The sequence below is a fragment of the Folsomia candida genome, unplaced genomic scaffold, assembly GCF_002217175.1.
Source record: "Folsomia candida strain VU population unplaced genomic scaffold, ASM221717v1 Fcan01_Sc011, whole genome shotgun sequence".
Lineage (NCBI taxonomy): Eukaryota > Metazoa > Arthropoda > Collembola > Entomobryomorpha > Isotomidae > Folsomia > Folsomia candida.
In genome coordinates, this window is record NW_019091203.1 from 338310 (window position 1) to 409297 (window position 70988).

The following is a 70988-nucleotide window of genomic DNA, read 5'->3' on the forward strand; positions in this document are numbered from 1 at the left end:
AGATAACGGAGGACGGATCGAGGTAATGGAGATTGGTTTGTGTGATCAAAAATATGTACACATAATTCTAGGAGTAAGATGGTATCAACTTGTGAAATCAAACCCCTTACGATCCTAAGGGCGTGATGTGGGGCAAAATGAGATCTTTGACTGAAAATTAGTCAATAACAAAAAAGATATACGGTGAAATTAAATGTACGGTGAGCGTGTTCGAGTTCAAGGTAGGCTACGCGTTTGCTACGCTTTATTTTTTTTGTGAATATTTTATTTTGATATTCTTCTGGACGAAAAACTGAAAATTCTAACCTCTTAGCTTTGCAAATCTAAAATTATCGATTTTTAGAAGCATTACCTTGAAAAAACAGAACGGAGATGAATCGCCATTTGAATAACTACAGACATGGCTCAAGGGAAAGTTGAGACACAACAATTTAAATTCAAAACTCGTGTATCACGGAACACTAATTTGTTGTTTTATTTTTTAGTTCTCGTTCTCATCTCATCAAGGAAAAAAATAACTTCAAAAAGGACGAGAGATCTCACCTTTTTTGTCCATTACTACTCAGCATTTCCTTTTTTCGTAGTTCCGTTCCTCGTTTATTTTGATGCTGATCCAATTGCACAGTTCCATTTAAAAATCACCTTAATGTCTGCGGCAAATCGTAACTTTTTGATTTATCTGACTATAAGAGTGGTTAGTTTTATATTACTTTCTGTAACAATATTCGAAGCGTCTAGATTTATTTCGGGTCTAATTCCTATCCTCACAATTGGTACACGATTGATAGTTGACTGCATTTTACATCTGGATAAAATTTTTATGCACTGGCGTTGTATCCGCTTTAATGAAATCCTCCGTTGGAATGAAATTTTGCACATAATTTTGCAATCTGTTTATGAAGTGAGCAGCTCGACAATAATACTTGCATGTTGATCCCATTTTTGAGTGGGGTCTGTTGTAATTTTGTAAGTCTGAAGATGTATGATAAGTTGCCAAGTTTTATTTATTTCACAATAATTACCATAGCTGCTGTTATGCTGGTAGTAACTAAGATAATGATAACTCTAATTGTACACGTCCACGAGAAAGGTAAAATTTTGAGAGATAAATGGAATGCGAGGTTAACGATATTAAGTATTTTAAGAGAAAGTTGGCCAGTGTAAGGGTCGTCACGTTATACGGAGGACTACTAGGATTTAACGTGTATAAAGTGGATAAAGAAGTAAGGGCGAGATATTATTGGGAAATTGCGAATTACACTGTCACGCTCTGTTTGTCGGTTACATTGTAGTGTTACATTTTACGAAAGGAAGGGGTAAACAAGTTAGGGAAAATATATGTATTTTCTAGAAAAATGATTATGATAATTGTGAAATCCGCGTAATATAAGAATTCCGTCAATGGGGAAATGTGCTTGGGGACACATTCCAGAACATTTATTTTTCGATGTACCATTATTTAACTGTAATGTTTATAGTCATGTAACAACTTATATACACTCTAAACAAAGTTGAGCAAAGCTGGTTGAGTAAAATGAAGTTGATCAAATTTTTGTCAACGTTGGACAAAATTTATACTTCTAAAGCGTAAAATTTACACAATAAAGTTGTGTAAAGCAAGTTTTACTCAACATTGAACAAAATTTGACTTTTTTTCTGATTAAATATAAAATTAATCAATGTTGGGCGATAAATGCACAACAAGTTGACTAACTTTTACTCAACACGTTGATTAATTTTTACTCAACGCGTTGAGTAAAATCAACTTCGCCTATTTATCAGCCACACGAACGCTGTCAGTTGGTTACAGCAAGTTTAAAAAGAAGCAGCAGTAAATTTATTCGATCATCATTAGTCAATATTTAAAATGGCCCGACGACTTGAAAAATCTCTTAAAATAACCGGTGGAGTCCAATCTGCAGATAAGTTAAAAGGTAAGGTGATTTTTATTTATTTTTTTAACTATAGTTATAAAATAAAATATTTTTTTGTGCTTATTTTTTTTTGCAGGGAACGATGACGACGACAGTTTTTTTAATTTGCTGGACGGTGCCGCTGGTTTACCATAAGAACACGGTTGCTGAAATGATTTCATCAGTTGCCCACACATTTAAATTAATTACAACCAGAGAGGTTAGTAAATAGATAAGGGCTTCGTCAGATTATCTCTAAAAATTATACTTGTATGTATGTATGTATGTATGTATGTACATAATTAGTATTTGGAAGTAATATCCCAGTATCTTTATGATAATTAATTGTTTTGTACTTATGTAGAATTTATAAAATGTAAAACGAGTACAATAATAATAAATAATGAATTTTAAGAAGGTAAAGAATGTATTTTAATCAGCATAAAAAGCAACCTTTGGTCAACCAAAGAGTAAATTTTAATCACTTATTGATGATTTTTTAACTGCAAGTTGAGTAAAAATTCAACAACTTGTTGAGTTAAAATTCCACAACTTGCTGAGTAAAAATTCCACAACTTGCTGAGTAAAAATTCCACAACTTGCTGAGCAAAAGTTACTCAACGAAGTTGAGTAAAATTTAACCAACGGTTGTGTCATCCTCTTTTTTACTCAACCTTGGACAAAATTTTACACAACCTTGTAGAAATTTTCTACAACTTTGTTTAGAGTGTATGTATGTATGTAGGTATGTATGTACGTAGATACGTATTCTGATTCCACACATACAGCTTTCCAGCAATAAATACATAAAAAATTTGAAAATTTTATAAATTAATTAATTGTTGGACAATAATTTGGGTTGAGCATTGTTTGCCTTCCCATTGTAAGTATTGTACATATGTATGTACATGTCCCAGCATATATCAACAAATACAAACATAGAAAAGTATAATACAACAGGGTGGAATATATTAGGAATCTATTCATCAATTGCATTTCCAAAATTTGTGAACAACCAGCAATTAACCTTGGGGCTATATTTATACTTCATAATTTCTGCAAGTAGTAGTACGATACACATTAATAAACCAATCCCACAGACATAAAAACCCGTTGTGACCTTAGAACTAAAATCCAGTCGTGAAACCGCCTCGAATTTCGAACCGGTCCAGTTTGCATAGTGCCCCAGTAACTTTTTCGGTTTCCACAAGTTGTGCAAGATTTTCAAGTGTGTCAAAATTCCGGAAGACACAAATGCAGTTAGGCGTTTCTCCACATAATTACTTCGTACCGGAGGTAAAACCCAACCCCTAACTGCCGTGAAGAAGGAGTGTCCATCTCCTTTGACGTATGTCACCTTTGCTTGATAATCGTTCAAAAACATTGTAATTGCCGCGATATTCTCCTTGGTGTCCATTAACGCTACCTTTTCACAAGTCTTCAAACTTTTTATCACTCCGTAACTATCCCGCTCATCGTATTCTACTGGTTGGATAGGGTAATCAAGTAACGCATTTTTGTCGTAAGGTTCACTTAAACTACCCTTTGGTGAAAACGTTGCATTCCGTACCTGCATTAAATTATCATCCATCCCAAAATGTGGTTTTAGCCTATTAAATAAACTTTTTGCTGTTTTCCAGTTGTTCACCTGCAGCTTACGAATATTATCGCAATAAATAAGGATCTGGATGTAGAACAATTTATAACAAAAATAATCCACAGGAGGTACCCTATCAAAAACATTGCCGGCTAGGAGATCAAATGGCATAAGGATTTTAATTCCCTCAACGTCCATTATGCTTGTCCAGGGGGATTTGTAACCCGCTGGAACAATCAAATCCATCGTGAACCAGGTTTTGTACCAATTCGTCAAAATTGTTCCTATGAAAATAGTCCATAACGCGACAAGAGTACAAACTCCGGAAATGGGATATCTCTTTTGCCGAAATCTAGTCTCGTAGACTGATAACGAAGCCGAGTTTTCCAAGGATATGCCTATAAGCAGAAGCATTGCATCCGAAATATGCCTTCGAAGTAGTGAGGTCAAAATTAACACCACTATGCTAAAACATATCGATATGCATGCCCAAATTGTCACATCAAATGGGGTACTTAGCGCCGCTAACATTAAGGAATTCCCCTTTATTCCGTAACATGATACAAAGCTAAACTTTTGAACATTATTCATCACAAAACTAACTCCTGCGAACCTCCAGAAAGCCATTATTTGCATCGGATCAATATTGTGCAATGGCGTCAAGTTTACCAAACCAGAAACCAGTGTATCTTGTAATATAACAAAGGAGAGAAATCCGTGAAACGACGTCAAATTCGCTAACCATTGATAGCCATAGCGAGAACCGCGCATTCCCGAAATACCAATTTCACCAAATACGTTACTCAGAATGTTTTGACCAAGCATACCGGTTGTAGTCCAAAAATATTTGTTTAACATGGACGTATTTTTACCCAGTACGGCCAACTGGTCGAAACAATCCGCTGGTGCACAATGGATATGGTACCATGCTTCCGAGTGTTCCATCCCTGTAGTGCGTGTCGGCTGATGGTACAAATTGAGGTAACCCAACCGTAACAATGAATTATCTTCTATAGTAACATCTACTAGTATAACTTCAGTGCGACGGAGATAAGCTAAGACATTGCCCCTTCTAAAGTAAATTTCCACGTCTTGCTTTGCACCTGTCATCATAATGAAGTAATTCAAAGGCCAGGACGTGTATATGAAGATGGGAAGAATTATAAAGGTGTAATATTCGTTCTTCTCAAACAACCCAGCTTTCTCTGGTAGAATGGTAAAAGTGGCCCAGCAATGCGGCGCCGGAATGCGTCTTCGCACAAGGGAAAATTTATTCTGGATAACCTCTCCTGTCACCAAGCTGATCCTGTCATCGTAATCAAGCAACATAACTGGTCCGTGTGTAGGCCTCTTGGTTCCCCAGGATAATTTGCCCAGCGTGAAGACCATTGTCGTACAGTTCTCGAACGCGAGTAAATAGTCTGTTAAATTATCGCGGATGATGTCGAGTGTAGCATTATTGTTGGTCACGTCAATTGTGGTACCACCAACACGGGTTTGTGTCAAACTGCGTGTAAGAATTTGTGCCAAAATTACAAAATGATGAGCTGAAAATTTCGCCATTACACGAACAGACCAGTTCAACAGAATTATCTATGTGGAGGCGTGAATGTTTGTTATGTGTTTAATTACAAAGTGATAATTGATCTATCTAAATATGTTCTGTAATGTTATTGCTGTTCATATTACTGTTCATGTTGGCTACCGATAATCTGTCAGCCTAACGATTGTCTTTGATAATTCGTACGATCAATGAGAACCCCCAATGCTAACCAGTCCGATTATTTTTGTGTTATTATGCAACAAGAAATTCCGACAGGATTTCGAAGTTCAGCAATAGCTTTTGGAACAGTATGCACTAAGAACTTACTGATGTGGATAGTCAATCCCAAAGTAAAATCAATATCCTGTCTGGCCTAAGTGGTTATGAGGCAAATAATTTAAATATGTACGCGTGTTTGGAAACAATTCGAGAAAAACAAGGAAATAAAATTATGCTCAATTAAGTACCACTTTCCTGCTTAAACGTCGATATCCTGCCGGACAGATAAATCATAGTATGTACAAACATCCGTTGCTATCATTAACCTAATGGTGCCAACCTTGTCAAATTGCTTTGATACGTAAGTAGTTATGTTTAGAGCCTAATTGTTTAAGGAAACCTTCGAAATATTCGAGCATATGGGTCAAATTCGGTTTTGGTTGCAGTGATACGCACAAAACTTCCTCGGAATGGGGATATTCAAATGTGTGAAAAATTCGAAATTGTTTCAAATTTGGACAACCATTTTTTAAAACTTGATAAACGGCTGGTAGAGAGCTCTCGGATCTGATCATAATTTTCAAAATTTCTACCCGGTCGGAAAACTTGTCACAAAGGTGGATCAATTTGGATTGGAGTTCGTGCTCTTGATAGATTTCAATTTTGGCGCTAATTCGTTTCGCGAGTCGGTCGTCTATGAAATCGAAAAAGGGGGAAATTTCGTACTTAAGGGAGAGCGCGAATCTAGTATTTTGAAGGGAAAGGACGATTTTATTCCAAAAATGGGACACGTGTCGGGCCGCTTTTAGCGGGGCGGATTTCTGTTGCAAAATTTGTGACAAAATCTGTAAGTTTTAAAAGAATAGAGTTTCAAATTTCGTAAAAATTTTGGGATTGGTTTGAACAAATTATTCGAGTTAAGAAGTATCTACTGTTGAACCGATATTAACAGTCTCAATTCCTTAGAAATTTTTTTGAGAGGTTATTTGGCTTTTTGAAAAAAAAATATCAATTATCTGCCAGAAAACCTCTCAGATTTTTTTCAGACTATTAATATCAGCTGAACAGTAATGTGTACATACTTACAATCGGATTATTTAGTGCGAGCTCCAGAGCGTTTATTTTCTTTGGAGGAGGCTCCATTATAAAAATCTAGACAATATGTATTATTGTTAATTTCGGCTAATTTTTTGTCTTATTTTGCATATATTTAATTTGCAATTGGTATTCTTATATATTTTTAAATATATTTTTTTATTTGGGACCTGCCAGTATTCGAAACTTGTCAATGTCCAATTTTATGAAATTGCTCCAGTTTAAGTTAAATATGTGAATTGAAATTCACCACGGAATAAATAGGATGTCTTTCTTTTTGCCGGGAATCCCGACTCGGGATCCAGATGCGGACTGGACCCTATTTTCCTTTCAAATGTTTGCGTTTAGGGCCGTACAAACAATATGTGCCTTGATTTTGGGGATTGGTCAAAGTTAAGCACGTCAAATATATGTATATTTGTAGCAGCGGCCTAATGAAGCTAAAAGTGGAAATGGGGTCCAACAAACCATAACATCTTTTATGTACGGTCCATTATCCCCTCGAACCGAAAACCCTTTCCCCTTTTCAGGCTAAAAGAACTACATATCACTCACATTAGAGCTCTTTAACCGAATGTATGTACATATGCTCACAGATTTTAATCAAACAGTGTCAATCGATTACACACATAATTCAAATGAAATTTGCAAAACATAATTCTCAGGTTGGGGGGACATTTGTATTTGCATCCAAGGATAAAAAGCGCAGTAAACTTGGTTACGTTCTTGCGTCTTTGGATGCAAATAATATCTTACCAATCATGAGCACTGACAGGTTTACACAATATTTTGGTTTGGTTTTAGTTTACTCATTATTCTTTGAGCATGCATCGCGAGTCTAGAGGTGAAATGGATATCCATTTTATCCAATCCATTTGGAATCCAATCCATGGATATGGATTGGATTGGATAATCAGAGATCTGGATTGGATTGGATGGATTTTCGGTTGTGGAAAAATTATGAATTTTCACTGTGACTTTCTGTATAGAAATCATAACCAGGACATTATGTTATTCTAAATATTCTAAAATCTGTGTATTTATCTACGTATATTTTTAACTTAAAGCAGGCGGGTGTATTGCTGGTTTGGTCGGTAACATATTGGCATTTGAAAGGAGAGCCAAATTCACTAATGTTGGCATCTAGTTTTTGCCTGTCGATTGGCGGTCATATAAACTAGTTTTGTTATATTAAAAATATAACGACATTTAATAATAGGTGTATATATCATGGCAGTGTTTTTTAAAATATAGTTTTGCTGATTTTGTAAATATTATATCCATGTTTTTACACTGGATTCTATTGGTTTAATTTAAAACTAGTGCTGGATAATATAGATTTTTTGTTTTTGGTTTGAATTGGATTGGATTTTTAATGGTTTGAAAGTTATGGATTGGATTGGATATTTTTTTTACAAAATTTCGCATGGATTGGATAAATGTGAACCAAGTTTTGTACCAACCCGTCAAAATTGTTCCTATCAAAATGATCCATAATGCAACAAGAGTATCAACTCCGCAAATGGAATATCCCTTTTGGCGAAATCTAATGCCATAGGCTGACCACGAAGCCGAGTACTCTAAGGACATCCTAATGATAAGAAACACTGCATCTGTAATATTTCTTCTGGGTATTGAGGTCAAAATTAAGACCACCATTATAAAACATATCCCCACACATGCCCAAATTGTCACATCAAATGGGCTGCTTAGTGCTGTTAACATTACGGAATTTCCTCTTATTCCGTAACACGATACAAAGCTAAACTTTTGAACTGTAGGGATTGGATATCCCCCACCCGACGATCCTACCACTCGGCACACGGAAGTCACCGTGGCCGAGCAAGACAGAAAAAGGAAGATCTCTCTCCGTCTCCAGACAGACCGACCCGAGGGTTCCGAGTGTGAACACCTCCACAACTCTTCTCTCCACATTTTCTGGCACCACGCTTTCAGCGTGGCTGCCATTTTGAAAATTATATTCTACATACAAGTTTCCCATTTCATACATTATTCCACAAGTTATCATTTGAAATTTGGTGTTAAATAAATCCGAAAAACTATTGTCAAGCTATATTTTGTTGGGTATTGAACAGTCGGTCTAATTTGGAGCACATGAACCATAATAATAATTCTTTGTGAGTCGGAAAAACTATCTGGCAGTTTAGTTGAATTATCGTGCATAAAAAGTTTCCGTAGTGAAAGAAAGAGACATAATTTTGTCGGTGTGACAGTGCTAAGCGAGAGACAATCCGATTCATCCTCCCCGTGCCCGTCGTCGCTCCATCTTGGCTACCCCCTGTGGCGTGTGAAGGTGTCCGTGACCAGAGGCGTGTCACATCCGTCCCCCGTGGACCCTGACGTCCGTTACTCGATGAGACTCGCCCATATCCCCTTACCGAGCCCACGGCGCCACGCATTACGCCCACAGAACGTCATTCAATACAAACCCAGAGCCTCCCAGTCTTGCAAAACCCATTATGTACATCGGTCGAACATTGCAGAATGGCGTGGAATTTTCAAAATCAGAAATCAACGTGTCCTGTAGGATCAGAAAGGAGAGAAATCCGTGAAACGAGGTCAAATTCGCTAAACGCTGATAGTAATGGCGAGATGGGTCCCGGGTATTAATTTGATCAAACAAGTCACGCAGAATATTTTTGCCAAACGGACCTATTGCGGTCCAAAAATACTTGTTCAGGTGTGACACATGTTTACCAAGTTGTGCCAACTGGTCGAAGCAATCCGCATGGTACCAAGCTGCAGAGTCCTCCATCCCTGTGACGGGTTTCTTAATGTGGTACAAGTTGTGGTAATCAAATCGTAATAAAAAATTACCTCCGCCGGTCATATCTACTAGGATAACTTCAGTGCAATAGAGACTAGCTAAAACATTGATCCTCCTAAGATAAATTTCCACGTCTTGCTTTGCTCCTGTCAGCATGATGAAGTCATTTGAAAGCCAAGAGCTGTATATGAAGGATGGCTGCCTTCTAAGGGTATAATGCCGGTTCCCATCAAGCAAGCTAGCTTTTTCCGGTAGGATTGTCAATGTAGCCCAACAATGTGGAGCCGAATTACGCCTTCGCAAAAGAGAAAATTTATTCTGAATAATATCTCCTGTCACCAAGCTGATCCTGGCATCGTAATCAAGCAACATAACTGGTCCATGTGTTGGCCCCTTGGTTCCCCAGGAAAATTTGCCCTGGGTGTAGACCATTTTTGTGCAATTTTCAAATGGGACAAAATAGTCCGCTACCTTAATACGGATGTCGTCAAGTGCAACATTGTCGTGTGTTTTGTCAATTATAGCAAGACTTTAAGTCTTGCTATAATTGACAAATTTTTACATCCATCAGTGTAATACACTGATGGATGTAAAAATTTGTGCCACAATTAGAAGAAGACGAACGCTATATTTCGCTATTGCCATTTTACATGAACCTTATTTAAAGCGGAAATATATACAAGGATTTGTGGATATTTGCAACGTGTTTAATTACGAGACGAGCACTGATTCAAATGTTCTTGCTGCTAGGATATGTTTATGTTGGCTACCAATAATCTACATATCATTTATCAGCTTAACACTTGCATATCTTGAGTAATTTGAAATTTTTAATGAAAACCTATCTTACGATAAACCAAGCCAATTACCTCTATTTGCTCCTTAAGAAACTCCTTCTTGCTGAATTTCATGGTTTAGTAATTACCTTTATTAACGTCAGGGATAAGAATTTATTTACTGGTGTGCATCGCCAATCGCAAAGAAAATCAATATCTCGTCAGATCGAGGTGGTTATAACGCAAACACATTACATATGCACACGTGTAAGAAAACAATACAAGCAAAAGAATGATATCAAATTATGCTCAATTAAGTATAAGTTTATGTATTTACTGTAAAAACATCGATATCCTGCTGGACATATGCATGCGTTCGGTTGTCTTCGCCAAGCTTATGATACCAATTTTTTTTTACTTTCGTAATTGTGTATAAAACCTAATTGTATATGAAAACATTCGGATTATCTGTATTCGACCATTTTGTACATACTTACATTTGTATTGATACACATGTATGTAGATTAGAAATAAAATTTTGATAAAATGATCGCCATTTTTATCACTATCGCATATGTTGTAATAACTAGTGTTCTACATTGGTCTGGTCCCCGACTGGAACCGAACCGAAAACTCTTGTTCGGTCTCGCGCCGAACCGCAACCAATAGCAAAAGTTCGGTCTGGTCTTGGTCCTAGTTTTCCAGGACCGGATTGATAAGCTTAGATCCAATAACTTTTATCGTTAAATATGTATAATATATTTAATCCGCAGCATTTTGTTTGACACATTTTTTAAGATGGATGGATTTTTTAAAGTATTTTTAACGAGTTTATCACCTTTTTTACATAAGGGTAGTAATTTAAAAAAAAACGAAAGGTTCAAAGCCAATATCATGTTTTCGGTGAGCCACTTTGAACTCTTTGAAACTCTTTCAAACTCTCTACAGGGTAAGTTTTATAAAAACAGGTTTACAAAAATTTTGTAACGATGTATACCCGTATATCCAAGGTCACTAGCCATTTAATGCCAGTAATTAATGCTGTGTACATACGCAAGACCCTGGACTTTTATACAAACCTCACCTTAAAACAAGGTTGCAAAATGCATGTAGTCATACAATAATAAAAAACAATCCTGGACTATTTTAGTAAGACTTGTTTATTGCATCACATTTTCAAATAACAAATCCTGTAACACCGACGCAACATTTCGTAATTTGAATTACTTTCTCTCATCCTTTCCACCTTTCAAGACAGGAGGAGCTCCGAAATGTTCCTGGATCTCATCCATACTTTTGCCCTTAGTTTCCGGGACGAAAATGATGATAAATGCTGTTCCCACCGCGCAAACACCGGCAAATCCCCAGTAGCAGGCGGGCTAGTAACAAAAATGATTCACGATCTTACAATACCTTTATTGGAAGGGTTAAGCTGGAGTAATGTTCTGCAATTGTGATGGTAATTTTGATTGTGGACATATGTATTTGCAATCACAATTCCCACCAAAACTCACACTACTCTTACGCTATCTCAATTTTGTAAGAAACTAAGATTACAAACTTACCGCTCCGACTGCCTTTAGCAGATTGGCGTAAAATTTGGTCACAATAAAGGACAGAAACCAGTTGAACATGGTAGCCATCGATGCCACCAGTCCTAATAATTAATGAGTAACAACCTCGTCATTTTTATAAACTTTTCCATTTTAATTAAAGCCGAATGAAAAAGTTTATACAAGTGCCTTTGTATTGCATACAAACATGTGTGGTCATTAACCTTTCGTTTTTGCAGGAAGTAGTTCACCCAACATCATCCAAGGAAGTGGACCGAATCCAATGCTAAATGCTGTAATCTGTACATATATATTTAATTACTTAAATAAACAATACACATTATGTAAATCTGCAACGGTATCCAGAAAGCTAGCTGTTCCAACAAATGAAAAAATCATGCTGACAAAAATTTAATTCATTCCATTAGTAGAAATAAATAGTGCAAGATTAAAGCTTAATGAACTTTAGGGATAATATAAATCTGGGCTGATTTCAACAATTTAAGGGGGAGAATATAACATTTCCGGAGGGTAGTTGTACTAAAAAATTCACAAAAAAAGGTATTGAACTTACAAAAATCATGAGGGAGACGAGTGGAAGCCAACCAATACCATTGTCCAAGCTATGGCTCTGGAGCATAAAGAACAAGCCCAAGGCCACCAGTGACACGCACATGACTGAGGCTGACGCTATGAGCAGAATTTTCCGGCCTAGTTTATCCACCACAAAAACGGCACCCAACGTGGCAAAGACCTGAATTCCCGTTACGATTATGGCTGACTCCAAGGCAGGCAAGTCGGACCCGGCAGCCTCAAAAATATCCGAGGTGTAGAAAATCACAGCGTTGATACCTTAAATAGGATGAAACGTCCTTTAGCTTACTTACTTCGAAGTTCATTCTATGCTTTGCTTTTTCTATCGGTACTGACCTGATAACTGTTGGAAAAACATTAAGGCAAACATAATCAAGGCAGGGCGAAGATTTTGCGGCAATTTTAAATCACTCAGCTTAGCCTTGTTCGTTAGGGCTTCGGTCACACCGGCTTGAATCTATGTGCAAAAGTGAAAGACAGATTAGCTTAATTAGGACTTTAAACCCGATTTTTAAAATTGATAACGGGTTCTGGTCAAGGGTGTATGGTGCAATCTAGCTACGTTGCGAAACGCAGCCAGGGGGGCAGTGCCGGATCAATAAATTTAAGCCCCTGCCGGCCCAAAACTAATAATCTACGCTGGAGGCACTGTGTCTGGCTTAATTAACAATACTTAATAAGGTAATGAAATTTTATGACTTTAAAAACAGTACAAACTTGATTACAAAGTTACGGAGTGGATATCTGGGAATTTTTTAAAACTACTAAAATTCATTATTTGAATAAATATTGTCAATGGGACAGCGACGATTATGATTTTTGGGCCTGCAAGGGCCCGTAAGTTTATAGTTCTGGCACTGCATCCCTTTCACAACGTACTTAGCTAGAGTGCATCATACACACTTGGTACTGGTGCCTATTCGAGTAAGGGGCGGAGTATGTAGTGCCAAATTATTAGTATCATAACATTCACAAAAATCAACTGTGCAAATTGTGCAAATTGTCAACAAAATCAATTTACATATGTGTTTCGAAATTTCGGTTTTAATTATTACCAATGTAAGTTTTAAATAAGATTTACTCACAATGCTCATCTCGTCCTCAACTTCTTGGGGTGACGTTTTCCTTCTGAACCAACAGAGCGCCTTGCTCGCTTCGGCCTCCTTGCCCTTCATAAGTAGATAGCGGGGTGAGTCCTGAACGAAAAAAATGGCGACCAGGAAGACAAGAGGGAAGACTCCGCAGATAAAAGAAATCCACTGATAATCGACCAGAAGACCGAGGCAATTGCTAAAAATTATATGCACCAAAACACATAATTGATAAGGCATTTAAAATATTTTAATGATGATGCCATTTCTCAATTTTTTAAAATACTAAAAATTGTTTTAATGCTAAATTTTTTATTAATTAAAAGTTTTTTCAAAATTAATTTTTATAATTTCATGGAAGTGATTCTGTAAAAAAAATTGCGCTTAATTTTTGAAATCGGGCCAAAATTCGAAAAGTTACAACCTTTTTAGAAATCCGAATTTTGACTGATTTTTTTTTAAATTCCGCCACGGACGTAATCATGCCTATTCTGGAAAACACAAAAATATTGGTCCACTTATTTTTGAGCGTGCACAAGTTAAAATTAGTCCGGTCGGTATCGGCGATAACCACCTCACACCATCGCATTGTTAGCATACCCTGTCTAGAGTGCTTTTTTAACAACATTTGCAACCTCCAGCGCAATGAACTTGTCAGGAGTTTTTAAATAAACGGCTATGGCGGAGAAAATGAAGTAAAATATTCAGATGTAACATACACGACAAGAATTCCAATAACCAGCAGCAATTGGAAGCAAGAACCCAAAGCTCCGCGGATACTATCTTCCGCGGTTTCTCCAATGTACACCGGGGCAACGAGAGAGAACCCGCCACCACAAAATCCTATTAAATAAGGGGTTTATGTATTTTTTGTAAAATATTACGTATGTAGGTTGAGAATAGGGCATCCAAACCAGGGGAATTTTGAGATTTTTAGTTTTTCAAAAATTGATTGAACCCGGTTTTCTACAGATCTAGCTTTAAACCCTTTTATGAAACCGATTAAAATTTTACGAAACTTGTGATGTAAAGTTTAAAGTGTAACCAAATTTAGGCATTCATTCAGGGTAAAAAAATTTCGGAAAAAATAATTATTACTGGAAGGAAAAATTAATAATATTGGCGTACTTCTACAGCAATTCACTTTATGAACACAATACTTTAAAAAAATGTGGTTGATGGAGAATTTAAAACCGGTTTTGGATGCCCTACTTAAAAATTTCAATCCATAAGATCATACTGAAAGTGACAAATGTTTGGGTTCGTCCATAAATTATGTAAGGCAAAAATATAGATTTTCTAGACCTTGCCCCCCCCCCTTTCAGCATGTGTCACATACTTATATAAGCCTGATATCATTAGAGCCTTATTCACCCTATCCCCCTTTCGCGTTACATAATTTATGGATGGCCCCTTAACCAAATTTTTACGTACGCGTATGTACGGGTAAGTTTGCATACCTGTAATAAACCGACCAGCAAGGATCATAGCAAGATTTGTAGCAAAGCCGATGAGAAGCCAGCCCAGCACGAAGGGGAGCGAGAGAAGCATCATGGTGTGTTTTCGACCAATTCTGTCCATCAAGAAACCCACAACAGGCGCAGAAAGTAGCGCGCCCAACTGTTCAATAGAATAAAGTATATGACTGAGCGCATAAATTGATAAATATTTCCAAGGGGGCCTAAGACATCGAATAAATCGTCGCTTAGAATTTCGCTTAATAAGCGAGCTCATGGGTCAAGCGAGCACAAACTCAACTAGTAACTGGGGTTAAGGTCGGTTAGCTCCGGTCGGAGCAAAATTTTGTAATTGTCATAATTTCTGCCATAAGCGAGAAACTAAGCGAAATTCACAGCGGCGATTTTTTCGTGTCTGAGATCCCCCAATTAAATAGTTAAACGTGTAACGGTGGTGATTACATTTAAGATTGAACCGATCCAAGATTTTGTTTCGTCAGACATATCCTTAAAGTCATCCGAATCCTTTTCCAGGCTTGGCAAACCCGGGCTTGTCCATGCCAACACGGTTCCCAAACCAAACGCTCCGATCGTAGCTGAAAGAAAATATGTTAATTCAAACATATAATCATTATCAGGTAACAATTAATAATAGAATTTAATTAGTGCTAGTAATCGATTCGATCGGGTTATCCGGCCAGATTATCGTGACATGACCCGTTCAGCAAATCGGATCGGATAAAAAAACCGCCTTATAAAAAATCTGAGACGATTCGACGGATCGGATATTAAGTTTTTCATTGACACTAATGATTAGTTTCTATTTGCGCGAAAATATTGTGTGAAAATAATTAATTCGCAATCTCTCTATTGTCGGGTCGGATTTACCAATACTAACTCTAATTTTGTAGATCAAGATAATTCGTGTAGTTAAAATTTAGATTTCGATTATGGAACTGGCAACTTAACCATGTTACCATCGATTAACTAAAATAGATAATTTCCATCAATTGGTACCGAATAAATTTGACAATTACATAAACGTTAGTAATTAAGAGAGTTGTAATTTTTGGGACAATAATTCCAAATAAATCTTCATTGGTCAATCGATTAAAATTTAATTTGCAAAAACGCTAAAAAACAATTTAGCCGCAAAGCTTACCAGCCATTGCGGCATAAAGTTGGGTGCTTTTGTCCATCCTGACGGTCAAAATTAATCCCAGTACAAGCAAACCTATAACTTCTTGACCAGACAATAACTTGTTTAAAGGACAAAAGTCGGCTCGTCACTGGAAAATTAATTACAAAGTATTTGCATAAGTACGTATTTTATTCGGTTAAACAATGCTTATCAGACTTAACATATCAGTTTAGCCTGATAAGCCAGCCCATTCTCGTCGCATTGGCATTTCGCGTGAAATAATTAATCAGTTGGGACGTGTAAGTTTAATCCAAGAGATAAATGCATACCAAACATTTTTTTAATAAGTAGGTATTAGTTATTCAGACATAAAATTAATTGGCCAGGAATATGGAGCGATATTAAATTTAACCTTCATGTTACGATAATATAGAAACCATCGTATTAGTTTAAATCCCCGATATAACATTGTCAATTTGCAGGGTACGGGAAACCCGGGGATTTGTCTAGAAAAAAACCCATCCCATGTAGGTTATTCCAGGGTTTTGGTAGGTTTTTTCGGTTTGTTTTTGTTTTTGTGGTTTTGTCAGTTTTTGGACAAGTTGGGACAAACTGCTTAAAATAATATATCGGAGTAAAACTATTTCAATATTCAAATTCAGAATGAATTGATAAGCTATTATTTTAAGCATTTCAGTTTTAAGCATGTCACTTGATCTTTCCAGTCAAACGGCCACGCTTACCTAGTAAATTAAATAGCAAACCAAAAATTCTATGCATGTTATTGATATATACTTGAAAATTCGAGTCAAACATTAAATACTCAAAATTTCAAGCTGAATCCGAAAATTTAATTAACACTGATATGAACTGGAGTTGAAATAATTCTGTTTTAATCCGTACCAAAAATCTTACAAGAAACTTCCAATTGGCATTAGGGTTTTCCTAGATTTGATACCTAAAACCAACAAAAACCCAAAAAAAACAGGGTAGCATACCCTGCAAATTATATGTCGCTAGTACCCTTTGATTGAGGATTCCGGTGCTAAATTACGTTTCCCTGCTCTACGTATTGATAATGGTTTTTTTAGCTAAAGCTGCGTTATTTCCATGGGGCTAAATTCTCACCGGTCGTTAATACATACATCATTCGGCGATAAAACGTATTCTAGAATACCCAACAATAATAAATTCTTGGGACATTTTGGTACATAAATTTTTATAATTGTAAATTTTAGGTAAGTTTCTTTAATATTGAAAAACAACTCAGTAGTCACGAGATAAAAAATGTGACACCGGTGGCATAAATAATATTGGCATACATATGGTACGAGAATAGTTAAAACGACTGCGTCACTCTTGCCAAACATATAAATACAAGCTGACGATTGATAAGCAAGATAACATACGAGCTCAATTGTATAAGCATACATAATTATAAAAAAGAACAATGGGATAAATTCTGTCGGTGACCAGTCCATCATCAAGATTGTGGATTGGTGTCCACAACTAAAATATTTGGGACAGGTATGACAGGTAAATATATATGTAACCGACTGCGTAATTATATAAAAAACATATTGCCACGCCCTTTGAACCAAATAACTCCATCAATCCTCTGGGGTTTCCATTTTTAATAAAATGGGTAATCCTCTCCGGAGAAAAAATTCGATCCCATCCTAGTCCGTCGGATCGGATCGGTTCAAAAATCCGATCAGATCAATCAGTGGCATAGAATATGTACAATTAATACAATCTCGCCAGGGTTCGGAAAAACCTAGGGTTTTATTCAAAAAGTAATAAAACCCATAGGTTTTAATGGGTTTGACATTTTAAGTGGGTTTTATTTGAGTTTTAATGGGTTTTATTGGGTTTATTAGGTTTTAAGTAGTAATTTAACAAAAATAATTCGCTATTATTGCAAATTCAATTCCAATCATATACAAATTCCTTTGTCCATATTGGAATTTGTATCGCTTCCGAAATTATATAATTTGTTTATATTTTCATAAAGTATTTTCACAAATTATGATAATAATGAAATAAACTGCTCAGGTGAGTTGAGATAACGGCTTGTAACGTATGGGAGAGATATTCCACTTTTAGAATGTAGCTTGAAGATAAAACTCAATTAAAACCCATTAAAACCCAACCCTAGTAGCACAAACTCGAGAATTACACGGGAAAAACACCTATTTTCGGACACCGAATCTCGTGATAAACTCGTGTTGATTTGGTGTAAAAGTTGGTGAATTTTGGGGGTAATTGTCGCCAAATTGGGGTGTAAAACTCGTTTAAAACTCGCGTTATAAACGTAACGAAACCATAAACTAACACGTGGAAAACTCGTTTAATTCACGTATAAAATTAGATACTATCTCGTGTAATTTTCGTGGTTGCAAATTCTCCATACACGTATTTTATGCTAAATAAACCCAACAATTACACCATTTAAATTATATAAATCAGCTTTATTTTAACTTAAATTGCTTTATGATTAAAATAAATAACAAAACAATCCAATAGTCCAAGAATTACTCATTTGGTTGATCATCGGGTTCAGAGTCGCCCCTTGGGAGTGTTCCATCACTATTTAAATATATTATCAATGAATTATTAAGTTTAGATTTAACATAACTATGTAATGTGTAGTTACTTCGGATTATTCTTCTTCAATCTTTTAGGTGCACCTTTCAAATATTCTTTAATTGTGGTTTCCATCTCGTCATCGGTGACAAGCTTTAATGGTAAACTCGCACGAACCGCATCTAAAAAAATATACTTCCATTAAACTAAAATTTCGTGTATATTTACAGTCAGAGAAAATTTACCAAATACAATGTGTCTCATCCACGCATCACAAAACGCGATTTTGCTACCCCTGGACCCAATCCAGTTGTAATGCTGCATCAATTCGTCCGCACAAAGTCTTGATAACACCCGGCGTGTGCAACTTCCGATATTGCTTACTTTTCTCTTAGTTAATTTTACAATCTGAAATTTAGCATTTAGATTGTGCAAATTATTTAACTGTACATTACATATTTTTAGACGCAACGAATGGATTAGGATTATTTACCAGTGATTCCCGGTTACTTGGGACTGCATAAAAATTAGCAGCATTACTAACATCGACCATATTCTTCAGTGGAATTTCGTGCCGAACTTCATCTTTCGTCATCTTTCTTCATCATCGGCTTTCTCTTTCCATCTAAGTTAAGCAATATCGCGTCAAGTGTCTCCTGGATGTTACGATTTTGCGCTTTTAAAATGGCCACATTTCTGACCACCCAACTCTGAAATTGATTTCCTGCGCAAACAAAGACAGTGTTAGCTAACTATGCAGAAATTTTTATTGCTACTTCCCTACCAGAAAGTGAAATTTCGTCTTCACATGAGGACTGGGATGTATTTGTTGCGTCTCCCTCTGGAACTGGTGGTGCAGTTACTGGCTCGTTTTCATTCATAACGCCGAGGAAGTGAACCATTTCGGTGGAAGCTGAACATCCAGGAATATCCATGTCCGGTTCCGGATTTCCAGTTTCTGATACTCCGGGCAAAGATGATCCGTTTTCCGTAACTGAAACGTAATAGCATTATTAATTAATGGAAGGTAAATAAATGCTGAGAAATAAACTTTGCCAGTGTAACCCACCTAAACACAATTTAAACGGGATCTTACTGGACTCTCTAATTTTACTGGGCTTTATTTTAGGAATTGATTGTCCTTTAGTTGTGACTTTCTTAGCTGCCGGCGTAATCAAGAGTGACTTCACATTTTTCACTGAAACATTATTTTAAAATAATTAATGGAATGTGTAAATATACAGTCACCTAATATGAAACAATTCTGTAATTATTATTAATTATTATCTCATAACGGTTCTTACTTAAGTTATCATTAGGCGCAGGAGGCGGTGGCAGTGTAGAGTGACAGTCATCCCCTTCACTTTCCGAGCTCTCATATGTATTGGGCGCCTCTTGACGAATTCGAATTTTACCATCGCCACTCCCAACCTCTGCGTCGGACTGGTCCATTACTTTGGGAAGCTTCTTCACCGCCTCATGATAAGTGACTGCGTAATAAAAAAAGTCTCAATAAAAAAGAATTAATCAATCTTAAATGAAACTTGAAAGCTTAAATAGCTCACCAAATTTGTGTCCACCACCAAGTAGCTTGACATCATGGGTTGACCAGTTTGACTCGGGGGGCATATGTAGGCCAACAGCTTTCACAATTCTGCCAGGATTTTTGTAATTGAGCCAGACGCACTGAGTATTATTTTTACATAACCACGCACTAGTGACTACTTCAATTTCCTCCGTCTCCAAAAATTTGAGTAGCACAAAATGTTCGCTCATGATGATTCAGATAAATGAATAAGGGGCGCACCAAAATATTCTTCACCGTACGGCAACAAAATCACTTTTTTGACGATTTCAGAAATTTTAATGCACTCGACTGGTCCAAGTCTTGATAATAAATAAATATTTATGGTAGATGATTCACAAGGAGTTTTGTAAAAATTAATTTTGTTTTGAAATCGTCGTCCAAGGAAAAATTCTCCTGTCTCTCCCTGTAGAAAAGTATTTATAATAATAACAGCGCCGTCGCCTATCTCACAAGCACTATCACCAGGTCCTCCAGCATTTAATTTAAACACCTGGTGTTGAAATTTCTTGTAAAAAACGGAGCAATTAATATCAAAGTGAGAGTTATGATAAGACCAGGCAGAGTAGAGAAATGGATGGAGTGGAGTGGAGTTGACGTGGTGGTGGGTTTGGTCTTCCCTCTCTAGCAGTCTTCTGTGCACCTGCTGCAAGGGGCAATTCGTAGATCGCACCAGCTTTTTAATATCTTGCAATTTATTTTCGAATTTAAAGGCACTAAATTTGTCAAGTTGACCGTGATTAATGCAATCATTCGCTAAGTGCAAAAGTCCGTGGACATTAAATGACATGTTTTCACGGCCATAAAGCATATCAAAATACTTAACAAAATAGTGTAGCAACTCATTCGCATAATTATTATGAGTGACATGAAGTGTTTTATCAGCCAGAATTGTTATTGCAACATGAAGGGAAAGAAAATGTTGATATAATGGTTTCGAAATTGTCTGTTTCAAAACTACTGGTCCCGTGTATAAGATGAATTGGCGAAATTCGGTTGCTTTCCAATGATCTAAATCTTTTAATTTGCGAGGTTTGCGAGCAAATTCGTGAGGAATGTACTTTTTTAGTTTAACTAGTTTTTCTGAAATTTCTTCAATCTGATTTGGCCGTAATCTGGCAGGACATTTTTTTCCTTTTGTCAGCAAATGAAGAATCTTACGCACAATTCCTAGACATACTAAATGCATGTATTCACCAGGCGAGCCCTTAACTAAATCTAAATCAGTTTTTTCCATAAATGAGTATTCATTATGATGCTGAGGATCACTTTTTTCACGATGTGTTATATTTGTTCTTTCTGGGTGTCTATCATACGGAAATATTACGCGGTTTTGATAATAAAAACCTTTTATAGTACAGCTTCCACATGAACTGTACCCAGTGTGACACTTTGTTCCGAGCACAAATGCACGCGCTGGTGCATCACAAATTAAGGCACTCAACTTTACTTCATATTGAACGCCATTAATTAATATAGGTCTAGGCAATTCTTGCAACTGCTGAAGAAATGGCGACAAAAACTCATTCACTGAATTTGGTTTCCCCTGTCCAGAATAAATGCCAATGACGAATACATTTTCATTTATTGCGCCTAAAATTGGCCAAAATTGATGTGATGAACTGTGATATAAAGGTATTCCGTCAATGTTTATTTGAAGTTTCACTTTTGCACTACTCTGGCCATTGTGTAATATTATTTTACGGATCGATGTGATCCAATCAAACGAGCAGTATTTTCCTGGAGGAATATCAATAATAGTTGTTGTCCTTGGAGTTTGAAGTAGCGTCCTGCAATCGAGGGGTAAATATTTGAAACAATGATGACGATGCAGAAGTTTTAACAAATCAGTCGTTGCGGTCGCGGTGGTGTTGTGAGTTATTGTCCAACTTCTTAATTCAGCCTTAAAATTAGTAACTGCTTCACCATCACTTTCGTCACTTTCACCTGTGTTATCACTTAACGGTGACGCTACGCTAAAATCACTGTCACTTTCAACTTGATCTTCATTGTCAACTACGACCAACGATGAAACTTTATCCTCAGTCGCCGGATGGTCAGCAAAGTCTGGCGATATTGGTGGGTGCAGAGTTTTAACAACTAAATTATAATCACTTATGACACCGCTTATGTTTCTTTGTACTTGTCTATTTCGAGATTTTTTCATTTTTAGAAATATTTAACTTAAATAAAAAATGAATTCCATTTTAATGACATGTTAGTAATCCTGCATTTATTAAGTTTAGCCGCGACAGATGCATTGGGTCATCGTAAGAATACACCAATTTACAACGTGTAAATCACGAGTATTTATTCAAAGTCGACGCTAAAAATACACGTATTCGATACTCGTGTTTTAATGTGGTATATACACGTGTTTCATGAATTGTTTAGATTTTGGTATTTTGTAGCTGAGAAAAACACGAGTATTACCAAAAAAGTTACACCAGTGTGACACGGACACCTAATGCACACGATTTTACACCAATTTAACACGCGGAATTCTCGGGTTGAGCTGCTAGGGAAATAAAACTCAAATAAAACCCATTTACCACGGTTAAACCCTTTGGGTTTTATTCATTTACAACCCATTAAAACCCATTAAAACCAATTAAAACACAACCCATTAAAACCCAGGTAGGAATACCCTGAATCTCGCTAATGCGTCTAAATCTGCTAATCAGGTGCTCCTTCACCTATAAGTAGTCTATGTGTGTACCCGCTTTTTTAAGCTAATTAACCCATTTTCTAACAATCCAAGAATTTGAACTTCCACAACCTTAAGTCTCACTGCAATATATTCGTTACAAATTAGTCGCAATATTGATACTATTTACTCGCTGTTTTATTACTTAAACTAACCCATTATCTAACATTCCTACCAAATTAAACGATATGCTTTATAACATAACTATTATTATTTTAATCTGCGTTATATGATATACGACTCAAGATAAAGAATTATAAATTAATAACTTCAGTTATATAAATTGCATCATGTAGAATTAGTGCTTTATTAGCCAATAGGCTGGGCTGGCGATAAAACCCGTTTATTATTATTAGATATTATTATTATTATTAAGTACTACAGGGTGTTAATAAAGTCCGATCCCATTTTTCCTGTAAAAAAGTGAAGGCTAGTATAAAAAAAAACTACCCGTGATACTTACAAAAAATGTTCGACATATTTACCTTAGTATTTGGTCTTGTTACCATTTACTTTAACCATGCCCTCAACTCTTTGTTTAAGGCTCTGTGCTAATTTTTCCAATGTGCCTCTGGAAATCGAATTCCATACATCTTGAACTTTTTTTTACTAGCTCTTCCCTCGTCCGGGGTTGTGGCTCTTTGTATACATTTTCCTTAAGTATGGACCACTGGTTCTTCAGGGGATTCAAATCTGGGCCGTTAGCGGCCCACACCCCCTTGCTCCAGACCGTTGAAACTTGCGTCTTGATGAGACTCAAACTCGCTTTTGCTGTATGGGCTATAGCACCATCCTGCATGAAAACTATTTTTCTTTCATTCGGAAATATTTCCTTGTTCCCCATGCTATCGAAATAGATAGGTAATATTTTTTCCATATAATGCTTTGCATTGACTGATTGGCCTTTTGGTATGATATGTAGAGGGGTCACGCAACGTGCACAAAATCCACCCGCTACCATAACTTTAAGCCCGAATTTTGGGATCGCTCTTGATGGTACATCCGATTTGTTTTCTGTCCTGTAACGAACATTTTGTTGGTTCAATTTTGGATATAGTTCAATAATAGATTCGTCAGTCCAAAGGATGTGACTGCGCAATTCTTCACCAAGTCTTTTTTCACTCAAATGGCCACTTTTCTGAAGGAGTTCTTCAAATTTCAGACGGTCATCGATATATTTTTGTGACATGAGAGGTTTTTTTGGTTAGTTTGTAAGCTGTGTGACCCCACTTCGTAGTTTTCACAAATTTTTGCACGGTCACACAGTTAATTTGCTTCTTCTTCTCTTTATAGCGTTTTGAGTCATTTAACTCCCTTGCTCAATTACGTAATGAACTACCGGTTTTCTTGCAAAGTCTGTTTTTAATCATTCTTTTTGTGGTAGGTGACACCTTTCTGGGTCGCCCTGGTCGCTTTTTGTCGTGGACAAAATTTTTATTCTTCCATTTCCAAACAGTTCTGCGGCTGCAGCCCAATTTTTGCACAATTTCTGTAGGTTTAAGCCCCTGCTGATGCAATGTTTGTATCTCAACTCTAAGATGCTCATGACTTACACGTTTAGTTGTTCCTCCCATGGTAAAAATTTGAAATAAATAACTTCACTGGTTCAAAAGTTCCAGCTGAATTTGTAACAACCACGCTCCAAAAAATGCATGGGATCGGACTTTATTAACACCCTTTATATTATATATTGTCTCGTCCTAATCCTTTGTAAATCTTGCGAATTAGCTGGAAACCTCAAGTAAGGGTGTAGGAAATCTCCGACCAAGTTTGGTTCGTACCACATGGAAGCATAGTCTAATCTTGCCTCACCTTAGAATAAGTTTGTAAAATATACATACAATATGGTGCGAACATTAAAAGAAGAGTACAATTTTTGAAAATTTGTCAACCATCACTTTTCTTCAGTGACCTCGCTAGAGCTCAGGTGATCGGAAAATTACGATTGATTCTTCACCGTACAGATGAGGTTAAATTAATCGTGAATTTTACGTTGCGACATCGCCCTTCGAGGTCACTGAGGAGAGCTAATGTTTGAGAAATTTTCAAAAATTGTACTCTTCTTTTAATGTTCGTAGTTTCGCAACATAGTAAGTACATAATCACGGTGGCTTCTTGTTTCCAAATATTTTAGTTGAATTTCTTTATGGGGAATGTTCATAATTTGATACCACTCCAGATGTAATAGGTGTGTAAGTGTTTTTACAGAAATATGTCTTCTACCCAAAATATAGTATTTTGTTCTGCATTCGTACCCGAATTTCCCAGAAGTGATAAATCGTCACTGATAATAAACGCTAAGATTACTTTAAAATTGCTGTTTTATAAACTTTAAAAATTTCAACAATTTTTGAAAAAAAAAATAAATTTGAAGCTTTTGGTTGCCACCATAGCTTGAGTTTCTCGAAAGACAAGATTTTTCTCTGTCATGGTCAATTCGGATTTTATGATTTTCTCATGAGAGCAAGTATTCGGGAAAAAAGTATTAACTATAGTCGCAAAAACGATTAAATTATGATCAATTAAATAGGACCCTTAGTTTATTTTGGCACGTTTTAAAATCATACAATATCTCTCTCAAGTGCAAACTACTTTCTCGCATCCTCTCCGATTGGCAGGACAGGAGGCGCCCCGAAATGTTCCTGGATCTCATCCAATGTTTTGCCTTTAGTCTCAGGGACGAAAATGATGACAAATGCTATCCCCACAGCACATACGGCGGCAAACCCCCAGTAACAGGCGGGCTAGTAGCAAGAAAAGATTATCAATCTTATTACACCCTTAAAAAGATGAAGTCACCCTTTAGAAAAATAAGTATAGCCTGAATTCTATTTTAAGTAAACTATACTAAATCCAGAACAACAATATGACTATGATCCCTTGAGATGTAAGATCCCAGAATTGGGGGATCTCATTGTAATAAATCAAATCAAATCAAAAAATCAACGTAATCGCGATAATGCCTAAAACTCGAACTTGACGTGGTGTAATTTACATAATATAAAATTCTAATAACTTATTTACTATCAAACAAGTTATTGCTAATTTAAAAATTTAACCGATGGAATCCAGCCATACCTCAAGCTACACATTGCTACGTTACTGATACAATTTTATTTTAAAAATAGTGTTAAAATTCTATTTCTGATTCTGTAAAATTGCTCCATTATGAGCCCGAAGTTGCCCGGAATATAAAACGAATAGTGAGGAATACAAAAGCTATACCATATTTAACATGCGTATATAGAGTTCAGACTACAGTTTCATACTTTTCAAGAGGGTAATATTATTTTTAAAAGTATGTCGTTCATAACAACAATTACCAACTTACCGCACCGACTTCTGCTAGCAAATCGGAGTAAAACTTGGTGACAATGAAGGAAAGAAACCAGTTGAACATGGTGGCCATCGTGGCGACCAAGCCTATTTATAAGTTTTAGGAGGTAAAATGATTAAATGTGACAGTGTAAATATTTGCATTTTAATTAAAACTTCTTTAAACCAAATTCGACAGAAGTGTTGGATCCTTCTTAAAATGTTGTCATCTACCTTTTGATTTGGCAGGAAGCAATTCACCTAACATCATCCAAGGAAGTGGGCCGAATCCCATACTAAATGCTGAAATCTGTGAGTAAAATTTTAATTATTTATTCAGTACATGTACATACATAGCCCAATTATGAAAATTCGCAACAATGTTGGGTGGTTTTATGAGGCCGCCTACATGTAAATACGAATTACTATCACACTCCGGATTTACCCTATAGAAAATTGTAAATATTTATGAAAAAAATTGAGACATTTATATTTCAGAGGTAGATTTTAACTTTGAAATACTATTTTCTTGAAAAGCGCAATTCTGATACGATTTGTAGGAGACGATGGTAATAAATTGAATATTGTGGGAATATACATAGTATAATATCCATCAAATTCTTTTGTCTCAAACGTGACAAAATCTCTCTGAACACTGTTACTACAATTAGATTAAGGTTATTTGTACAAATAGTGGCCTGAGCTGGATTAAAACATAATTATCTTGCGGCCATACATGGGAATTCACAAATTACCCTGGGAGAGCTGCAATTGGGACTAATTTAAACGATTTAAGGGGCGAAACAAATTATTTCTTAAGGTAAAATCCATCGCTTTAAGAGTATGGTTAATTTAATTTTGTTTGAAAGCCAGTTAAACTTACATAGATTATCAGGGACGCCAGTGGGAGCCAACCAATGCTGTCAGCCTTATTTTTCTCCTTCAGAAGAAAGAACAAACCCAACAAGACCAGAGAGACGCACATGGTTGCGGCTGAACCCGTGAGCAGAATTTTCCGCCCTAGTCTATCCACCAGAAAGACGGCTGCCAACGTGGCTACGATCTGCATTCCATTCACGATTATGGCCGAATCCAAGGGATCCATGTCCGACCCGGCATCGGAAAAAATAGTCGAGGTGTAGAAAATCACAGCGTTGATACCTTAAATATGATAAAACTTGTTTTAACTTTTTAGTTTCTTCAATTTTTTACCTTTGGCTACTTACTGACCTGACAACTGTTGGAAGAACATTAAGGCAAACATTATCAGGGCAGGGCGAAGATTGAACGGCAGTTTTAAATCACTCAGCTTAGCCTTGTTCGTAAGGGCTTCGGTCACACCGGCTTGAATCTATAATACGCCAAGTGACAAATTTACGTAAAATTTGGATATTACTAACAATTGTATTTTATAATTATAACGGAGACCCATTTCTTCATAAAAAAATAGGGGCTAATTTTTATGCACACATCATAAGTTCATGGGGTACTAACGATGCTCAGCTCCTCCTCGACTTTTTGGGATGAAGTTTTCCTCCTAAACCAACTAAGAGCCTTGTTCGCTTCTGCCTCCTTCTTCTTCATCAACAAGTATCGGGGTGATTCCTGCACGAACAAAATGGCAACTAGGAAGGCGAGAGGGATTACTCCGCAGATAAAGGAAATCCACTGAAAATCGGCCAATTTCCCGAGCACATTTCTAAAAATCATATTTGCATTGTTTATCAGAAATTATATGTTATGGTCCATCGGTCACATCTAAAGAACTTGGCTTGGTTAGAAATTTCACAGAGAAGATTATCATATAATCATACATGTTCAAACAATATTCATTCATTTAAAGTTCATTCATTGAAAGCCTTGAAAAAAATTATTCCTTCCTTATTCATAATTTGTAAAAAAAATATTCATCAATTATTCAACATTTATTCATTATTCACCCTTCCTTCATTATTCATTTTATTCAAAATTCAGAAGACTAGATGAACTTCTCAACGTTCCCTATATATGTATTAAGCATCTAGCAAAAAATGAATGATGAAAAAAATTCATCCATTATTCATTCACACGAATTGAATAGATATTCATTGAATATTCATTTATTAAAAATCAGAATAAAATATTCATTCAATGTTCATTCAATTTTTGAATATTGAATAAATAATTTATTGATTCATCATTAAATGAATGAATGTGAACATGTATGTATATAATATGCCATTATATGCCAGCGGAAATATGGATAAGCGAGATTCAATTAATATTTTAATTATTGCGACTCAAATATGAAGAGCTAATTATTTTGTTGGAAATTTTAATGAAAATTGTTGCCAAAAAAAATTAATGAGCATGTAATGATTGGCGAAATTATTAATTTTGATTGGAATACATCATATGTATTTTCATTGGAGGATATAAAATAAACCTGCGAGATTCTAGGGTAGTTAGTGCCTCTTATTTTATTTTTGGTCTGGTATTGTTCTAATGTTTAAGGTTCGGGCAAAATCTTGCTCAAATTGTTGGGCGGAAACCCAGATTTAAATCGCTCTCGCTTGATCAAGTGGAATTCTAAGCAAGCTAAATTTTTGGGGTGGGTCTAACGGGCCCCATTACTTAACCTAAGGTTGAATTTTTAAATTCGGGATTTTTTTTACATAGCGATAAAGCCTATGGCGGGCAATATTTTATCAAACCATACACAACGAAAATTCCAAGGACAACCATGAGCTGAAAGCCAGAACCCAAAGCGCCACGTATCTCGGGTTGCGCAGTTTCTGCAATGTACACTGGAGCCACGAGGGAGAACCCGCCACCACAAAATCCTATTCATCAAAACTCTGCTTAGTTTGGATTAAAATATTTAACAGTTTGATAATTTATACCCTTTAAATAAAAGTTTTACTAAATTTGCCCAAGATTTATGTAGTGTAAACGAGGATGACACAACATTTTTGATAAAATATGCTTAACCGTAGGATAAATTTTGTATAACGGTTTGACAAATTTTGTCCAACTGTGGAGTCATCCACTTTTTTACGCAGTCTGAGGTATGCTACCCCGAGATTTTGAGGTATTGGGGTATTGCGGGTTTGGATGGGTTTTGGGGTAGACAAAATGAGCAATACCCAGGGTAGTCGGGGTTTCGAATTAAAAAAAGATCACAATATATGATAACAGCACGTTACTGAGAATTGTATCAATTAATTAGATATTGAAATGTAATTAATAAACTGGTTTGTGAGAAAATTGTTGAAAGTAGATTGTTTTCATAACGTAATACATGAGGTATTGACTCAGTTTGCCCCAAAACCGCGACTACCCGCTTAGCCCAGGTAAAACCCCGGGGTATGGGCTAGGGTTGCCGCGGGGAACGGGTCGGGTACCCGTTACCCGCATACGCATACCCGCACGATTTTTGCGGGTACTTGTTACCTGCGGGTAGTGAGAACTACCCGCACGGGTACGGGTAGTTCAGTTTTTATTCGATTCCGGCCATAAACTGGCTCACAGACGAAGTCAGAAGTCATCGCACGCCTTACATTTACAGAAGTATGATTTTAGTATTTATGAAATTCAAAATTTGTCATTTTCCATCAACATGCGCTTATAGCGATCGTGACTTTTCGGTAGCAGCAGAATTCTACAACAGCCTCAAATACTTTTCGCGTCCAGAAATTATTGTTTCTCAAGTATAATTTGTGGATCTAAAATATCAGTACTTGGACTTGGACTTGTATTTGTGTGTATTTATTTATGTAAGACTGACGATATGTTTGTTTCAAACCTCAATCCGATTCAAGGCGAAAATTTTATTTTTAAATGAAAACTTCATTTAAAATAAAATTTAAAAAAAATCAAACCAACAATGGAACCTTTTTCCAAGCTACATACACAAAGATTATGGAGCATGTTATACCAAAAATTCAAGCCAAAAATTAGGAACCACGTTACGTTCTTTTTCCTCCACGTTCTTTTTCCTCCACTGGAAGATAACATGGTGGACTTTGAACTCTGCCCCCCCCCAATAGTTTTCTTCAAAGGGGTCACTCACCGGAAATATCAGTGTCATGTAAATTCCTAATTTTTGGCTTGACTTTTTTTGATATAATTAGCTAGTAGATCCTGGTGTAGCTTGCAAACGGTTCCCTTGTAAGCCAAACATTTTGGTTTCAGGAACAACTAATGACATCTAGCAAATTATGGCATGAATTTTTTGCATCTAAAACTACTTATCAACCCAAATGAACAAATAATTGGTTAAAACAAATTTATTCTGAAGGTTGGCTAGTTTTTAAATTAATTTTCATAACGGGTAGCGAGTAACGGGTATCCGTGCGGGTACGGGTAGTTGGGCAGCGGGTTGCGGGTCGGGTAACGGGTAGCATTTTCGCTACCCGCGGCAACCCTAGTATGGGTTTTCAATGGCAAAACCCCGGGGTTTTCCTTACCCGGGGGGTATTTAAGTATAGCACAATGTTTTTTAGAGTTTATACAAAAGATCGCGAAGAGTAAGTAATTAGTAACTTTATTTACCTGTAATGAACCGACCGACGAGCATCATAGCCAAATTTGTAGCAAAGCCCATGAGCAGCCAGCCGAGGAGGAAGGGAAGGGAAAGAATCATCATTGTTGGTTTTCGACCAATTGTGTCCATTAAGACGCCAACAACCGGTGCGGAAAAAAACGCGCCCGCCTGTTAAATAAAATTGATTGATGAATTATTAGACGGGTAGATCAGCGATGCGCCGTGTCTTACGAAGCAGGGTACGCTACCCCGGATTGGGGTATTAAATTTGCAGAAAAACCTAAGATGTATTTGCAGGTTTTTGTGGTGTTTTTTCATGGTTTTTCGAAGATTTTGGGGCAGATTGAAACAAGATTGTTAAAACTATAACTTAAACCAATAACAATTACATTTTCTGATTCAGCCTGAAATTTAGTGTATTTTTATGGGCGTAAGCGTTAGAGACATCTGTCAATCCAGTTACACACATCTTTAAAAGTAGATATGCACCAGAAGGAGGCTAAATGATGCCTGAACGAATTTTGTCCCCTGAAGGATAAAGTCGTCACGAGCCTTTTTCCGATCTAGGAAAAACACTTTTTCGTAAACAAATTTTTCAACATCCTCTGAACTTTTGGCTCAATTTTTGACAAAAATATATAATTCAATTTGGTTTGCGTTTTTGGAAAGCTTACTAACTTTGCCAATTTTTATGATGGCTTACATAACTAAAATTAATATTCCAACTGGTTGAAAAAAATGGACAAACTTGACACTTTGTTTGTGGGGACGCTTCTTCTTCTAAACTCAAAACAAAAATTTGTCAAATCAACACTGCCGGTGGCAATATATTACTTAACCGCCTTGGTTAAAATGTTGTATCCGAGTTGTGATGATTTTAATACGGGTAGTTATAATGTCATTACCACTCGGAATCACAATTGCAACCAAGGCGGTTAAGTAATATATTAACACCGGTGGTGTTAACTTAACAAATTTTTGTTTTGAGTGGTATTTAATATCGCATTCTTATGTTGATGCTCACGCATAGGATTGCGCCGATCCAAGACTCTGTCCCTGTGCTGATGTCACGAAAGTCATCTGAATCCTTCCTCATGCTGGGCAAACCTGGACTCGTCCATGCTAACACGGTTCCCAAACCAAATGCTCCGAGCGTGGCTGAAGAAGAAATATATTTCATCGTTAGGTAATACTTAGTAAAGTCGGCAGTTTCAAAAAAGTAATTAATCGATCCAAAAGTTATACATAAAAAGGGTACACTTTTGGCAATGATAATAATAATTTGGAAACAAATCGTCAGACGTGGACATACTATGCATATACATATACAATGGGGAGAAAATTAAATTGTACGGTAGAAAAAGAGTTCCATCTACTTCGCACATTGGCCATGATAACACCTTCAAAATTTGCAAGGTAATACCCGGAATTGTCATGGGGTACCGTCCCTGTTTTTGAAAAATGTGAAAAAGCTTAAAGGTCACAAGACAAAAAAGTCCACTTCTCAACTCTTCCTGTGATTTTTTCCTTAAAGGCTTTATTTTGTAATCGATAGCTCAATGGGAACATTTTATATCTTGTTCAGTTCTCTATGATTTTTTTAACAAAGTTATAAATTTTATAAAAAGCTTAAAATAAAACACTTGGTCAGTGGGGATAAAAGTTCAACAGGTGTTGGAGAATCTCTCTCTACGATGGGTCGATACGCCCTCCTTTCTGGGATGGTAAGGTTCGGAAAACTAGAGAGAGAGGAGAGAAAAAACGGAAAGAGACAGAAATAGGAGAGAGTGAAGAGAAATGGGGAAAATTTTAGTGTTTGGATTTAGTAGAGGGAGAAGAGGAGAGATGCCATTTTGAAATTGGGAATAGTGTTGGGTTGGGATAGAGAAGAAGAAGACGAAGAAGCGTTGTTTTTTTTGTGTGTGGATATTAGTGAGTGTGGAAGCGTTGTTTTAGGGGGTCACATACAGTAAAACTTACCAGCGGTTGCGGCGTAAATTTGGGTACTTTTGTCCATCTTGAGAATCAAAATTAAACCCCGTCTATGCAAGCCTGTAAATTCCTGACTTGACAAATGGGCTGGTAAACGGACAAAAGTCGGTTCGTTACTGGCAAATTAACTACAAAGTGTTAAGATAAGTACAGATTTTATTTGGTAAGACAATACATACATTTCAGTTTAGTCCGATATGTATGTAAGACAGACCACTCTCACCGCATTTGCATACCGCGTGAAACAATTAATCAGTCGGGTCGTGTAAGTTTAATCAAAGAGATAAATGCATACCGATCTTTGTTTAATAAGTAGGTATTAGTTATTCAGACACAAAATTAATTGGACAAGAATATCGAGTGATATCAAGTTTAACCTCCACGCTACCAAAACACACACTATACATAAATGTTATCTTTTAGCTGTGCAATCCTCTTTTTTACTTAACCTGGAATCAATTTTACTTATTTTTTGTTTAGACTGTAGTGTCCTTCTGGGTGGTGATTATTTAGTCCCACGGAACAAGTTATGTGTTACAGAATTTGTAATACAGATATTTCAAATATTATATTTCCATTCTATGCCCAAGCCAAATATCTACACTCTTAAAAAAATCAATAACCGTTGGTATTGATACGTGACTCTACCGCGTGGTATTGATCCGGTATTGAAATAATACTATGTGATAAAAAATTTAATACCAATTAGTATTAAAATTACTACTATGAGGTATAATTTCAATACCGGTTATTTACCGATATAACCGTTTAATACCAAAGCGGTAGAGTCACGTATCAATACCGTGAGGTTTTTTTTCAATACGAAGTTTCTAAGAGTGTAATCATGGGTCGTTGATAAATATATAAAATTCTACTAATTAGCTGCGCATGTGTGAATAATTGGCATACATATGGTACGAGAAAGGTTAAAGTGGGCACGACACTCTTGTCCAAAACATACAAGTTGCAAATTGATAAGTAAGATAACACGTATGTACGAGCCCAATTGTATAAGCGTAAATAATTGGGAAAAAGAAGAATGGAATAAATTCTGCTGATGACCAGCCCATCACAAAGATTGTGGATTGGTGTCAACCACTGAAATATTTGGGACATGTAGGTAAATATGAAGCCGACTGCTTATTTATAGAATGACACTACCACACCCTGTGTTCATATAAATATCCAGAAAAACCCAATTTATCAAAAATAAAAGCGAACTGTAGTGTTAACTTATACAAAACACAGAAATTTAAAAAACATTCTAAATTTTAGTGTAATCAGTTAATTAATAACTCATGGGATATTTTCTGCACAATTATAAGAGAAATCTGGCTTAATTTAAGTGTATGACATTGTGTTCTGGAAAATTTAAGGATGTATTGTAAATATTTTCATTATAACTTCAGCAATTTATTTTTGTATATGCATGCACCACACATCTCACTTATTTACATATACTGGGATAAGATAAGCCTTTATAGATTTCGGATAAGGTGAAATATTATAGAGCTAGTTAGCGTGGTGATTGATCACCATTTATTTATTTACTTATTTATCACCCCCATTGTAATGGAAAGTCTAATTTTGGTTTAACTAGATTAGTTAGTCAAGTGCAATTAATTAATGCGGTGACACAAATTTTGATACGTTATGCTTGACAAATTTATTATTGTCGAAATAATTAAGCCTTTACATATTAGAGTTATTCAGTTTAATTTAAAGTCTGTGACATGTGACAGTGTTTATTCAATGTCATAGCGACAATACATAGATACATACATATTTTAGAAAATAGAGGAACAAATTCATTAATAAATTTTGAAATAAGAATAGATAAGGGTTACCTACCATCCGGATGGTAGGTAACCCTTATCTATTCTTAACCGGATGCATCCGGTTAAGTTCACTCCACGTATGCAGTAGGGACTTGACGAAAATCAAAGTTTTCCAAATAAATTGCAACTTTGCCATAATCGAAATATAAAACTGTGCATAAATATAAGTCATACAGTATAACACCATTTTCCCATATCTGAAGGTTCTTCCAGATTGACAGAAAACCCCGACACTTAGCATTTATTATTTGGTCTGAAACGGTACTACCAAATCTCCTAACTTCAGTATCATCCTGTATTTTAGGTTTGGCCATAATTTGACCATTAATTCCTTCCCCCTCCCCAAAAAATGAACCAACATTCCCACAATTCTTCCGTAGTCTTCTCCCAAATAAATAATTATTGCAACACATAAAACCACAGCATGCACGATGAATATTAACCCAATCGACTCTGATAATTTAAGCCCCTGTACCCGTTGAGATTCCTCTACATAATCTACCTGAAACCTCTCCTTGTTCAACCGTCTCACGAAATCGGTCCACTTCATGTTAATCCACCTATTCCAAATCCAACTTTCCCCATGCGAGACTAAAATTCTATTGACCAATTTAGCCCCCGCTAACGGGCCGTACACCAATAACCGAGTCGATAAGTTCTCGAAGACCTCCTCCGTCACAAAACAGGAAACCTTATCAGTACGAACTTTTACCTCTGCTTTTCCCAACTTGGTGAAAATCTCGTCCTGAATGTGAATATATCCCTGGTACGTTGCAATTCTATCGAACCATGCGTATTTCAAGGTACTGAAATAAATATTAATTTCATGATCGACAAGTATATCGTCTGTGGTGATCTCTTTCCCCATGATTTTTTTGTATTGCTTCCCCACCAAAAAAGCCCCCAGTGGGAAAGACCCTAAATTCGGGATAACCATTTTATACCCAGCGAGCTCCAAGTCTTTCGTAGTTTTGTATATTAGAATGTGGAGTGGAGCGGTAATATCTGTGGTTATGAAGGACTCGTAGTGATAAGAAAGGAATGAGATGAAGATAAGACTGGGCAGTGTGTACATTCCGCATCGGTCAATTTGTCTGATAGGTTCGTAGAAAAAGTAGAATAGAATTTCGAAGGCTGCCCGCACAGATTGACGGATAAGGCCAAATAAAACTAGGGACGTTGCGAGAAGGACCCAAATCTCCCAGTCGAACGGGGTCACGAACCAGATCCACTTTGGTGCGGTGAAGGTCGCTTTCTGTACGCAGTAGAATGGGTGTAACCTCCGCTGGTTGAAACCAGCTATGAGGACAGGGTTGTAGTCCGAAAGTTCGTCCACGGCACCCATTTCCAATGTTCCCCAGCAAAGTAAGAGAGCTGTCCAGGTAGAGTCCTCGTATGGAGAGCACGATTTAACGTCTAGAATATATAAGAAATAGCGCTTTGGTATTATTGGTGCACTATTCAATGCGTAATGATTATATAAATACTGCATAAAAAATAGATAGCCGTGCAGCATTTGTAATATATAATTTTGGGTTTTGTGCTGATAGTGGATGATCATATGCTTAACGCATCGTATTTGAGTGCCCAAAATCTATTGAAACAACGGTTTTCGTACGCAGACTTAGTATGTATGTTTGTCTCCCTGTCTGAAATTGTTTGACATTGTAAACTCGCCTTGTCTTCAGAAAACAGGGCAACCTTATTGCACATATGATGGGATTGACTAAAATTTCCTTATCGTCTGACGTAGTAAAGTTATGCCATCATCTGACAGTACAATTACCTCATCGTCTGACGTTGTAAAGTCATGCCATCATCTGACAGTACAATTACCTCATCGTCTGACGTAGTAAAGTTATGCCATCATCTGACAGTACAATTATCTCATTGCCTGACGTAGTAAAGTTATGGCATCATCTGACAAAGTACAATTATCTCATTGCCTGACGTAGTAAAGTTATGGCATCATCTGACAAAGTACAATTATCTCATTGCCTGACGTAGTAAAGTTATGCCATCATCTGACAAAGTACAATTATCTCATTGTCTGACGTAGCAAAGCTATGCCATCATCTCACAAAGTACAATTATCTCATTGCCTGACGTAGTAACGTTATGGCATCCTCTGACAAAGTACAATTATCTCATTGCCTGACGTAGTAAAGTTATGGCATCATCTGACAAAGTACAATTATCTCATTGCCTGACGTAGTAAAGTTATGGCATCATCTGTTATTGCAAATTTGCCTTGTCATTTGACGTCGTTAAGTTACTTCATCGTCCGAATTCCTCAAACTTGCATGCTAACTCCAAAGTCAAAGTTTTACACCAGAGCTTTTTACTACTATACATAAGCATGGAAATATCAATTGGCGAATAAATTAAAGTGTCTGCAAATCGCTTACATAAGCGTGTGAAAATTACAGAACTAACACAAATGTTAGGTCCCTTATACACAATGAACAAGTGAAATTACTAAATATCTTAAAAAAATCTGTGATTTACACTAGCTGGGAAATTATCAAAAACTCTTACCTTCCGCCCTGGTAATATTTAATTTCTCCATCGCAATCTGTAAAATAACGTAAAATCCGTGGGAACATTTTGGCTCTGAGCTAAAATATATTTCACACTTTGCAAGCCTTGAATTTTCCTGAATTTGTTTGGGCGTAGAAATTTTCTCAGTTAGCTGGTGAACTTGTATCGCTCCTGCATTTCCGTTAGAATTTAGCCTCACATGAAGTTCAATCAGTCTGCCGGGATCATTGGTCAACTCAACGCGGAAAAATCTGCTTATCTCGGGACACATGTAGCACAAAATATGTCCAGATTTTATGTATTCCCTAGTCATCTCCAAAAATACTAGAGGACAAATAAATCTTGGTTCCGGAATGTCATTCAGATCAAGAAATGCGTCAAAAAAGTAGTGCAATTCTTTAACTACGACGTAAAATAGGACTCTGAAACTTGAATCAGTTCCATATCCGGAACGTGTGATAAGGTAGTGTAAGCTGTCGATGGATTTAGAAGGAAACAGGAAAAACAATTTATGATTGGGTGACAATTTTCGTCTTGCTCTAAAAAATTGAGGTTCTCTCGAGCCCAGGGATGATTCCAAGGTTTGAGTACAATTGCCAAAATACGATTGGATTATTTTAACATGACCGGAAAGCAGGTAAGATTCCAGGTCCTCAGTGGGACCACAAGTTCGAAAATTTAGCTCATATCGGAGTGAAATCTGTGAAATTAAACGTGTCTCATGGAATTGTAGGGATGACGATGACGTTGGCGAAATATTTATAATGACGAAAATAATTTTTACTAATTTTGGAATCATAGTTCGTGTGTTTTTTTACTTTCTTAGGACAATTTTAGAAAAGGTGGTGTAGACATTTTTTATGTAAACTTCTGTTTGGGGAATCGTCTTAAGTTTGCTCATTACTGGACTAGATTGGAAATGAAATGTCAAATTTTTTCCCCTAGCAAATCTTGATTATATGTATACATGGATTAGGATTTTGCAGTAATAACAAGCAGTAATAACATCATTTATTCCACTAAAGTAGATAGTTACCAGTGTGTGTCTGGAAATTACCCAGCTGCGGGAAAGTGTTTCTTACAGGTACACATATTTTCTTGAAATGAATGTCATCTAAGGAACAATCCCTTTAATTAATTATGTGTAACACTACAAAGGCTAAGCGTTTAGGTTACGCGGATTTCTTGAAATTCTTGTGGGCTACATGCGTTTCGTGCACCTTCCATTTCTTGCAATGTGGCAGAGGAAATGTGGAAAATGTGTAAGGACTAAAAAAACACTGATAAATATGTAGGTACGTCACGGTATAATTGGTTTCGTCTAAACTATGGAAATGCAGGAAATATATACGTGTAGAATCAAATTGAACGTCTACAATGACAATTATGTAGGTTATTACCGGTTCGATTTATTTATTATTAGCCGGAAATTAGCATTTCTGGTTACGTTGTCAACAAAAAAGTATTATACATATGTAGTTACATACATATGCATCTGATTTCTTGACAGGAGTAGTGCAATTGTTTGTGTAATATTTATGCATAGGGTTTGTAGTTAAATATTCGTTTCTTCGTAATAAACATTTATTAGGATATTTGATAAGAAGCTGAGCGTTAAATGAGTCATTAATTTCTAACTTTACATGTAGATTCTAAATCGGTTATGATAATACATAATTTATCGAATGCGAGGAATTTATATGTACGTGCAGACTGCAGTGATACTCCAGCAGAAATCTTTAATTCTCCAGAAAAAACTGACCGGGAGTCCCTCGCGAAGTCGAGTATTTCACACATGTGTTGATTCGGGAAATCTCTTTCGGAATGTGTCATTAGAATTTTTTAGCCAGCCATGTTTATGAAAAAAACGAGCAAAAGAATGATCAATGAGCAGAAGAATGAAGAAGGACCAAAAAGTTTTTTGTTGTCCAGCGTTTCGCAAATTAAAGGAGGAATATAACGTTTTTACTTAATTTGTTAATGATTAAATGAAGCATGGGTGGCAATTCCTGGGTAAATATATATAAACAAAGAGGCTCATGTCAGTACAAAAGGTGGATTACATTACATCAAGCACATAATACTTACACACATAACAGTTAACTACGGTATCAATAATTAATTCAAGGCAAACGGTATCAGTGGGATTATAATGAACAACTTGTATTAAAATTATTAAGAAAAATAAATAAATTACACTCTTAGAAATCCGGTATTAAAATAATACCACGCGGTTTTCATACATAACTCTACCAACGTGGCATTGATAAATAATACCGTGTAGTAACAACCCGGTATTAAAGTTTAACAATACCGGTATTAAAGTTTAACAATACCGGTATTAAAGTTTAACAATACCGGTATCAAACTTTACGGATTGGAATAACTTTAATACCAAGAAATCAATACCTGCGTGACAATATCGGATATCTAACAGTGTGAAAATTCTAAAATATAAGAAAATTTGTTGAGGTTAGTAATTGTAACTAATCGCTGTCATGAATCTTCACGTCGCTTTGAATTATCCTAAATCTGGTCTCCGATATGTTATTCGTCTGCATAAAATCGACCATTGTTTTTGCTGGCTCTTCAGTCAACTGAAAAAATATAGGAGAAATTAATCTAATTTAAATATGACTAATTTTAATATGGCTAACTTAAATATGTATGTAGTTGGGATTAATTCAAGTTGGATTTACTGTGGATGAAGTTCTAACCCTGCAGACTTATTACACCGCTTTGTAGCATTAATTTCACGACGTCACCGGTCAAAAAAATTTTTTCCTCCAAACTGGTCCAAAATAAAAGTCTAGCATGGGAATAGTATAGAAAAATTATTTTTAGCGTTCTATGACCCCTGGGTCATGAATTAAGGGCCCCTGAAGGGTCAAATAGCGTTCCCTGATAACCCCATGCAAATGGGGTGTCAAATTAATCCCCTGGACCAGGGGAACCAGAAAAATATTTTTATAAATTTTTATGACCCTTGAGTCGTGAACTAGGAACCCTTGAAGGGTTAAATATCATTCCCTCACAACTAAAGGCAAGTGGGGTATCAAATTAATCCCCTGGACAAGGGGACCCCAAAAAATATTTTTCTGGATTTTTTTGACCCTCAGGTCAAGAGTTAAGGGCCCCCGAAGGGTCAAAATAGTAACCATGGTAACCCCATGCAAGTGGGGTATCAAATTAATCCCCTGGCAAAGGGCAAGCATAAAAATATTTTCCTGAATTTTTTTGACCTATAGGTCAAGAATTAAGGGTCCCTGAAGGGTCAACATAGTAACCATGGTAACCAGGCTTCATAGCCTGTCTCAGGCAGCATACTTATGTTTGTATAAACTGGTCCCTTTCTCATATACATATCTTTATGCACCATCTTGTTTGGGGAAGGATTGGGTTAATGGTTGGGGTGATGAATATCCCCTAAAAACTGATGCATTATAAATATATGAGGTGATGGGAGACCCCTTATCCTTGCTGGCTTCTCCAGTCGACATTTTGAAATTTAAGTTTTGGAGTTTGTACTTACTGGTATCCGCTCAATTATTAATTTTTAAAATTGAAGATGACGTTGCATAACTTAATTTATGGAACACTGTATGTGTTATATATAGTTCATTGTGTTTGTGGTAAAAGTTGCGCGAATGTCGATAAAATAGAAATAGATAAACAGGTTAAAGTTGTGTGTGATGAGACGGATAACCTGGGTGGATTGGTTATCTGGTTCAAGGAGACATTACCATCCAATTGCAGTGGATTTCTGATATGTAATCAAACGATGTGTATGGAAATTAATGAAACTGTTATGTTCTTCAGTGACACTATCAAAATTGAAGAAGTAGAGTATGAAAATAAAAAGATACGGATATGGGGAAGGGAAAGCTATGTAACTTTTTATTTTAAAAGTTTCGTGGATGCCAGCCGTTATCTACTAAATAACATCACAATTTCAAACGCCAACCACACATTTCCATCCAATAAACTATCCGACTTAACTCAGGAAAAAATTAGTGACACTTATTGTAATATAGCGGCTGAAACGAAGAACTGTACCACCAAGCAAGCAGTAACTAAAGCTATTCAAGGCACTACTCCTCTTCCTTCTGCATGCACAGTTCTAATTCTGTGCAACCAAATATCATGCATCAGGTTCAACTACACAAGTCTCCTGCATTCAGCCTTCTTTGCCAGAAAGCACACGTTTATTCCTACCAACGAAGGTAAATTGCCATTTTGCTTTCATCTTCGTCAAGATGCATTTTTCCATCCTGGATCTCTCCGACGCCCACGTGGTATTATACTTTCCTTGGAGAAAGCTAAAGTTAAAAAGGCGCCAAGCGGATTACCTTTCAATCTCCCTGGATATAGGTAATTGGTTATTTTGGATGAGTTTTTTTATTTTTGAAGTTGCGATTGGAATCTTTATGAAATGATTCTTTATTAACATAATTTTATTATTGGTATTAATTAAGATATTGCGGGCCTGCCACCGATATTGAGAAGCAGGATGATCTCGGTGGCCCAATAAATGCTGTTGGTAATTGTTGCCCAATTTATGCTCATACACTAACCAAGTCAAATTTGTGAAAATTAATTTTATAATTTTTGTGTTGATATTATTCACAGATGCAGCATGCCGCAAACATGACGTCGATTATTTGCTAGGGGTTCTACCATCAGAGGCAGACGAGGCACTTCTAACTACTGTGCAATTACATCGAAAAGATCTGTTCCCACTTTTTGCGGCCGCAATGAGTGCCAAAAAATATTTCGAAAGTCAAATTGGAGGGTCCTATACATCCTTCTTATATTTCTACCCAGCAGGATTTTATCCCAGTTTAACTTTGCATTTTGCACATGAAACGGTGTACGATAAAACTTCAGCAGGAACACTAACAACTGCTCGTGCCATCTGGGAAGGCCAAGCTCAGGAGTCAAAGTGGATAAGTATTCTGCAAAATATTTGGCTAGGGAGCTGCTACACGGTGGATCCAGAAACTAATGTAAATCCACCGCATATCGATGTAAGATTATATTTTTGCACTATTAATGCTAGCTCAGATTCATCGATTTATTCTCTGAGAGCACAGACGCATTTCATACAAGTTTATCACTTTTAGCAAAAACAGTCTGACATGAATTCCCTCGTCATGCCATGCTCAAATGTGGATGAAATGGACACCAATGCAGACGCACTTGTGAGAAATATTGCAACATATTTATAAATAGCAGCGACCGCGGATGTTGTGGGGGACATCGTGAAATTGTTATTGTAGTAACAAGCTCATGTACGTTTTTGTTCTGATCAATACAGGAGGATGGTGATGGAGATGATGAACGTGGGCACTGTGGACAACGTGAAGAGTTAGGGGAAGGGTCAGCTCCTGGCGGTGAATCACCAATGGACACTTCAAATACAGAGTATGCATCCAAGAGTACAGAAGGTGAAGATACATGTGTGGGAACAGACATTTACCCAACGGCCCCTTACAAAGGGGGATGTAGGATGATTTTGAACGAATTTGCAACCAAGAATGATGATAACCAGATTTCGTTTATTGAACATGTTCGTATTTTCCCAAAAGGCGCTCGTCCTCCAAAAACTAATTCACTTAACGGATTCGTTGAAATAATCCTTGTGGGCGGGATGACTATCCACCAAGTAATGTACGCATCTTTCCAGAACAAGATCTTCTCAATCATACAAGAGAAACAAACTACGCAACGCAAAATAAAAAATTTCTACTTTGTCCTCGGATCGAAACAAGTTGCACCAGATATGTTGTTTTCTGACAGCCAGATTACTAGTGACCATCTCGAAGGAATCTTACCTGCCGAGTCATTGACGTACTGCATAATTTTACTTCACTTCGGACACAATCAAGGGCAATTTCATCAAGCAGTTCAATCTTTTTCACTAATCCAAAATGTTCCACCCGGCAGTGACACGGTAGGCTATCTCCCAACCCCCATAAACGACGAAAAGATGAACCTTATAAACGAGTTCATTCAAGATGTCCTAATTGTTGGTCCTCCTTGTCCGGATTCTGAGTGTGGATATTTCTATTCCCTTCTCAGAGCTAAAGAACAGGTATTGGGGGAAGGTGAAATGCGAATTCCTTTATCTGATGTTCCTAGACGGAATGATGGAACCAAACCTTACCTTAGTCTTTCGAGGTGCAGTCCTACGAGTTTTCCTATGCAACAATTAGCCTTTGAAATTAAGAAAGCAACACCGAAAGCGAAAAACGACTGTAAACAACCAAATACTAAACTCCCATTCCAACTACTTGGTGTTTCACTACAGGCGACAGCTCAAAAGTTAATTGTCAACGCCAAAGTATTCTTTGACAGTAACCAGGTACAGTGTGAAATACTAACAGGAAACTCTGTCACCAAAACTAGCCAGATTCTAGGAATTGGAGAGAGAACAGTTTATCAGACAATGGAGAATTACAAAACGAATAGTATAAAAACACCTGGTAAGAAACGTATTAGACCAACGCCAGTGATGGATCAGTTTGACGACTTCCGAACTGAGCACGTTAAACGAATCATTCATCAATTCTATGCTAATAATCAAGCACCAACAATGCATAACGTATACACAAAACTGATGGAGGAAGTCAAGGAAGAAGAAGATGGTCGGATAGCCCGAGGAGAAACTCCTACAGCGTTCAAATGTTCCAAGTGGACGTTAAGAAAACTCATTAAGCAATTAGGATTTAGATTCAAAACTGTTGATAAGCGAGCAGTTATCCTCATGAGATCAGACATCGTGCAGAAGCGATATGAATATCTGTCCGTAATGATTAAAAATCGTCAGTCCGAGAACCCAAAATGTGTTGTCTACACAGGTTTGGCTGATTAAATATCAAAAATGTTTTAATTTAATTTAATATAATTATTAATGCATTATATTTATTCAGATGAAACGTGGGTCGATAGTTATGCTAGAACTGGAAAAGGCTGGGTTATTAATTCACCAAAGTCATTTCATGAAGCGGCTTTATACACCTTCCAAAACCCGAAAATTTCTAGAGGACCACGTATCATTGTGATGCATGCAGGTGCAGTTCAACTATCCACATTAAATAGGAAATTATTTCAAAATAATAATTATCTTCACAGGTGGAGAGGATGGATTCGTACCTGGCGCTATGAAGGTATATCCAGTATCAAAGAAGAAAGTCCAGATGGATTACCACGCAAACGTTAACGGTGTCGCTTACATGGCTTGGTGGAAGGATCTTAATCAAAAGATAAAAGATAATTATGGTCCATGCATAATTGTTATTGATAACGGTAATATCATCCAATAATTTGTATTTGTAAATTCCATTTTAATTTGAATTTCATTTATTTAAATTTGTCAGCTCCGTATCACAGCACCAAGGAAGCCCCAAAATCTACATCCCGAAAACAAGAGCTATACGACTGGCTGAATGATAATTTAGAGGGCCCTGAAAAGCTGAAACTAAAACCTGTAAAGCAAATGAGACGACCTGAATTATGGAAAATGGTTCAAGACCTTAAAAACGGAAATGAATATTACATTGTGGATAAGGAGGCATTGAAATATGGAAACACTGTTGTCCGGTAAAGTTATTTTCTATTCATGGGTAATTTACTAATAATTTGTAATATTTATTTAAACACTGTATTTACGTATTTTCCAGATTACCCCCATATAACTGGTAAGAACTGGTAATCATAGGTAACGGTAATAAGAATATTCATGTAATAACTATTTTTAGCGACTTGAACCCAATTGAGTACGTGTGGAAAGACATCAAGCACGCAGTTAGGGCTGCAAACACACAGGGGACCGCTGAGTTTGCACAAGCTGAGGCTGAGAGAATTATGACAACATACACAAAGGAACAATGGCAGAAACACATCAAACATGTGCACCGGTTCGTAAAACCAAGATTCGCTATTATGGGAATAATTCGCAATTTCTACATTATTATTGTAAATAGATTGGAGGACGAGTATTGGAAAAATGATGGACATTTTGATGACTTCCTTGATGACTTCCAAACACGTGTAGCTTCAGCCAACCCCATTCGAGTGAGTTCTTGGTGACAGTAAACTATTAGTAAAAAAATACATAACTTATACATAATATACAGATTACAGCAGCAGATGATGTGTCTGACGACGAAGATGAGGACCCTGACGATGTTGACGAAGTAGTTGATAGATTCCGAATGCAAATACACAATGATATTGAATACTCACAGGCTGGGGAAGAAGAAGACTTGCCTGAAGAAGAATGTGCAACTTCTAGGAGGAGATTAACCTTCCCACCAGAATCAACCTAGATTTTAACTTCAATGGATTCAATACATAATAAATATTATAAATAGTGAATCCGATTTGTACATAGTGTTAAGAATTATTATTCATTAAATTTGTACCAAATTTTCAAAAATATGCCTACCCCTCTCTACTTAACATTCTTGCAAAACTGAAAACTTTAAAATAATGTCCCGTTTAGTAAAATACAATAAGTTATTATTTGACCCTTCAGGGGCCCTTAACTCTTGACCTATACGTCACAAAAACCAAAAAATATTTTTCTGATTCCCCTGGTCCAGGGGATTAATTTGATACCCCATTTACCTTAGTTACCATGGTTACTATGTTGACCCTTCAGGGACCCTTAACTCTTGACCTATAGGTCAAAAAAATTCAGGAAAATATTTTTATGCTTGCCCTTTGCCAGGGGATTAATTTGATACCCCACTTGCATGGGGTTACCATGGTTACTATTTTGACCCTTCGGGGGCCCTTAACTCTTGACCTGAGGGTCAAAAAAATCCAGAAAAATATTTTTTGGGTTCCCCTTGTCCAGGGGATTAATTTGATACCCCACTTGCCTTTAGTTGTGAGGGAATGATATTTAACCCTTCAAGGGTTCCTAGTTCACGACTCAAGGGTCATAAAAATTTATAAAAATATTTTTCTGGTTCCCCTGGTCCAGGGGATTAATTTGACACCCCATTTGCATGGGGTTATCAGGGAACGCTATTTGACCCTTCAGGGGCCCTTAATTCATGACCCAGGGGTCATAGAACGCTAAAAATAATTTTTCTATACTATTCCCATGCTAGACTTTTATTTTGGACCAGTTTGGAGGAAAAAATTTTTTTGACCGGTGACGTCGTGAAATTAATGCTACAAAGCGGTGTAATAAGTCTGCAGGGTTAGAACTTCATCTACAGTAATCTGCATACATATGTATCTATTTTCTAATGAATGTAGTATTAACTCACGAAAAGATTGCAAATTTTGACCTGATCCATTCCACCCATCGTATAGAGGAGTTCCTTAAACAGTTCGATGTCAGCCTCAGTTAAATCGTGCCTTGTATAATTCCCACTGTATGTACTAATGTGTAAAGTTTTCAGGGTCGTCGACCTGTTACAAAATTCAAACCTACTTCAATTGTAAGTGAATGAATGAAATGTCAAATGAATGAAAGTGAATTTCAGTTTTATTCATTTAACTGATTATGATAGTGAATAAATAGTAGTGAAAGAGAATGAATTTCCTTTCAATTGAATGAAAATGACTGAAAGATTGTCATTTCATATGAATGAATGACTTTGAATGAACGGATTTTTCATCACTTTCATTTTTCACTCTCTGCTTAATGCACACATGGGGCGAAGTAAGAAATGAAATCCTAAGAAGTGAAACGACATGAATTTTAAAGGAAATGAGTGAAGGTGAATGAGAATCTTGAGTCATACCTAAATCGGGATGACTGACTTTTGAATGAAAAAAAATAAATGAATGACTGTGAACAGGTATGTATTCATTCACCCACCGCTATGGTCAGAGAGTCGAGATTCTTGCAGTTCCCCAAATCCGGACAGTATCCACAGGGAAGCGTGACCTCGCGCAAATTGGCCGCCGAGTCCACAACCAGCTGAGCCAGTCTCGTAAGAAATGGAATAACCGGCTTCGAACTGAGCGTGAACAGGGCCAAATTACCTTTTCGTTGAAGCGGTACGCTCAACATTTCTTCGTCGCTGGGCGATAGACGGAGCCAATTTGACGTTGGAAATGTGCACAAAATTCGAAACTGTTTCAAATTTGGGCAACAATTTTTCAAAACTTGGTACACGGGTGGCAGACAGTTTTCACAGTCTATGAAAATTTCCAAAATTTCTACCCTATCGGTAAACTTGTCACAAAGGTGGATTAGTTTAGCGGGGAATTCTCGTAGTGCGTCCTTATTGTTGTAACGTGTGGCGCTAATTCGTTTCGCGAGTCGGTCATCGGATAAGTTGAAAAAGGGGAAAACTTCGTAATTTAGGGGTAACGCGAGTCTCGTATTCTGAAGGGATAGGACGATTTCATTTCAAAATTGGGAGACGAGTCGTGCAGTTTTCAATCGGGTTGAGCTCTGTTTTAGGATTTGTGACAAAATCTGAAAGTACAATTTTTAAATTGGTAAATATTTTAATTTAAATGTAATAAATAATTATAAATAATAAATAATAATAAACCGTCGTAAACGCACATAAGGAAGTAGCTTCAGACCACTTCACTCCAAGCACTCCCACGACATTGCGAAAACATTCAATTTCACTTAATTTTATCCAGAAATTCAATTTCAGTGAAAATCTCATTTTGCCCCGACCACACACCCTCACTAGAGGTGAGTCGAGCAGCGATTTTCAAAAGCTCGGCTCGCTCAAGCTCGACTCGAAAAAAGCTCGGCTCGCTCAAGCTCGACTAAGGAAAAGCTCGAAAAAGTTCGGCTCGCTCGAGCTCGACTCGAAAAAAGCTCGGCTCGCTCAAGCTCGACTAAGGAAAAGCTCGTAAAAGCTCGGCTCGCTCGAGCTCGACTCAAAAAAAGCTCGGCTCGCTCAAGCTCGACTCAGGAAAAGCTCGAAAAAGCTCGGCTCGGTTGATCCGAGTCGAGCACGATCAAATTCGGCTGAATTTAACATCTCTTGTGACATATTTTGATGCATACATACTAAATTTTGAATTAATATTTAGTTTTATTAAAGCAACAATACCCAAAAATGTAGAACTTTTGATTTCCTGCTCGATATCTAGCAATTTGACTTCAATTAATGATTAACATCAACCCAATAATAAATTGTCTAACCAAAGGTTTGCAGTTGAGGCATACATTTTATACCCAATGTGATTCACTTTTGTGAAAACAGTTGGAATATTATTGAGAAGAGACAAAAAGCATGTTTAAACTACATGTATACAAGTTTCTCACTTCACCCCACTTGAAATTTTAGAAAATAACGAGCTTTTGCAAAAGCTCGGCTCGCTTGAGCTCGACTCAGGGAAAGCTCGAAAAAGCTCGGCTCGCTCAAGCTCGGTTCAGAAAAAGCTCGGCTCGCTCAAGCTCGACTCAGAAAAAGCTCGAAAAAGCTCGGCTCGCTTAAGCTCGGTTCAGATAAAAGCTCGGCTCGCTCAAGCTCAGTTGAGCCGAGCCGAGCCCGAGCAAGCTCGGCTCAACCGAGCATTTGGCTCACCTCTAACCCTCACGCCGACGGAGTGTGGCACGACTCGGTATCACTTAATTTCACTCTATTTCATCTATAGATCAAATTACTAAATAATCAAATCACTAAAAATCTTATTTTACCCCGACCACACCCCCTGGCGCCAAGGGGTGTGGTCGGAGGATTGTCCCAAAAAGTTGATAGGATCCCCCCCCTGGGGTCTTATGTATGATGGTTAAAACCGATTTCGATTATCTCAATCCGTTCTCCCGTTATCCTGCTGACGAACGGACGGACAGACGGACGGACAAAGTCTTGGCATAAAGTATGTAGCTGAAGCTACTTAATAAATAATAACCAAATATATAATCATAAGCGTCAGTAGCTGTACTGACGCTTGTTCGACACCCTTAATAAAAACTTAATCAATTAATCAATCAATTAATTTTTGCAATTTTTGTTATTAACAAGAACATACATAAAAATGCAATTTTACAAATAATGCCACCCTTCAGAAAAGTACAAATGCGCTCTGAATTCTATGTATATTACACTGTTCCAATTTCGGTATAGTCACGCAGGTATAGATTTCCCGGTGTCAAAATTATACCGGTCCGTAAAAAATTGATGCCAGGCGGCATTCATATAGATATGACTCAGCCAACGTTGTACTGATAGGTAAATAATACCATTTAATAATAACCCGGTATGAATGTTTTACAATATTGGTATCGAATTTTAACGGACCGGTATAATGTTAATACCAAGCGGTTGCAACTTTGATACCGAGAAATCACGGACCTGTGTGACTAAGTTTACCGTATTTCTAACAGTATGTATACCTTACTTAATATGGAGTCCATAGTTCATTTACTCTTAAATGGATAACATATTTTTAAGAGTGTGCATGCCCATACGACGTACCAGCGGATTATTTAATGCGAGCTCTCGAACGTTTATCCCCGCTGGTGGTGATTCCATTATTAAATTGTTTTCAACGAAAATCTAAAAAAATGTATTGCGCATTAATAAAATGTTTAGCTTTTTGTACACAATATGAAAATGCATAATTCTCTAATAATTGAATTTAGCAATTTATACGCTTACCGGTATTCAAATTTGACAATATTGGGCGCTTCTCGACATCATGAATTTATATCAATTTAATTCAAATATGGTTAGAAATATGTAAATCTGTATTATTCTTGTTTTTCTCTTGATGTGATCAGATGTTGAAAGTTTCACATTCATATTCAAGCTAACCCTTTTTTCGTGTCGGTTGGATTATGTTTGGGACCGTGCAAAACGTATGTGATTCAAATAACGGATTGCGCATGAAGGCACGTCAAATGTAAGGGTCGGATGTGTTCCTAAAATTAAGTGTTAATAGTGTCCAAACAAATAGCACTAAACACACGGTCACATCCTTAATATCCGGCCTCAATTTACAGCCCTATTCTCAACTCGACTCGAAACACCCTTCTCTTCTTTTTACTCCGCCATACAAAAGAGTATCGCAGAGCCACCGTTATTTATAAACATTCATCTTTTCCATATTTTGTAGATAATTTGACGGAGTTTAAGGTTACTTGTAGGTTGGCTAAAAAATTGTTGAGAAAAGATTAGGATTAGTTAAAAATAGGAAAGTGAAACTTGTCAGAGTTTATACGTTTTTTCGTACACCCGCACCCCAGCCATCGCATGGGTAAATATTACGACAACATAGGAAGGAATGCCGAATAAAGCACCACAGGTGAGTGGTGAATAAAAGTGCGTCTCACGGAGAAACAAGCCTCAAAAAGCCAAACATTAGCATGCAAAATCAACCCTCGCAATATGTCTGGGTACGTTTCGAAGCGTCAAATTTTCTAGGAATCAACAATTTTTTCCGAGGGAGTCAAAGTAAACCTTTCTGAATCCGATGGACCTCAGAAGATGTAGAGAACTGTAAACCATAGTTGCTACTAAGGTTGACAAAGCAACACTGAAACTTGTAAGTGCGAACAATATGTATTTCCCACTTTTGGATCTTAACTTTTCTGATATTTATTTGATTATTTGCATGTGCAAGTTATGTACCAATAAAAATATACATAGCTTAACTATGCTAACGGCACCGTTGAATATATAGAATATTTCTCTTCAGCGTAACTCCATAAAAATTGGAATATTTTTCTTACGAATTACTGATAATATAATTATAAATATCTTGATTGTAGACAGGGTTTCCCCGCGTTTCTCAACGGCCTATGCTAAATACATTGGGCTGCTAATCCACCTGTACTCCACTCTAATGGAGCGTGACATTTTGTATCGATAAAAATTGAATTTATAACTGGGGAAAAAATTATTCGATTCAACACAAGTAAAAGCGTGAGCATAGTAACTCAACAATAAATTACGTTTGAGTATTGGAGGCTTATGTACAGTGATACTTCTTAAACTTCTTTCATAAATTAGGTGACCATGGTTTAACAGCGGGATTGAGTTGAAATTCTACGATAAGGTCCTCAATAAAGTACCCTCACGCATAACCTGTATTTCATGCTTGACCATAATTTCGCCAGCGATTGCTTCCCCCTCCTACAAAAATCCTTCAAAATTCCCAGAAACCTTAGATAATCTTCGCCCATATAAATAATCATTGCCACGAATAAAGCCACCGGATGTACAATGAATATTAATCCTATGGACTCGGATAATTTAAGCCCCTCAACTCGTTGTGATTCCTTTATATAATCGACCTCAAACCTCTCTTTGCTCAATCGTCTCACGAAATCTGTCCATTTCATGTTAATCCACCTATTCCAAATCCAGCTTTCCCCATGTGAGACCAAAATTCTTTCTAGCGACTTGGCCCCTGCTAAAGGACCGTACATCAACATCCGAATCGATAATGTCACGAAGACCTCCTCCGTAACAAAACAGGAAACTTTATCAGTACGAACTTTTACCTCCGCCTTTCCCAGCTTGTTAAAAATCTCGTCCTGAATGTGAATATATCCTTGGTACGTTGCCATTCTATCAAACCAGGCGTACTTCAACGTGCTGAAGAAAACATCGATTGAGCTGTCGATATGAACATCATCTGTGGTGAGTTCTCTCCCCATAATTTTTTTGTATTGCTTTCCCCCAAAATAAGCCGCTAAAGGGAAAGACCATAAATGCGGGATAACCATTTTATACCCCGCGTGTTCCAGGTCTTTCGTAGTTTCGTAGATTAGTATGTGTCGCGGTGCCGTGATCTGTGTTGTTATGAAGGATTCATAGTGATAAGAAAGAAACGAGATGAAAATAAGAGAGGGAAATGTGTAAATACTGAAACGATCTAGTTTTCCGATAGGTTCGTAAATAAAGTAGAGAAGAATCTCGATGGATGCCCGGATAGATTGGCGGACAAGGCCAAGTAAAACAATTGACGTTGCGAGAAGGAACCAAATCTCCCAGTCGAACGGGGTGACGAACCAGGTCCATGTTGGGGCTGTGAATGTCTCCTTCTGAACGCAGTAAAACGAATGTAACCTTCTCTGGTTGAAACCGGCCATGAGGGAGTGCCTGTAATCTGACAGATCGTCCACGCCATCCATTTCTTCAGTTCCCCAGCAGAGTAAAAGCGCTGTCCAGGGAGAGTGTTCGTACGGAGAGCATGATGGGGCATCTGAAATATATTAATTATTTACCTCTTAATAAATACAAAATAAATTTTGGATATGCACTTGTTCGAAGACTTTTACCATCCGCCCTTGAAATATTCAATTTTTCCATTGCCAGCCATAGAATCAAGAAAAATCCAATCCCGCATTGTGGCTCTGAACTAAAATATTTCTCACAGATTGTCAATCTCGGGTTTTCTTGGATTTCTTTCGGCGTTGGTATCTTCTCGGAAAGCTGATGAACTTTTATTGTTCCCGCATGGCCGTTAGAATTTAGCCTGACATGGAGATCAATCAGCCTGGCGGGATCATTGATCATATCAACACGCGAAAACCTGTTCTTCTCATGACACGTGTAACACAAAATGTGTCCCGATTTTATGTGACCCTTCGTCGCCTCTAAAAATACTAGCGGACACATAAATCTCGGTTCAGGAATGTCATTCGGGTCGTTAAACGCATCAAAAAAGTTGTCGAATTTTTCAACCAAGACGTAAAATAGGACTCTAAAACTTGAATCCATTCCGTAACCGGAACGTGTAATTAAATAGTGTAAACTGTCAATTGACTGTGAAGGAAACAAGAAAAACAGCTTTAAATTTGGTGACAATTTTCGCGTTTCTTTAAAAAATTGGGATTCTCTCGAGCCAAGGGACGATTCCAAGGTTTGAGTACAGTTTCCAAAATATGATTGGATTGTTTTAACATGACAGGAAGTTAGGTAAGGTTCCAGTTCCTTGGAGGCGACACACGTTCGAAAATGTAGTTCATATCGGAGCGAAATCTGATCGATTAAACGTGCCAAACCAAATACTGCATGGTGCGATGAAGACGATTGTAGGAGAATCATGAGTAGAAAAAATTTTGAAATCATGATTTGTACTCTTTGCAAGTATTTTGAATTGTAAAAATTTGAAAAATATGTATCCAGAAGGAATTTTGTATATATAGAATTCTTCCAAGTTTGTATTTTATTAGAATTGGAAATTAAACGCTAAAACTAGAGAGTGTTGACTAAGATTGCTTGCATTCTGGGCCGACAGGATATGCGTGCCAAGTTAAATTGGATGTCGGAAATGACCAAGTTACGAAAGCCTAGACTGATGGATTATTTGGCGGATATTAATATTCTTGGAATAATGAGAACATTAGAGTCGTGGCATTTCGTGACTAGATCATTCCGGTTATTTTGTAATTTTTAGGTTTCCATATCGTCGTTGAAGCTGCCAAAGGAGCTAAATCCATTTTGTGTTAAATGCCAAAGGAGCTAAATCCATTTTGTGTTAAATGCCAAAGGAGCCTTCTCTACCTAACTTAACATTGAGAAGGTTCCTTTGGCATTTAACACAAAATGGATTTAGCTCCTTTGGCAGCTTCAACGACGATATTTACATTTGTGCATGGTTATCCCGATACATTTTTATTTGCAACGAACATTCATGAGGATGAGTAATTGTTTGAAATGAGACTGAATGGTAGATATGTACGTACGGATTAAAAAGTCATAAATAAGTTTCGATACATCTGCTTGAACATTACAAATGCCGGAATTTAACGGGCCACAATTTTATGCATTTTATGATGGGTCCTGAATATCTACATACATAGAAAATTTGGTAGAAACTAATTTTTAAAACATAACCAAGCTCGAAACTGTTTCACGAATAAACACTCGCGACAATGCGGCCATGAGACTAGTTATTCTTCAAGTTATGTACCTTAAAATCGAGCTATTTTTCACAAAATTGTGAAAAATAAATTAAATTTACTTTTAAATTTACATGTAGTGCGATAAAATTGGCACGCTAATAAACAGTAAAACTTAGTTTTTATAGAGGTCAAACTTTAGGTCAAAAAGGTCACGTAGCGACTCCTTACTGAAGTTCGTTTTAGACAATCGCATTTGGATAAAAAATATCGAAATCCCATATTTTTACGACCTTTGGTTGTCCCACAATGAAGGGATATGTGTAAAAGATATAATGGGTCCTTCAGAAGGACCCTTGACATACGAATTTTTTTCACACGCCTTTTTGGCATTGTTTGGACGTACTTCACAAGCTAATGTTACATTTTATCAAAATTTAAATACAAATGTTTCAGGGGGTTCATAGCAAAAAAAGTCCTCAATTATAAAATTCGGGAATTAAATAAACTGACCGAGTGAGGGCACGTGACCTGCGTTTAAACTAGGTTTTCTTTCGAACAACAATTAATTGTCAACAAGACTTCGCGAAGTATGTAAATATCTGCACGACTAGTAATATCCCAGACTTCTGACAACAGAAGTATGTAATCCAAGTACAAATGCATTAAGGTTAAAATTCATTTATTTCATTCTATCACATACAATGGAATATTTAAATAATATGTAAATGATCGTCTCAAAAAACATTAGTATACTTTATTCCACCTACATACATATGTATCATTATGTCACTAACGCATTAATCGTGCAACTCATTACGGCCTCGTAATACGTAGATGTCGTAGATTTTCTCAGCACGAAGAAACTAAATTCGCCAGATCCCAGCCTTACCCCAATGGGTCTCAACCCTTTCACCATTTTCACCTCGAGTCGCATTCGACCCCGCGTCCCCCACCCGGCCAACAATTTACTACTAGTTTCATAGCACGCAATCCCAAACGGGAGCAGGATTCCGATTCCCACCATCGCCGCGAGCGATCCAATCGCAAAAAAGAGATAGAACGGCATCGGAACCACGTCGAACATTCAAACCGTGATGAAATTGCACGTGACCGTAAATCCAAACCCGAACGAGAACAGGAGCGAGGCGACCAGCGCGGAAATTAGTTTCTCGTAGATCTTCCCCAATATGTTAAAGCTTTGATACGTTCGGATCACATGTCTGGTTGGGTAGTGTATGTATCCGAGATAAATTATTTAGCGAGCTGAGCAGCATGTTTAAAACTATGGCGCCATTAATTACTCAACCAACCAGACAGGCTGTCTCGTGTAGAGCGATGAATGCATAAAGGTTCCAAGGATTGTGATGGTTAGGAATTTGCAAGGAAAAGAGGAAAGCTGACAAGTCGAATTCCCTGAGATGTATACGAGATGGGAAAACTTGGCCTTGACGGTCATGTAGGCTTGAAATATGCCGTGAAAATAAGGCAAGGTGGCAGCAACGAGGACAAACATGGATAAAATCGCGTTCAGCTTGTCGAATTGGTTTCCACGTTTTGGAAAAGCTGTACATAAGTTATTTTAAGATTGAATTAATCAATTTGTGTAAGTTCCAGTGTTGATGCTGCGTTGTAAATGAGTTGAAAATAGTCTCAAATTCATTATAGTTTTGGGCTCCCAGATAAACTTAATCTGTAAAAGTAAAAATCCCAGACAAATTTAAAAAATGTAAATTAATAATTTTTGGCTATCGTGCATCGTGCCTGCAAGTCATAAATATACAGCTCAGCATTTTGCAGCTTGATTCAATAACGAAGACGTTAAATATTTGCTTAATTGTCTGTTAGCTCCATTCCATCGCAAATGTATCCAAAAATGCTTAAAAACGCTATTTTGCACAATTTGGGAATTATTTACATATACTGGATTTAAACCGGACTCATCTATACCTCCTTCACGACTCATGGTCAACGCTTGACTAAATTTCGAAATTTATGCAGGAGACAACCCACCGTTTCCAACTGTTCGATCTGACCAAGTAGGTCGTTGATGAATGCGACATATTCATTCTTCACGATGGACATTGCGATGGCAGTGGCGACGGTGAAAACGGACAAGGGAGCGTCCATAAATCACGTGATCGATTTTTGGACAATTTTGACCCCCTCCCCCCCCTTGGTGACCGGTGGTGATAATTTCGCTACCCCCCCCCCACTGGTCACGTGACAGGAGATGATGCTCAAATTAACTCATGTCGGGAATATCAATATTATTCCAGTGTTTTTTAAATCATTAATCAATTAATAAGATGGTAATGATCAATCGGCAGAAATGATTAATCAATTCTAATGATTAATGATTAAATGATTAGTCTTTCAATCGGCAGAAAAGCACGTTTAGGAAATGTTTTTTATACGTATAATTTCTTGCACTTGGGCAAAATGCAACAAAAACGTTAGAGCCAGGTAGACATAAATCCCAATGTATACTAGGGTCATTTTTATTTATGTAGGTGGACTGACCTTGAAGGAGTGTCATTTTGCCCTCCTTTTTTGTTGAGGGGCAGGATTAGGTAATACGTACCTCAGATTTCTTCGCTTTGAGAATTCACGGTCACGGCCGACTCAAGAAGGTGTTTGCATGTGACCAAAAACAGCGAAACAAACCAAATCGCTAAAATTGAGCGTAACTTTGGCACGTAGATAGAGACTTTCAAAACGGACACCAGTACATCTTTTTGCGTTTAGTCACTGGGTGATGACCACAAGTTCATTTTTATGGCACTGATAGTAAACCAGAGAGCATGCAGTAGAAGCAGTCGCCCACAAAAGAGTAAAGAGAGAGCAAAAACAGCTATGATGATTATGGACAGGGTATTGACTATGTTGCATTAATTATACTTTATTTCAAATAAAAGTAATTATGTAATTTGAGAGGTCAAAGCACAAATAGTTTAGTAATTTTGTTTTCCATTGTTTGCGTCATTTTAAACGATGATGGGATAAGTGGCAAGGTACTGACTAATTCCGCAATCAACGTTGTTAGCCTGACCAGACAAAATGTAAGCAAATCCTTTATCTCCCCATCCAGTACCCCAGGAGTTTTTAACAATCCAGTAGTTCTTCCCTGCTGTGTTGACTCCATATCTGCAGAGTAAAATTATATAGATTTTCCGTCATTTCGGGTTATATTTATTACTTACCCAACAAGCAAAACAGCGTGATCCATTGCCTGGCCGGCCGGGCAGGACATATATCCGCCCGCATATAATGGATCCCAGGGTTCACCGGACACCGCAATTGCCAACTGTTTAAGAAACACGATATTTTTCACAAGGATGTTAACTTAGTTGTTGCTTTTGTAACTACCGGTCCATGGGCCGCTAGGTAGGATTTAATAGTTGCATCAGGGGCGGGCATGCTCAACTCCTGGAACCCAGAGACTTTTTGGACTACTGGAGCATTAGCCCCACTACATGTTCCAGCCGAATTGCAGCAACCAGATGTATACGGATACGCAGCATCTGTTTTACTGCCGCCGTAATATTGCAACCACTGGAATGTATTTGTCGGCCAACCGCCTCCGCAACCACTGTCCCAGACTGAAGCACATAAATATTAATGTCAGCAATAACAAAGTAATTAATGCAATTAATTAAAATTACAATTCTCATAATGTGGCTAAATAGTACACATTCTATGACTTGTACTTTGCGGGATGACCAGACTACTCATTAATAGAGATAGCCAGGCCAGCGGCGGTAACACATTAAAGGCTAGTTTCCGATTCTTTGACTTACTATCACAGTCCACCAGCTGCTGTTCGCTCAATAAGACAGATGAACGGGCAGCAATTAAGACTTGACTTTCAACAGCAGCGAGCTAAAATATAAATACTTACATGTATTTAATTGTCTATAATTGTTGCATGGAATAATAAATTGTAATCTGCTTTACACTAGCGAAAGCCCAACAGCTGCCGCAGTTTGCTGAAATAGTACAATCAATTATTACTAATAAACTTGCAATGCAATACAATGCGTACCCTCTCAGATATTCTCTGCACCACAAGCTCAACAAATCATATTACCAATTGATAACTTGCATAGTTTGACACAAATTACGAACGCAATAGTAACTTAATACTATTCTTGGAATTGGCATAAACTGATTCAGGATGCAAGAGATGTGGGTTTTGTTCACTTTCAAGAATATCGCTACCAGCAGGCTCATATTTACTTATTCCTACCTTGGTTCCTGACGGCGGAAACTTTATTCGTTGACCTATAATCCAACGATGCTGGTGGCAACTGCCGGGCATACCGCTCATGAGGAACCGAACGACTGGAATGATTTCGTCGTAACTCTGGTCTTAGACCGTGGTGAGTTTGATGGAACTCGGCAGCATCTTGGTCCGCAAATTCATTGATTGCTGCATTAATAAATATAACCTAATAATAAAACCTGACATTTCTGAAACATGGAACATGATGAAATTGTTTGGGGCAATTATTACCAATATTGTATTGGACTTCTCCTCTTTCGAATTTTTTGTTATGTTCATCCACACGGGCCGCATTCTTGTCGAACTTTGCCTTTGCTTTTGCTTCTTTTTCGGCGGACTTATACTCCTTTTTATGTTGTTTCTACGTTTTTGAGAATTTATAATTTGTCAATAATATAATTTTTCTTGTTTCCATATTCAATGCTCGAACCTTAAAAGCCACCCAGTCGGGTTTATCTGCAAGTGAGATTGCCGAGAAAACAGCCACCACGAGGAAAAGTGTTAAAACGCTGAGTCTTGCCATTCTTGAGTGAATTGCGCTGGTAAGCTTTTTTAATGAGGAACATTGAGATGCGATTGCTTTTTATATCGCAGAATGCGGACACAAAATTTGTAAGAAATAATGTCTATTAAATTTTTGGATTGACGTATGCAAAATTATTTAATGCCACGCGTAATACACTTATTACTGTTGTCAATTGTGGTTAAACAATTCACAACATTGTTATTGTATAAATTTTATCCAAGTGATCATTTAAGTGAGTCATAATTATCTTGCGTAAGATGTTTTGTTCGAAATTGGCGGTAGCAGCTGCATGTTATTTTATTATAAATGAATGCCTATATGTAAGATCATTGTTCGAGCCATATGTACATATGTAAGTATAGGTATGTTTGCGGGTATTTATATAAGCATGATGCATATTTCGTCGTCTAATTGTTACATATTCATAACTTGACAGCGGACTGATTAATGGGCACGTGCAGGATAACACAAATGGTCAAATAGGGATGCATCCTATTATGGGTTCAAAATGATAAATCATCTTGTACTGCTTACAAACTCGAAGAATTAATCGGTAATTTAACTAAATTAGTATAATGTTCGTGGTTAAAATCCTTATTTGGCAATGGCCACATGATTAGTCATACCAACATCATTAGACTTAAACAGTATGTAAAACAACATTTTATCTAACTCATAATATGTATTTATATGCAGATCAAAATTTTTACAAACTCAACAGCGACAAAATTTAAGTTTCTTCATTAGTAAGTATTTTAGTTGAAAAATTGCGGTTTTATATGTATGACTTAAATTAATAGAACGTACGATATAATTTTAATAGGGTTCAAATGCTGATGCGTGTTCATGGAATAATACATGTATGTATCTTTATTGCAGAAATAGCCAGTAGCTCTTGCAAGTCATAATTACATAGTTAGTCAAATTTTTAGATTATAATAATTGAGATAGTAGTCAGGGGAGTAGAGGGAAAACCAGACTGTGGTGGTCGGTCTGGAAAACCTCTACCTGATCTGGGAAGGATGCCCAGATCACCATTCGGCCCTGACTACCTGAAAAACCCAGGCTCAACCAAAGAGTGACAGAGATTATAGGCGATTTACATATGGGGAAAAATGGTGACATCCAAATGAGTAGGCGACGTGCTGGCGGGGACACAACGGGTTCTGGGCTGGAGCGGAGCGTCCATGGACCACAAACTAACCAATGACCCATCAGGGTTCGGCCTAAGTGACCCCATAAAGGGGCCATGAAACTCTCCACAAACTAACCCCTCCCACCGCAGCACATGACCAGGTCATGGGAACCCCGTAGACCTACCCCAGCCGCCCCCACCAGCACCGCGCACACCCACTCTTCAGTCGACCACCCCCACATGCTCACCACCCCAATATAACACTCAAAGGTCTCACCTGGGGGAGTCCTCCAAGGCGTAGATCCTCCAGTGCACAGGGTCCGACGAGATCCATCTTCGCCTGATGGCTCAGCTTGTCGTTGCTGGGACGGGTGTGGCAGGGGGTGTCACTAGGCACCCAGGTGGGGGGTGTGAGTGGACGAGGCTCACGTGGCGTAGGGGCCTTAGGACACACTTAACTGGCCCTGGCACACCCGCGACCCAGATGGAAGGAGATCCAGATGCAGAGCGAGAGAGAGATACGTGTTGCACTGGAGAATGCCAAGGAGGAACTCATTCATGGAATAATACATATTAAAGGTTAACATTTGAGGCAGGGTTACAAGTGATATATATCACTGAGTGAGATATAGTGAGATTTAATGATATATATCACTCATCTCACTTGGGGCTGAGTGAGAAATATGAAAAATAATGAGATAAACTTGTACTTCATGACCTCGTCCGCTATGTGGCGCTAGTGCATGGCTCATAAATCTCACTATTTCACATATTTCCCATGTCTCACTATTTCTCTTTATATCTCAGTGAGATGAGATTTCTGCAACCCTGATTTGAGGTGCCAAAATATTGCGTAATTTGACCTTGTGACCTTATCAGTTCTATTTTAACTTATTAGAACCTCAACCTATCACAAGTTTGACTAGCCCGGCAAAATTTAAATTTGTTATTTCGCCAATTGTTGTTGTTAGCTAAAATTCGTTCCAATAATAATACTATGTAGAATACCATCATTTGCTTCTCCCTTGTTTCATGCAATGCCTCGTGTTGCAGTACAAAAAATTCTCAAAAATCTAACATCCGTTTAAAATGCGCATTTTTCTCACCTTAAGTCCTTCGGCATGCCGGGAATTCTGCAGAAGTGCCATACTAACTGACGTATGTGGTTAGTTTGTTGATTCTTTAGGGCTGCCTTTAGGCAGATCCATTTTCACGATCCTAAGATATGTATAGATACGTACATACACCATTATTCGAGTTTTTCAAAACAACTCTACACAAAAAGGGGAAACCAAATGTTTTCCTAAAACAAAGAAGACTTATTTCCTGCTTCTTTGGGAACATTGAGGATGTATCGAAATAAATAATTGTTTATTGGATGATACACTTGCATTAAATATTTCTTACGTACTTGTGCAAACTACTTAAAATATAATACTCTAATTTACAACTCAGTGTAATTCAGGACGATATCTAAATTTTGCAATTCAAATTTATCAATGTTTCTAAAGAAATTAGAAGACAATTCTCCACGTTGGGTATGATTTGGTAAAAAACATACATTTGTGTACGGCTTACCCAAAATTTACGATTAATTATGAATATGAACAAAAAACACGCAATAAAATATGCTTCTCACGATCCATGCGCATCCCCAGTGAAATATTAATGAAATGTCCAAGTCTTCTAAATAATTCACTTTAATATTCTTGCTAGTCAAGAAGGAAAGAAGATCTACCAAATTCTCTCAAAAATATTGCTACCCTCTTGAAAAGTTAATACATTCGAGCTATTATGCAAAATTCAGAGTATTGATCAAGATAACTAGGTAAAAAGTCAATTCAAATCTCGATTAATACATAGGCTTTACGTATGTACATATTATAAAATTTAATAGTTTTAATATTCAACACTCTGTGTTTGCAAGTAAGCCTATTACAAGTAAAAACAAATGGTATTGCGATTCTGACCTTTGTCTTGGAGTAAATAAGTAAATATTTATATATTTAAAAAATAAGCATTATGCACTCACAATGGGGTCATCCATATTTATAGTACGTCATCAAGAAGTCTCGATTTTAGTACCCACCCACCCAACGAATACATCAAGGGATACATAAGTTTAACATGGGAAAGATACGAAGACCTAAACCACCCAGCCCCTACAATGATGACGTAATATATGGACGTTCCCAATGCAGTCTGGTGATGATGTAGATCGTCAGACAAGTATATACTCATCCTCAGATTCGATATCAACATGCATATTTAGAAGTCGTCAAATGAATGAATGAGGTAGCAGTGCAAAGTAAAACGTTATAAAATCTCGTAAAAGGTATTTCACGATAAGAAAAATATCTGTACTAAGGATGCGAAGAAATAACGGACAGTAGCCTCATTTTTCGTTCGAGATCTTTCAAATAAGTTGTCCTCCATCTCATCTTGCCAAGCACCCGGTGGAGCCAAAACTTTGAAAATGTCCATCAAGAATGCGCAAATAGCTATGAGTTACTTGCCCGTGATGATGCACTGGAAAACTATGATAAATGCAAACATTTCGCAAATTCTGTACTGATTCGTGGTAAATATCAAGGCGGCGGAAAACGTCCTCAGGCAAAGTAGTATGTGCATCATGGTCGCCCAGGTCGCGAAATGCGATACCAGCGAAACATGGTAATTTCGCTCCATTCCTGAATACCCAAGTTTCGGGGACAACCTGGAGAATAAATATTGTCATTCATGTCCATGTGAAAATTACAGCCAATAAAATTTTATCATACTGTTTATTTTGTAAATCAAAATTTCTCTTATGTATGATTCCGATTTGGTACATAATTGCGCATAACCAATTAAACTTTGAATACTTACTTCGGCTGTAGGGTTTCCAATTTTGGTGAATGAAAACGAAAAATCTAGGTTTTAAAGAAAATTCCCAAATGTGAGAAGATAAATATTTTTAAAATCGACTTTTTTTGTGAGTTAGGTTTCCACTAAATTTATGGAAAATAAATTCGGCTAATTATGAGGAATTTTTGTCTCGGCGAAATTTATGCAGTACGCAAATATGTCTAATTCATCCCCGACGGAAACTAAAACACTGGAAAAATGTGTGTATCTGGCCTGTAAGCAGTTTCACATTGTATTAATTTTACACATACAGATTCATGTGCTACTTAGTTTTATTCAAATATGTTATTAGCAGAAAATTGTTATCATGTTACACTGTTATCTTGCTCCTCAGACAAGTATATTGTAGCGGGCTCGGGCTACTCCGGAAAAAGCCCAAAACCGACTAACCTCTGCAAATCGTGTATATAGTAACAATTGAAATATGTGGAGTATATTTGAGTTACTTTGGTTCATTTAATAATTTACTATCATGCAGGGCTGTCAAATCCTTTCCAAAGTTTCATCCGTATCTCGGTTTTCTGTTGTCGGATAGATATGGACATTAAAATCACACTTTTAATTGTTTTCCTCCTTCATGTACAATATGTTTATTAAATAATAAGCCTTATCTCTAATTACATAAGACTTTCTCAATTATACTTAATAATTTACATGTATTTATAATAAGTGGGCTGCAATATGTATGTATATAATAGGCTATGTACATGTTAATATAAGATCCATAAATTATAAGATACATACTCTTATTTATGTTGTCCCCCTGGAACTGAACGGCATTGTTGCCGATTGTGCTTCAAACATGGCTTGAAGCATATTAACTTAAGTCTCTTGAGTGACGATATAAATTTGAAAATCCGTGGAATTACTCGATGCAATACAATCAATATCAGATTCCAGATATAAGTAGCATTGTAGCAAGTACCTTCCACCAGAAGTATTGAGAAAAGTGACATATTCGTAACTGCAAAATATATAAAAATGCTTCTAAGATTAGAATCTAATTTTATTCCTGTTACTTTGTTTAAGCTATCAGTATCATCTATATCTTGTAGGGATTTATTTTGTGACATCTCCTTTGCTAGGTTTCGATGATAGATTATTTTATTCCTGTTTGTATACCATCTCGTCATATTTTCATACCAGATAAATTTGTCTAAAAATCCAAACTGGACAATATCCTGAATTCGTTTTGCCACTCTTTTATCTAAAACATGATAAAATTTCCAAGCATAACTTCGCGTAAATAAATATTCCCTCCCAATTGTCCACTCAATTCGTAGCTTGTGCAGTTTTTAGCTTTACTTTAATGTTTTCCAGTGCCTGAATCCATCCCAAAATTGCTACATTTGGGCAAGAGCCAACCGATGATTTACTTATCTCATCAAAAAAAATTATCATCAGGGCTCACACCTCCATCCATCAATTTGGAAATTGCCGCATTATAACTTTTCACAGACATTTCTGACGCAACTGTGGTGGTGGGGCCGAGCTTCCCGAATTGGAGTGCACCAATTTCCAGAAGCCTCATAGGATTTGGATGTTGGAGTTCAATCCATTCCGAATATATTTTACGATTTTTCTTATCATCTAATATTTTGTCAAAATACAAATACGGTTTGCTTGAAGTAGTTGCAACAATATTTTTGACGTTATCACCTTTAAAGGCGTTCGTAAGCAATTTGCAATATTTTGACATTAAAATATTTGTGGATTCAACAGTTTTATCTCCATTCCTCTGAAAATTTGCCTCAATATAGTCCAATATATGGTGAATAATTGGTATGAAAACAATTTTTAAATATCTACCTGTTCTTGGGAAAATTGAAGTTGAATTTGAAATTGAAAATCGTAGCATTAAATAAGTTACATACTGTAGTTTCTATTTCTAATTCATCCTCTGTTTTTTGGTCTGAGAAAGAATTTAATTTATGTGAAACAGACGTAGATCAACAGGACGAAGGTTTGAAATTTGGCAATAATGTTGCAGAGGGACACTCTTAAAAATTATGTTACCCTTTCGAGAATTTTATATGCATATGTACTTACATCGAGAGAGCGAAGTATGTTAAAACCAGAGAACTTTAATCTGCTAAGGACTATGATTTGCTCTAGATTCTGTATAATTATGTACATAAATATGTATGTAACATAGAATTGAGAGTGCATTTACTTTTCAAATTGTTAGCATTATGTTTAAGAGTATGGTCGGTATTATATCATGGACTGGCTTGATTTGCAAGAATATGTATCCAACTGAATAATTTAAATGAGTTGCACTGGTCCTGAATATTTCACTTGACATTCTAGTGGATCATAAGAAGGCTATTTGATTGCCTGTCTTTGGCTTATGTACACAATTATTCGAATATTTTAAAACAGCCCCACCCAAAAATGTGGAATCAAATATTTGACTAAAACTAGTACGGAGTATATATATAACACTTATACAACTCATAGTTAATCGAGGTGATATCGAAATTTTATACGTAATATAAAATTATGTTCAAAAAAATTAGATGTCCTTTGTTCAAGTTGTGTTTGATTTAGTAAACAAATTTAGTTTCCCGTGTATGTGTGAAACTGTATTAAAATATTTGAATAATTTTGAGCCCAAAACACGCAATAAAATACTATCTACTTGTACTATCTTGTACTACCCAGTGAAATTTGCATGAACTATCCAAGTCTTTTAAATAATTCATTTCAGTACCCTTAGAAATCAACGACAATATGGCTACATGACATGAACCGGAATCTTAAAAATATTTCTCCCTTTTTGAAAACGACAAGCAATATATATGAATTCTGTATTCGGTAAACTGTATGTACATTAAATCCTGAGCATAGGTAACTTTGATAAGCTGTTATTATATAGATGGCATAGTTTGTAACAAAGAAACTTAATTTGTTTACTAACAATGGAAGTGTACCAACGTAGGCCTGGATCGAAGAAGTGTCAACCAATCACAAACTTGGTTAGTTTGATATTTGCGAATGACAATGCCTACCAATGCTTAGGTTTAGCTTGGATATTTCCATAACAAGTGAACTAAACTGCCCCAAAGTTGACAAACGTTACACTTTCCAAATTTACTGGCATTTTCTTCAGTTCAGATGCAAATATTTCCGCCTAACCTAAAAGTAAGAATCAGGGATTGTAATTCGTTTTATTAGGTTATTAACAATAAATTCAACACACTTTGTTCAAAACTAATGAAGAAACAATAATATTTAAAATCTCCCTGTCAATATTAGAATTTGTATCGTCTCCAAGATTTATTTTTGATATCAAATGAAACCTTTGAGGGTGTCTAATGTTGAGTTAATTCGCATTATGTGGTATTACAGATATAAAATTAATATTCATTAATGTTAATTTACTTCAAAGTAAATTGCCTACCTACATATGTATGTATGCGAATTGAAATAATTTGGTTTACGTACATATGTATGAGAGATGTTTATAACTTTCGTTTCGCAAAGTTTCATTATGTATGCACACCATTTGAAGAACTCTTCTTGCTTAAACACCGTAATTAGAGTTGCATTATACATACAAAGATTGGGAAGAACTACACAGCGTTAACAAAATTAAATACCCCCAAAATTTAAATTGTGCATAGATTTAGTTAGTAATGTCTTAAGTGCAAAAGTAACTAGAAATATGTAGTATCAGCCAATTCTAGGCGTAAGAGTCAATTTTATCGTTATTCAAGAACCATTATTTGAGTTTAAGTGAAATAATGAGATTGAGATTAGGATTTGTTTCGGCCAAATTCAGCTGTCGGTTTCTCGTCCGTCCATGTTACGAAACGCTCACTTTGTTCGAGATCGTCCCTGGCCCCGGTCTCAGTTACAATTCCAGCTCCAATTAGATCCTTAATTTTTTTGAGAAAATATAAATTCATATGTACGATCTTATGTATAGACTTTACTCAAATTGATTGAAATGCTCGTTTGATATTGTTGTTAAGAAATGGAAAACATTTCAAAATTTCAAAGTTATCCTTACGACATTTCACCGACAGGGTTAAACTCAGGAGGAGAGCTTCACCACCTGCCCTTCTCAGATCTCGATGCCCTTTGGATATGTGGTAGGGTCCCATGAGTGTACTAAAACCCTGAAGTGGTTTCACTCCATGGCCACATTTGCGCCCGCCACACCCACTCAAAGGGATGAAAACTACAAAAGTTACCAACTTCAAAAATCCACCAAAAATCCAATTTTGCTCGGATTTTGATAAATGTTACATTTTTGTGATCCCAGATACTTGTGTGATAATATCCAATAGCAATCTCAACTTTTTTGAAATTTTCGAAATTTTCGAGCTGACGATTAGTCGAAAAAATTCAAAATTTCAAAAAAGTTGAGATATCTACTGGGTATGATCACCCAAGTATCTTGGATCACAAAAATGTAAATTTTATCAAAATCCAAGCAAAATTGGATTTTTGGTGACATTTGAAGCACATGAAAACATGTTTTTTTTCCTGTTTTTGGCACCTTTGAGTGGGTGTGGCGGGCGCAAATGTGGCCATGGAGTCAAACCACTTCAGGGTTGTTGTTCACTCATGGGACCCTACAACATATCCAAAGGGCATCGAGATCCGAGAAGGGCAGGTGGTGAAGCTCCCCTCCTCAGTCCTAAATAAAAAAAAACGCACCTTTTCTTCGGCCTGGGTCTTTCTCTTCAGAAGAATATGCTTCTTCTTATCCTTACCCCTGAACAGAAATTAATTAGATTCAGTGATCCTAATAATTACTGTGAAAAATCAAAATTTCAATAACCCGTCTTTTATTCTGAACCTTTTGTTCTGAAACCAAATTCGAATTATACGTTCACTTAGGCCAGTCATTTCCACCAATTGTGCCTTCATCAAAGCTGTAAATCATGTCATTTTTACTCAAAAATGAAATTATATAATGGTTTAGTTGAATCGCGTTAAAAATATATTTGTGTACCGTCTGGTCGCGGGTTAGCGGCGTAACAGGTGCGCAATGTGTGAACTTGTTTCTCGCTTAAAAGGGTGCGGATTCTGGCCGGTTTGCCTGGCTCGGTTGAACCTAGTTCTCGTAGCTTGGGAACTTTTTTGGGTGGGGACAAGTCTGGAAATAAAAAATAAATTCTGTAGTTTACGAAAAATAAGGTTTAGAAAGTACATGAAGTCTGAATTCTATATGAGGTAAACTATACTGGGATTTAATCTGGAGTTCAAAGTGCACGTTTTTCACAATTATCTATTTACGAAGTCTGACCCCTTGTTTTACCTTCATCAATTATTTTACGATACATACATATTAAGGATATATACGAAGAAGTAATTAATACCCCCATTAAATATATTTTTTAATTTATTTAGTTAGATACGAATTATTGGAGTAATAATAACCTTTGTTATACACAAAATTGAGGGTATTCGTTCTTTGTCCGTATCCTTAACATCGTAAAATCGTTTATGAAGACAATACGAGAAGGCAAGCTTCTTAAAAACCGTAGCCTTTGAAACCTGGTTTTGATAATATCTCGTGCATAGGTGTCGTAAGTTATTAAGTAGCTTCAGCTACTTTATGCGAAGACTTTGTCCGTCTGTCCGTCTGTCTGTCATCAGGATAACGGGAGAACGGATCCAGGTAATCGAAATCGGTTTTCGACATTATACATATGACCCCAGGGAGAGGATCCTATCAACTTTTGGGGTTGACCGGACCACCCCCACTGGCGCCAGGGGGAGTGGTCGGGGGCAATATGAGATTTTTGGTGCAATTAAACCTACAGATGCAACAGAGCAAAATTAAATGTTCCCTAGTTGTGCCACACCCCCTTGGCGCCAAGGGGTGTGGTCGGGGCAAAATGAGATTTTTCAAAAATTGAATCTATAAATTAAGCAGCGAAATTAAGCAGCGAAATTAAGTATTCCCGCGATGTCATGGGAGCGGTTGGGATGAAGTAGACTGAAGCTACTTCCTTATGTGCGTTTATGACGGTTTATTTTACCATGCTTTGAATACTAAATAATGAATGCTCTCATTTTAGTCTAACTGTTACATAGGTGAGAAGTATTCCATATTTGCAGATTTGTTGTAGGTTTTGTACATACACGAGCAAGTCGCCGTTCATAAATTATGTAACGCAAAAACTACGATTGTTTAGACTCATCTTTTAACATGTGTCACATATGTAGACATTGTTCGTCTGATAAGTTGGGTACAATCTTACCTTGCCCTGTACCAGGTGTAGCCCAAAGACTGCAAATCTTCATCAATATTGCGCTCACAACTGCGATATATACTGCCATTGCGACGTACTCAGAAATTGTAATCCAGGTAAAAGTTTTGCATAACTGCTCCTGATCCGCCGTAAGGTTCAAGGCGGCTTTAAACGTCCTCAGCTGTGGCATTATGCAGTACAAGGTCCCCAAAATCGACACAATGCAGACAGCCAAGTCTAGCGAATTCGTCTCCATTCCTAACTTCCCGGGTTTCGGAACAACCTGGGGAACAAATTTTGATACAAATTTCACTAGACTTTATGGAAATTAGAAGTCTATAGACCAAGCAACAGTTTATATTTTTTCCATAAAATTTGTATTGGATATGGGACTGATTTCATAACTACTGTAAAATTTCCTGCTTTTGATACTATGTGTTTTTCAAACAGTGTCTTACAATGTAAGTCTTTTACGTGTACAACTCAGATCGGTTGGGACCAATTTTATTTTGTTCACCACAAAAAATAAGCATACCCGTATTTTTTCATTTTTCATAATGCGCTAATTTGAGCGCGAGGCGCGAATTTTGAAACATTTTTCAGCCAAAACCTCGGTTTTTTAAAATTCTATAAATTTTCGAATTTTAGCGCGAATCCAAAAATTCGAAAACATGTCTCTTCAGAATGACTTACCTGACTTACGAATAATCCAATTGTCTGGAAATTTGAATTTCAAATTTTTTGCCAGTTTTTGAAATCCATTAAAATTATCAACTCTTTCAAATTTTTAATTTTTCGAAAAATAACGCATGTGGATTTTTCATAAGTCAAGTAAGTCATTCTGAAGAGACATGTTTTGGAATTTTTGGATTCGCGCTGAAATTCGAAAATTTACAGAATTCTTAAAAACCGAGGTTTTGGCTGAAAAATGTTTTAAAATTCGCGCCTCGCGCTCAAATTAGGGCATTATGAAAAATGAAAAAATATGGGTATGCTTATTTTTTGTGGCGAACAAAATAAAATTGGTCCCAACCAGATCAGAGTTGTATACGTAAAGACTTGCATTGTTAGTTTAGAGTTTTTTTATGAAAGTTTAAAGATCATCTGTACTTTTTAACATTGGTCGGTATTGGCAAGAACTTGAGGAGCAAAATTAATAAATTCTTTAGCATCGAGTTTTCCCCAGCAATAAATAAACCCAGCAATTTTGCATAAATTTAGGTGTCGGGATAATGACTGGAGGGGACAAACGTGTATAATTCGTCCCCAAGGTAATTCACCACTTCAACCCTAGGAGATGAGTTTTTTCATACCTTTCACCCCTAGTAACCGCGAATTTTTACCTCCCTTGACCCCGAAATTTTTATCTACTGCATGACGTTAATTCCTGGGCTATGAATTAAAAAATGGTGTTCCCACCGGAATTATTCTGGACACTTTTTTATGAAAATTGATGTTAATAACCTTTCAAGAAGGGATTTTGAGTTGTAATTTGCATTTTTGAGTTGCGGCGAACCACCAATGTTTATAGCCGAAAATAGCCAACACGCCGAATTTTAAAAATGATTGTAATTGCATGAAAAGTTAGACAAGCATGGAGTAATACTTGCATAATAGTACGTAAACTCGCAAATATTGATTATAGCGCCTAAAGCACCTTAGGAGCCGATTTTGGGCGGGAAAACCAAAAATCCTTACAATGACTTTAAATAGACAGCAATGACAATGAATAATTATCCCGTGAGAGGAAATTGCTCGAAAATAGACTATGACGCATCTGGTGAATAGAAATCAATTTTAAGCGGGAAAATTAAATTCTACTAATTCCTGGCAATCTCTCAATTTTTAATTTTCCCGCCCAAAAGATATTTCAGCGGCACCCGATACGTAATCATTAATTTTGACGTAGTTTACCCTACCGGCAAGATTATTTGTGGTATTAATTAAATCCATGCAATGATGCAATTCATCAAACTTTTAGTTTTCTCGCCCAAAACGCCCGTTTGTGCTAAATGCGAGCAAAACAATTTCTCTAATCTTATCGTAAAGCGTTGTTGAAATAAATCGGTGTCGAAATTTCCCTGCAAAAAACAGTTTTCACAACTCGGCGTGTTGGCTAGATATAGCCACTTGGCTATAAATTTATTTTGCATCCCTTTCTAATGTTATTTCCTAAGAGACAATTTATCTTCCCGCCTAAAGGGCGGGTTGTTGACTCATAACTCTTGCTTTGCTTTGCTTGGAGAGGCAATGACCTAATTTTTTCCGGATACAA

At 36.9% G+C, this 70988-nt stretch overlaps 6 protein-coding genes and 2 long non-coding RNA genes across 9 annotated transcripts in view; 2 read left to right on the plus strand and 6 right to left on the minus strand.

Moving 5' to 3' along the window:
- The first annotated feature begins 1612 nt into the window (after positions 1–1612).
- Positions 1613–2336, plus strand: LOC118436938. Its single transcript, XR_004835797.1, has 2 exons — positions 1613–1934; positions 2011–2336. It is a non-coding gene; the product is annotated as an uncharacterized LOC118436938 (long non-coding RNA).
- Positions 2337–11073: 8737 nt separating this feature from the next.
- LOC110854921 (facilitated trehalose transporter Tret1) lies at positions 11074–15936 on the minus strand. The gene is made up of 10 exons (XM_022103352.2): positions 15789–15936; positions 15089–15222; positions 14630–14789; positions 13889–14012; positions 13164–13368; positions 12415–12535; positions 12059–12336; positions 11709–11784; positions 11497–11588; positions 11074–11310 (listed from the first exon to the last, which is right to left on the minus strand). The coding sequence occupies exons 1-10, from the start codon at positions 15823–15825 to the stop codon at positions 11155–11157; spliced, it is 1383 nt and encodes a 460-aa protein (XP_021959044.1). The 5' UTR covers positions 15826–15936; the 3' UTR covers positions 11074–11154.
- Positions 15937–18271: 2335 nt separating this feature from the next.
- On the minus strand, positions 18272–18973 carry LOC118437012. The gene is made up of 4 exons (XM_035855754.1): positions 18847–18973; positions 18599–18761; positions 18424–18535; positions 18272–18356 (listed from the first exon to the last, which is right to left on the minus strand). Exons 1-4 carry the CDS (start codon positions 18946–18948, stop codon positions 18302–18304), a joined length of 432 nt encoding a protein of 143 aa, XP_035711647.1. The 5' UTR covers positions 18949–18973; the 3' UTR covers positions 18272–18301.
- A 6179-nt stretch (positions 18974–25152) lies between these two features.
- LOC110854944 (facilitated trehalose transporter Tret1) lies at positions 25153–32674 on the minus strand. Its single transcript, XM_022103370.2, has 10 exons — positions 32466–32674; positions 31510–31643; positions 30494–30653; positions 28659–28782; positions 27455–27659; positions 27191–27311; positions 26844–27121; positions 26195–26270; positions 25977–26068; positions 25153–25389 (listed from the first exon to the last, which is right to left on the minus strand). The coding sequence occupies exons 1-10, from the start codon at positions 32500–32502 to the stop codon at positions 25234–25236; spliced, it is 1383 nt and encodes a 460-aa protein (XP_021959062.1). The 5' UTR covers positions 32503–32674; the 3' UTR covers positions 25153–25233.
- Positions 32675–40637: 7963 nt separating this feature from the next.
- Positions 40638–45275, plus strand: LOC118437038. The gene is made up of 12 exons (XM_035855806.1): positions 40638–41227; positions 41332–41396; positions 41486–41883; positions 41980–42057; positions 42174–43716; positions 43789–43929; positions 43991–44164; positions 44236–44458; positions 44539–44556; positions 44617–44775; positions 44842–44932; positions 44995–45275. Exons 1-12 carry the CDS (start codon positions 40638–40640, stop codon positions 45184–45186), a joined length of 3672 nt encoding a protein of 1223 aa, XP_035711699.1. The 3' UTR covers positions 45187–45275.
- Positions 45276–46102: 827 nt separating this feature from the next.
- On the minus strand, positions 46103–49573 carry LOC118436985. The gene is made up of 4 exons (XR_004835826.1): positions 49456–49573; positions 49273–49353; positions 46698–47303; positions 46103–46285 (listed from the first exon to the last, which is right to left on the minus strand). It is a non-coding gene; the product is annotated as an uncharacterized LOC118436985 (long non-coding RNA).
- Positions 49574–56525: 6952 nt separating this feature from the next.
- LOC110854982 (ervatamin-B) lies at positions 56526–58500 on the minus strand. The gene is made up of 8 exons (XM_022103409.2): positions 58364–58500; positions 58165–58294; positions 57898–58080; positions 57606–57637; positions 57449–57530; positions 57018–57250; positions 56852–56955; positions 56526–56795 (listed from the first exon to the last, which is right to left on the minus strand). Exons 1-8 carry the CDS (start codon positions 58454–58456, stop codon positions 56636–56638), a joined length of 1017 nt encoding a protein of 338 aa, XP_021959101.1. The 5' UTR covers positions 58457–58500; the 3' UTR covers positions 56526–56635.
- A 7669-nt stretch (positions 58501–66169) lies between these two features.
- LOC110855060 (LIM/homeobox protein Lhx3) overlaps positions 66170–70988 on the minus strand; it is a 5321-nt gene continuing 502 nt past the window's right edge. For both annotated transcript variants that reach the window (XM_022103491.2, XM_022103493.2), the window contains 5 exons: positions 68723–68996; positions 67468–67611; positions 67294–67387; positions 67170–67227; positions 66170–66382 (listed from right to left, as the gene is read on the minus strand). In XM_022103491.2, coding sequence (XP_021959183.1) covers positions 66260–66382; positions 67170–67227; positions 67294–67387; positions 67468–67611; positions 68723–68996 — 693 coding nt within the window. In that variant the 3' untranslated portion in view covers positions 66170–66259. The remainder of the gene's footprint in view (positions 66383–67169; positions 67228–67293; positions 67388–67467; positions 67612–68722; positions 68997–70988) is intronic.

What these genes read in the sequence shown, in the direction of transcription:
- LOC110854982 (XM_022103409.2), bottom strand. Translation starts at nt 58,456, where the DNA reads ATGGCAAGACTCAGCGTTTTAACACTTTTCCTCGTGGTGGCTGTTTTC. An exon ending in CCGACTGGGTGGCTTTTAAG is followed by an intron (nt 58,295 to 58,363) that starts GTTCGAGCATTG and finishes TCAAAAACGTAG; the next exon opens with AAACAACATAAAAAGGAGTA. An exon ending in CACGCTGTTTTGCTTGTTGG is followed by an intron (nt 56,796 to 56,851) that starts GTAAGTAATAAA and finishes TTTACTCTGCAG; the next exon opens with ATATGGAGTCAACACAGCAG.
- LOC110854944 (XM_022103370.2), bottom strand. Translation starts at nt 32,502, where the DNA reads ATGGACAAAAGTACCCAAATTTACGCCGCAACCGCTG. An exon ending in GGATCGGCGCAATCCTATGC is followed by an intron (nt 30,654 to 31,509) that starts GTGAGCATCAAC and finishes TTTATTTAACAG; the next exon opens with GCGGGCGCGTTTTTTTCCGC. An exon ending in TGCTAGCAGAAGTCGGTGCG is followed by an intron (nt 25,390 to 25,976) that starts GTAAGTTGGTAA and finishes TCTTGCTACTAG; the next exon opens with CCCGCCTGTTACTGGGGGTT.
- LOC118437012 (XM_035855754.1), bottom strand. Translation starts at nt 18,948, where the DNA reads ATGACGAAAGATGAAGTTCGGCACGAAATTCCACTGAAGAATATGGTC. An exon ending in GATGAGACACATTGTATTTG is followed by an intron (nt 18,536 to 18,598) that starts GTAAATTTTCTC and finishes ATATTTTTTTAG; the next exon opens with ATGCGGTTCGTGCGAGTTTA. An exon ending in TTGAAGAAGAATAATCCGAA is followed by an intron (nt 18,357 to 18,423) that starts GTAACTACACAT and finishes ATATTTAAATAG; the next exon opens with TGATGGAACACTCCCAAGGG.
- LOC110854921 (XM_022103352.2), bottom strand. Translation starts at nt 15,825, where the DNA reads ATGGACAAAAGCACCCAACTTTATGCCGCAATGGCTG. An exon ending in ACTTCCTGCAAAAACGAAAG is followed by an intron (nt 11,589 to 11,708) that starts GTTAATGACCAC and finishes ATTAATTATTAG; the next exon opens with GACTGGTGGCATCGATGGCT. An exon ending in TGCTAAAGGCAGTCGGAGCG is followed by an intron (nt 11,311 to 11,496) that starts GTAAGTTTGTAA and finishes TTTTGTTACTAG; the next exon opens with CCCGCCTGCTACTGGGGATT.
- LOC118437038 (XM_035855806.1), top strand. Translation starts at nt 40,638, where the DNA reads ATGTGTATGGAAATTAATGAAACTGTTATGTTCTTCAGTGACACTATC. An exon ending in TTCAATCTCCCTGGATATAG is followed by an intron (nt 41,228 to 41,331) that starts GTAATTGGTTAT and finishes GTATTAATTAAG; the next exon opens with ATATTGCGGGCCTGCCACCG. An exon ending in TATCATTGTGATGCATGCAG is followed by an intron (nt 43,930 to 43,990) that starts GTGCAGTTCAAC and finishes TTATCTTCACAG; the next exon opens with GTGGAGAGGATGGATTCGTA.